This window comes from Saimiri boliviensis, chromosome 10 (assembly GCF_048565385.1).
Source record: "Saimiri boliviensis isolate mSaiBol1 chromosome 10, mSaiBol1.pri, whole genome shotgun sequence".
NCBI lineage: Eukaryota > Metazoa > Chordata > Mammalia > Primates > Cebidae > Saimiri > Saimiri boliviensis.
In genome coordinates, this window is record NC_133458.1 from 9,118,472 (window position 1) to 9,187,477 (window position 69,006).

The 69,006-nt window shown below is 49.1% G+C and overlaps 2 protein-coding genes and 1 pseudogene across 5 annotated transcripts; all 3 read right to left on the reverse strand.

The window, feature by feature from the left end:
* Positions 1 to 5,772: 5,772 nt before the first annotated feature.
* LOC141579981 (zinc finger protein 212-like) lies at positions 5,773 to 7,328 on the reverse strand (annotated as a pseudogene).
* Positions 7,329 to 11,006: 3,678 nt separating this feature from the next.
* On the reverse strand, positions 11,007 to 30,899 carry LOC101043121 (zinc finger protein 783). Of its 2 annotated transcripts, none has more exons than XM_010340438.3 (6): positions 30,703 to 30,899; positions 27,035 to 27,433; positions 26,828 to 26,909; positions 26,551 to 26,676; positions 14,755 to 14,883; positions 11,007 to 13,248 (listed from the first exon to the last, which is right to left on the reverse strand). In XM_010340438.3, the coding sequence occupies exons 1-6, from the start codon at positions 30,724 to 30,726 to the stop codon at positions 12,458 to 12,460; spliced, it is 1,551 nt and encodes a 516-aa protein (XP_010338740.3). In that variant the 5' UTR covers positions 30,727 to 30,899; the 3' UTR covers positions 11,007 to 12,457. The 2 variants fall into 2 exon arrangements, with proteins under 2 accessions (XP_010338740.3, XP_003929974.3); XM_003929925.4 differs by having other exon boundaries at positions 26,828 to 26,954; positions 30,703 to 30,896.
* Positions 30,900 to 37,648: 6,749 nt separating this feature from the next.
* ZNF212 (zinc finger protein 212) lies at positions 37,649 to 55,487 on the reverse strand. Of its 3 annotated transcripts, none has more exons than XM_039472955.2 (5): positions 55,320 to 55,487; positions 43,444 to 43,833; positions 43,184 to 43,310; positions 40,602 to 40,691; positions 37,649 to 39,655 (listed from the first exon to the last, which is right to left on the reverse strand). In XM_039472955.2, exons 1-5 carry the CDS (start codon positions 55,341 to 55,343, stop codon positions 38,811 to 38,813), a joined length of 1,476 nt encoding a protein of 491 aa, XP_039328889.1. In that variant the 5' UTR covers positions 55,344 to 55,487; the 3' UTR covers positions 37,649 to 38,810. The 3 variants fall into 3 exon arrangements, with proteins under 3 accessions (XP_039328889.1, XP_039328888.1, XP_074235046.1); XM_039472954.2 differs by having other exon boundaries at positions 37,649 to 39,658; XM_074378945.1 differs by lacking the exon at positions 55,320 to 55,487 and adding an exon at positions 48,515 to 55,275 and having other exon boundaries at positions 37,649 to 39,658.
* Positions 55,488 to 69,006: the final 13,519 nt, after the last annotated feature.

Sequence of the window (69,006 nt, forward strand, 5' to 3'; positions counted from 1 at the left end):
ATCAGCATTCAGGAAACCAAGGGCTGTGGCTAAGGCTAAGCACCTTGGATGTCCCTTCAAAGCACTGAGTAATGACACCTCCTAACTGGGAACTTCGTCTCTGAAAATCACTCACCTAATAGAACAAGGCAAAGCCGGCCACTCCTGCCCATCCCCGCTCCCAACACAGGCCTTCTGCTCAGTGAGGCTCAAGTGTTTGGGACTGGCCTCTACCCCAGCAGCATCCCTGCCTCCCTGCAGTGAGCAGCCTCGTGGGCAACCACAGAGCCTGGGAGAATGGCCCTCCCCTGGGAGGCCAAGACCACGGTGCAGAATACTGTGACCTGGCCAAGAAGTGCCCTCCAGGAGAGGCTCCTTGGATTGAAGGGGCATCAACTGCCCGTGCCCTCACAGCTCCTTTAGGGAGCTCTCTGGGTGCTACCCACATTCTCCATCTCCACATGAGAAACAGGACTGTGCAAGGGACAACCCCCACACACACACCTTCCTGATCACCACCACTTTGCCACCTGTCCCCTTGAGGCCCAGCTCTGTCCCGGTGCCCTCAAATCTGAGTGCAGCAGAAGGATCGCTAGGGGCGTTCCCCTACACTGCACCCGAGGAGGCCTGTGGGGAGTTCGTGGGTCAGGGATTCCCTCTCACAAACCTGGCAAGATGGAGAGGCCTGATCAGCATGGCTGCCCTGGTGACACACAAGCCAGGAGGGACAGGTGACGCTGTTGCCACACTGGCCGCAAGGACAGCGCTTCTCCTGCGAGTAGCCGCACAGGTGGGGCAGGAAGCTGGGCTTCTGCGTGAATCGCTGGGTGCACTGGAAGGCGCGCTCCCCCGAAAACACGCTCTGGTGCACAGTCAGGTTGGCCAGACGCCTGAAGTGCTTGTCGCACTGCGCTCACTGGAAGGGCTTCTCACTGGTACGCATGTGCGGGTGCTCCAACAGCGTGGACAGGCGGCCGAAGCACTTGGCACACTCAGCACACTCGCAGGGCTTCTCCGCGGTGTGCCTGCGGTAGTGGGTGAGCATGACCTGGTGGACGAAGGTCTTGGCACTTTGGGGGCAGGTTTAGGCGCACTCGGCCACGTGCACCTGGTGCTGGCTGGCGAGGGTGGCTGGCTGGGTGAAGCTCTTGGGACACTGATCACCGGCAAAAGGCCGCTGGCCATGATGCGGGTTCAGGTGCTGTACACTGAGCTCCTTCCACACGGGGCGCAGAGTGGGCACTGCTCCGTGCCCCTAGCAGCTGGCTCAGCCTGGCTCGGGGTTCCTGGAGGGAGGGAGGTTACCTCTCGCTCCCTGGGGTCAGGAAGCAGACTCCCACAGGTGATCCCCCCGGAAGCCCTCCTTGCCAGGCCCCCCTCTAGCAGCCCAGGCTGGTTCGCTGTCCTGGGACCCTCCCTCCAGACTCCTCTTTGCTGCCCAGCCAGGTCTCTGCAGGGAAGGGACACAGAGGGGTACAACGAGTAAGGCGTCCCTGTCACAGGCTCTGCAGTTGGGCCACCCACCCATTGCCCTCCTGGAGTCTGAAGCTGGGCTCAGGCATCACTAAAGGCCCTGCTCCCGCCTACCCTCCTTCAGCTCCCATCATCTGCCGGTTCCACCCAGTGGCTGTTCCACCTAAGGCCACCCAACACCCCTCTCCCCTTCATCCACCTCTGAGCCTCAGCCCAAGGGTCCTCTCTACCCAGAATGCCTCTGGCCTCCTCAATGCCTCTCACCCAGACTCTAAGCCCCTCTCAAGTCCCCCCCTCTCTCACAGAGCCCCCCAAGACCAGTGTGGTGACATTTTCCCCCGGCAGCACCTTCATCTGGGCCGCCCGTGGCCACCGAGACACCCCTTCCACCACAGATGAAAGAACACCTGCAGCTGTGTGCACATCGTAAGCTTTTTCTTAGGATACTGGCCATCTTTTGGGTCAGATTCTCAAAGGGTTCTCTGGCTGCAGACACAGCAGTGCTCCGCCCCACTGTTTACTGTGTCTGTATTCGTCTCCTCTCTCCCGAGGGGAAGCTGTGTCTCACGCATCAATGAGCCCCTGCAGCGTCCAGCACCATGCTGCCTACAGACGAGTTCATGAAATGAACAGGAAACAGCTTCAGGAATAAAAGAATGCATGCTTTCATGCCACTGCATGGGAGGACACCGCGCAGCCAGCACACAAGATTCTGCAGACACAGCCACGGCAGGGAGGCTGCACACTGCCTTCCTTCAGGAGCCTCTAGCAGAAGAAAGCCCTTTTCGAGGTGCTGTGAGGCCCCCCAGCGGGTGCCACATCTCCTAAGGCTCAGGGATGCAGGTCTGGGGAGACAGGCCCAGCGCGCCCTACCTGAGCAGACGTGTGTCTCAGTGGTCTCCTGCGCGCCCTGCTGACTCCTCCCACTTCCTCTCATCTGATCCAGGACAGAAATCCTGGGGGTGTTTCCAGCTGGCCTGCGTCTAAGGGAAAGAAGAAGAGGCTCTGAGGACATCAGGTGTCACGGGCCATCTTTCCTCTCACAGTCTCAGCTGGGACCAGACACCAAAGGGACTCCCAACAGAACTGTAGGTCCCAGCAAAGGCACAACACATCCTGGGGACGTGTGACATGGCAGCGAGTCAAGCTAGGGGAGCTTGGCAAGTGAAGATGGGCTATGAGTTGTGACAGGGACGGCTAGCCACCTTCCAGTGCCATCCACTCCCCTTCAACACTCACAGAGCACTTGGTGTCCTGCTGGGCATGTGGCCGTCCAGAGTCCAGACCATGTTTCTGGGCCTCCCTGGAAGTAGATGCGCCCCATGGCTGGTCTGACTAATGGATGTGAGGGGCGGCTCCTCCAGCTACAGGACCTTCAACAGTGGGTTCGGCCTCTCTGTGCCTCAGTTTCTTCATCTATGACATGAGGAAACTGAGAGTTGGGGGAATAAGCTTAGATGGGTCAATGTTTATAAAGTGCACAGGAAGCGCTAAATGTGTGTTTACTAGACAAGGAACCAGTGTGTCCGGTGAAAGGGAAAGGCGTCACCTCAAAGAAAAGGGGAAAGGGCACCCCCCTCCCAGCCCATCCCCTTGCTTCCTTCTGCACGGCCGCGGGCTTGGTCATGGGCCACCTCGAACCATGGTAACCAGACCTGGCTCTCCAGGAAAGGTGGAGCGACAGGCTGGAAGGAGCCTGGGCCTGTGAGCTGCCAAAAGAGCCCTGTCAGGGGAGAGGCTTTTAGCCCTGTCAGGAGAGAGGCCAACCCTTGCCGTGTGAAAGCTGTGGGGTTCCGGTTTTGCTGTTTCGTTTTCTTCCGTCTCTGTTACAGCAGCCAAGCACAGACCCTACAGTGCCCTCAGTTGGGTAACCTTCAACAGCTGGTCCACCTCACCCATCTGTGCCCACCTCTAAGGCCTATCTTAAAATCAGGGAATAATTACTGCTCCTCTCCCTGCTCCAGGCTTGACATGGGTAGGCACAGCTTTTGTTAAGTGAATGAATGAATGGAGGACATTCCAAGCTTCCCGTATCTCACTGCTGTCCAGTCACTCAGAGGTGCCAGCTTTTACGGCTGGGGCACCCGCTCACTTCTTTCTGTCGTACACGAGGCACTTCTGACACAGTCACTCTGAGGACACCAGCCCAACCTGGCTGCCACACACCAGGCTGGCTCCATGATTAATTAGGACCTCCCTGGAAACCGCTTCAGAGAGAAAGTGGATCAAATCGTACCAACACAAAAGGATCCTTAAGACATATTGTTGAGCGAAAACAGCAAGCTGCAGAAGATATGTAGAGTACATCTGTGTGTTCTTAACCCCTGGATTTTTCTGCAGTGCACACAAGTAGGTAAATGCATGACGAAAATAGCCTGAAAGGTTACGCAGCAAAATGGTAATAGTGGCAACCCTGGGGGGAGCCTAGGGTTGGGCGGGTGGCCAGCAGAGAGCCCTTTAGCTTTGCCCATGATCCCCACATTGTTTAGTGAGAATGTATTCGTGTAATAATCCATTTGCATAATCAAGACATACACACTTTCAATGGTTAGGGGCTGGTCAGTTTCTGTTCAGAGGGCTCTCCGAGCCTTGATTCTCAAACTAATGGCACCAGAATCACGGGAGGAAAGTGTTGAAAGTGCAGTGCCCAGACCCTGCCCGTACCTCCTGAATGAGCACCCCGTTGACACTGCTTCTAGAATTCTGGCAGGAAGAGCGCACCTGTGGAAATATCCGATAGATAAAGCAGTCCTGCGCTCACACTGACTGGGGCCTGCAGGTTTTCAGCAAGGGTTTAGAAGCAGCTTCTAGGAGTGAGGCCCAGTCCTGAGGGTAAACAAAGTTCTCTCCTGGAGAAATCTGGAAAAGCTGACAGAGTGGAATACGGGAAGTAACTGCTGGAACAGCAAGGACTCCACGCTGAGCAGGCCTCTTTCCTCCACTCCCACGCTGCCTCCAGCGGCCTTCAGGTGTCAGCCGAGCCTCAGCAGAGCCATGCCTGGGGCTCGTTCCCAGGCCCCGCCTGCTGCTCTGCATTCCCTTAGGAGCTGCTCAGCCCTGGGGACTGTGGCACCGGCCACAGCCTCTGAACGTGCCTCGGTCCTGCTCACACCTGCTGTGGGAGTGGGGGACAGCCCAGGAGCCGGGGTGGCTGCGGTGCCTGGGCCCAGCTCCCCTCCCTGCACCACAGGGGAGGACGTGCTGGCCAGGCTGCTGTAGTAATAGTGCTCAGTGACACAAGAGCCATGCTGTACACAGCTGGCCTCTCGTCTTGCTCAGGGCTCCCCGGCGCGGCGCGGGCTTGTCACCTGCCTCCCGCCACTCCCCCACCCTTTACTCCACCCTGCTCTTTCTATGGTGCCCCCACCCCCTGCAGGTGCCTGGAAGTGCCACCTTTAGCTTTGGACCTACATGCCAGCCACTCAGTGACGTTGTCAACCCCCACCGTCTTCCCACTCTGGGCTCACTGTGACTCAATTTACCTACTCAAAGAGACTGCTTCACTGGGGAGCCTTTCTCCCCAAATCTAAGAATCTAGAAAGCAAGGAGCAGTTTCTTGGCATGACTCACTGTGTTCTGAGCAACAGCTCCAGGGCTCCTGTCCTTCAGCTAGAAGGGCCCCACTGTTCCCCATGTTATATGTTTCTTGTTGTCATTGGAATAAAGGGCTCTCACCTTTAAAAAAAAAAACTACATTCTGATCCAATGCTATTATTTGAAAAATAGAGAAAACTGAGCCCCTATTCTGGTTCACTGTTCATTTAATAATTACTTATTGTTTATAATCCCAGTACATGCCAGGCACTGGGTAAGGTGCGGAGGAGGGGGATATCACAGCAAGACTCAGTCCTTCACCCAAGGAGGATGAAGCCTGGAGAGGAAGCAGGGATCGGGCTGCAGAGGGAGGACCCGCCGCAGGTACCCAGGGCTCTGGAGCAGACGCGGTGCCAGGAAGGTCTCCCAGAGGCCGCCAGCCCGCCCCTACTCCCAGAACCCTGCATGCACCACCACAGCCTGTCTCAGTCTCGGGTCCCTGGTGTCTGCTCTGCCCTCTGCTCTTCCCCTCAGGCCCCCAGGGTGGTCTCAGGCCAAGCGATGGCTCCAAAGGGACGTGGAGTGCGGAAAGTGGCCCAGACGCTCTCTGGGTGTCAGAACACCCAGGTCTGGCCCTGATCGCCAGCTGTGAGGCCCAGCAGTTCATTTCCCCCATCTCGGCCTCTGTTTCTTCACGGGGGCCTCCTGACACCAGATGCCCCCCCCAGATGCAGGTTGGGAGGCCCAAGCCCACCCACACACTGACAGACTCACCAGTGCCCAGGCTCCAGCCCCTCTCCGCGCTAGGCAGGCTACAGCTGCCTGCTGGTCTCCTCTCTCCACTGGGACCAGGAGCTCTGGCTTGGTGGTGGCCCGGCCTGTGGAAAGGAAACGGGCAGTGGCAGGGCTACCCTTGCAGGCCCGGAAAGGGAGGGTATTCTGTCAGGCTTGGAGCAGGACTCACTCCCTCTTCAAGGCCTGTGTTGAGGGGCGTGGAGAGTAGGGAGGGCAAGGCCTCTCAGTCCTCTTGGGCCAAAAGTGAGTGCCATGAGGCCAAGAGAAAGGGTTCCATCCACTGCCCACACAGACAAGTCACCTAGTCCAGACAGATCAGGAAACTGAGGCCCACGAGAGGGGCTGGCCATTCACAGCAGTCAGAGCTCAGGCTTCCTGCTGCCCTTCCTTCCACATGCTTCCCCTTCCTGCCTGAGGTTGGGCAGCCTCCTCACCCTGCCTCCCACAGCACGCAGGGACCCTCTTCTGAAACAGGAACCTCTGTGGCCAGGCAAAGAGAGGGAAGGCACTGTGTTCTGGGCCTCAGCCTCCCGACAGGGGGAGAAAGTGGACTAAAAGCCGACTATTCACCTTCCCAAAGCAGTGAGAACTGCAGTGTGTGCAGGAGAGCTTGGGAGTGGGGGTAGCTACAAAACCCAGGTCTGATCAAGTCTCACACGAACACACAAACCTGCCTGAAGGACTGAACTTCCTAGGGCTGGCCCCCATTTTCTGGACCTGGGGCACCCTTAAAATTCATCCTTCTTTGCTCAGCAGGAATCTCCTGAGAACTGTGTGCAGAGTGCGGCTTGGGGGTCCTCGGGATGCCGATGTAAACCAGGGAAGGCCCCCGCTCCCCAGAAGCAGACGGGCCGGCGAACCACAGTGTGCACACAGGAGCCGCCTCTGGCACCACCCAAAGGGCAGGACAGCGAGGAGCAGATTCTGGTTCATTTACTCCATGAAACCTGGGACAAGTCACATAACCTCTGCATTTCATAACATAAAACCTCCAAATGAGAATGACAGATACTTTTACCTGCCTGAAGACAGAGGGCTGAACAAATGATTTCCCCATGCTTCCTGCTCTCAGATCCAGGAGTCTATGTGACTGAATAAAGAGTGAAACCAAGGTGTGGATGCCCCCTGAGGCCAGCCTCTTACCCAGAGCCCAGAGTCTCACAGCTCCCCTTTACAACGTGTTTGCAGAGCTCCATCTGCAAGTCCTCCAGGCCACACCTCGCTGCACTGACAAACACCCGACCATGCCTTCGGGATCCAGAAGTTCCTGTTGCGCAGCAGGATCTCCACGTTCTCCAGCCGCCTCTGCAGCAGCCCGTACTCCTGCAGCAGCGTCCCCAGCACGGCCCACTTGCCCTCCAGCTGGTTCCCGAACTCCACGGCCAGCTTCTCGCAGTCGGCCAGCTTCTTCTCGGCTGTCCCCGTGCGTCCCTCCAGGCTCTGTAGCCGGGCAGCCTGGGACTCATCTTCTTCTCCACGGCCTGAATAGCAGCCACGATGACCAGGAGGGAGATCTCTGCAGAATGGACCCGGGCCTCTCCTGGAGGTCAATCCACATATGCCAGTCCTGGAACCAGACACAAGTTTGCAAGTCGGCCACCAGAAGTAGAGTGGCCCAGAGCCATTCCCAGCTACAGGAAGGTCAGGATTCTCCGGAATGGGGGAGACATATTCTGAGTGCCAGAGAGCCTCACTGGTCAGACCCCCAAACTGACCCCACGTAATAATAGTCAAAGACAGCAGACACTGGACCCCCACAGAATCCCCATGAGAGGAATCCTGAGCCAAGACCCAGGGCCAATGGAAAATGACATAACAAACATTACCTTCATAAACGAACAGAGAGTGGATCCCAGCTTTACCACTTACTGGCTCTATTAGCTCAGCCAATTTCTCAACCAACCAGGGAACAGAGCCAGCAGCAGAAGCCAAGAAGTGGTGAGAAGCCCAAGTCCAGAATGCCTGCCAGGGGCCCTGGGGTCCAATGCACACCCAGGCAGCAATCTGAGTCCTTGCCTTCTAGGACAAGCCCACACCCCTTAGTGGGCTCAGAGGGGAGAAAGGTCTGTTGTTCTGCCTTGGTGATCCCTAAGGCCCGTCCACCCTGACATCGACTGGTGTGACCTCCTGCCCTGCCTGACACCATGTCCGCACGATCCAGGTGCCTTGTTGACCAGCCCCAGGGTGGTCTCCACCTTCCTAGCTGCCAGGCGACAGGGGCCAGAGAAAGTTGAAAGCAGAAAAGGAAAGGAGGAACCATTATAAGGAATAGCCTGTTCACCAGAAGTGGAAAAGGTATTGTGTATTGCTGGAAATCAAATTTAAAATCCGGGAATCCCTCAGTATGCAACAGTTGAGGTAGGAAGGGAGCACGCCTGGAGATGGAACTCACCTAGAACTTGATCTGTAAAGGCTGTGTTGCCTCCTCTGGGCTCCACTTCACTGTATCGGGAAGAGGCCAGACTTAAGGATGGTGAGCCATGCTCTCAGGGGAAGGAAAGGGCCAGGTGTCTGATGTCTAGTACCTAGTATGTGTGCTACACTTTGCTGAGTACGTTTATTGGGGAGGTCTCTAAAAAACTCAGTCACACAGAATTGGATTAATCACAGTCTTTGGTTCATAAAACAAAGTCAGATCACTGGTCCACAGCCTTTACATTTGTTTTTAAGAATATAACATGTGCTAATGTCACACACCCTGAGTGCTCTTCCATCTCTTCAGTGCCTTTTATCCACACAGCCACCTTAGGAGTGAAGGAAGTTAGGATGCCCCCATCAGTGAGAAAATAGAATCTTAGAGAAGTAATGTGGCCTTCACAGATTAGGGGCAAACATCCTCACCTCCCTGCAATGCCCTGCCACAAATGTGCCACGCGGAAATGAGTCCAAAACCACTGCAAAGCTATTTCTACTAGGAGATGACCACTCTACTTCTAAAGACCTATGGAAATCTCAACAGCTGTTATGCAGGCCAGCGATGGCCTCGGTCAAGCCTGAGCCTGAAGCCCCTAACCATAAGTCCTCACAATGCAGATCCCCTCAGCAGCAGCCAGAAGGACTTGGCAGGGAATTCTGGCATCGGAAGCCTCCTCAGTGGGACCAGAGCTCAGGTCCAGAGCCCACCTCACAGCCAGGAGCGACTCTGGCTCCACCAGACTGCAGCAGACATCCCTCCCCAGGCCATGGCACTGATTTCAGCTTGGAGAGAGGATGGGAGCGGGATGGATCTTTCTCAGATGGTCGACTGGGTGTGTGTGTTGGGGCGAGGCGGCGGGGGACTGCCAAAGGGCAGGTCCAGAAAGAGGAACCTTGGAGTCTGGAATGAAGATGCCCTCAGTCCGCTGCCCCCACAGAACCGGGTCCAGCGGATATCAGGGCTGGAGGGAACCTCCAAATCTTGTGTTTGGGGCCAATCGCCTTATTCCACAGGTTAGGAAACGGGGAAAGAGAAGGGAGTTTATCATTTGGCCCTAGGAGTCCTCCTCCTGCCACCCGGACTGAGCCCTCTCCAGTTCCAGGAGGTGACCGGGCTGGTGGGGAGTGGGATGTCCTCCTGGCGAATTCAGGACTCGGCTCTACGTCCCCACGCGTCCATGAGGGTCGCCCTTACTGGAGGCGCAGCTGCCTCGGCAATGGCCCTGTGCTGGCCGGCCTGGGCAGGGAGTTGCCGCTGCTGCTGAGCGTGCGCGGCCCCACCCGAGCCCAGTTGCGCAGTCCTCTCCACTGACAGCGTCAGCCCTGCTTTTCCTGCGCAGACCAAGCTTCCGGGACCACCGGGACTCGGGACACTGACAGAACGAGCCCAGGCAGGGGCTGTGCTCGAGGCCGAGAGGGTTACAACTGGGTAGCCCGCCCGCCTCCCGAAGTCAGATCCCCGTTTGACGGGGCTGGAGGCTCTGCCCCCGCTTGGCTGGGGCCAGCGACCCAGTGCGGACTTTCATCGGCCAGCCCTGGAGGCCCCGCCCTCACAGCCTGCGCCGGGGTTTGTGCGCGCCCGGCAGGTGTGAGCGCCCGGCCCCGGGCTGGTGCCCAACAGCCCGCAGGTGTCGCCAGCTGCCATTCACCACCGAGAGAGCAGAAACCAGATCATGCGCACGCAGTAGTTTATGCCAACAAGTTTATTGATCACCAGTTAGGGCAAGGGACTTACACCTTCACAGTTCTCTTGGGCGTTTAACGTCGTGGCCCACCCATTTATTTCACAAATGAGGAAGCTGAGGACCCCGCAGAGGGAGTTTGGGCCCCAAGTAAGTCTCCCACCGAGTCGGGGGCACCCTCAGCTCCTGCACCACAAACCTTCGGTTGACTCATTTCAATGTAAAGAACGTTATTTCAACACCTCTGAGTGCTAGGCAAACTCACAAGGGCTAGCTCAAAGTTGGGCACACTGATAGGGAAAAAAGGTCCTGAATTTGAAAGGAAGAATCAGCACCTTGCGATATTTAAGGAGGGGCACCTGGCATTAGAAAAACAAGCCTAGTTCAGCAAAAATTTGGGGTGTAAAAATTTTTTAAAAAGAACAAGCCTAGAAACTCAGCAAAATTCTTAGCCTGAGATCTCCCCAGAACACCTGAGACTCGCTCCTGCAGCTGCACTTGCACCACATCCTGTCTGAACTCCTGCTGACAGCCCGCCTCTGACTTGTGAGGCTCCCAGCAAGGGCTGGGGGACTTCAGAGCAGACAAGCAGGATCCAAAGCACAGAAGGGCAGCGCCTCTTCCCAAACCCAAGAAAGCCTGGCTGAACTATCACTGACTTGTAAACTTACCCTCTTCCCAGAGATGACAGCAATGCTACCATCAGCCCCCAACTCTGCTCAAGACTTTGGGAGAAGAGTGAGGGTCAGAAGGGCAGGCAAGGAAGTGGTACAACCAGGGACCAAGGCCCCCGGAAGCAGCCCTAAAGGCTGGCCACTTCTCAGTGCCAGACAAGATGGTAAAGTACAAGGATAGTCGGGGTCCCATCACTCCAGCTTCAGTCACCCATACCCAGGCTGCTCTACAGGCAGCACCCACAGTGGTGTGATGAGAGGCACCAGAAGCTAGCTGACCTCAAGACGTCTCCATAAGACCTAATATTATTGCCTGAACTTCTACAGCCCGAGTCTCATGCTTTGGTAAAAATTTGTTCACCGACATACAAAGGACTCCTGGGGAACAAAGCCCCGTGGGAGAGTCTTTCGCTGAACCCAGTGGAACTGCGACTCACTCCAGAAGATAAAGGTCCTTCCTGAGGGATTCTGACTGGTGGGAAAAGGCTGGAATGGAGTAGAAAGGAGGTCCTGAATTTGAAAGGAAGCACAAAGCTATGTTTCCTATTTGTCCCCGTGCCTCTTAATTTGACCCTGACAACTCAGGTATGACACTGGGGTTGTGACCCCCTTTGACAGAAGGGAATCATGAAACTAGCGGTGACTGAAGGATTCACCCAGATCTCCTAGGCCAAATCTGCCCCAGAGCCCAAAGTACTCAAAGGAGAACTCCCTTGAGAGGAGACAGCCCCTCCTTTAATGTGAAAAGCAGGCCTGGAGATCCAGGGTAAGGTGGGCCTCAGCCAGACCAGGGGTCTCCTCTGGGGAGGAGCTTCCTAGGCTCTCCCTGCACTGCCCCTCAGGGTGCCTTCTGGGGTCCAGTCAATACATCTTACACACCAGTGAACACTGAGCCCTTGGTGGGGGGGCCAGTGTCGCCCACTCCAGGCTTCAGTTTCCCCTCCCAGCTGACAACAAAAGTAAATCACAGATGTGACTATCCCATGGGGTAAGGACTAGGAATATTGGGAGTCACTCTGGGCAGAGAAACACACACCTAGGGAGACACTGTGCTTCCAAGACAGCGGCCAAGACATCCCCATCAAAACCCACAGGCCGAGCCGCATGTGGTGGCTCACCCCTGTAATCCCAGCACTTCAGGAGGCCGAGGCAGGAGAATCGCTTGAACCCAGGAGGCAGAGTGCAGTTGCAGTGAACTGAGATTGCACCATTGCACTCCAGCCTGGGCAACAAGAGGGAAACTCCATTTCGGAAAAAAAAAAAAAAAAAAAAAGAACCACAGGCTGGTGGAAGCAGCTCCTCTTCCAGCCCAGCAAGACCCACATGGAAAAGCCAAAAGCCGGCTCTTTCCAACTTCACAAAAGGCAAAGTTCCACTAGCAACTAAACACATTTACAAAAGCACTTAAAGTCTCTGTAACAAGGGAAAAAAGTTTCAAAATAGCAAAGTAGAAGAATTTCCTTTCTTCAGGCCATCCATCCACTCCACTGTTTCTCATGGTGACAGCAGGCAAGCAATCTCTGCACAAAACAAAAACCCCTGGTCCCCAATGTCTCTATCGCTCCCATGTTGGAAGGGCCATGATCTCTGGTCCTCTTGACTGTGGTACCTACCAGAGGCCCCATCAAAAATAAGGCATCCCTTAAGCTTTAAGGAATCTTTTACAAGTCAGGAATGCAGAAAAGGCAGCAAAGAGTGTAAACACGAAAGAGGAAACAAGGCACCGGGTCACACACACTGTCACCAAAAAGGCGAAAGGGCGGCTGCTTCCCATTTGAACGGGTAAAAACAACAAACCTCTCTCCAAACCATCCCAGGACGAGGAGGAACCTGCGTCCGGCACAATAGGCAGGACTGCCAGGGGTCCCCCGTGGGCTTCTGCCTGGTCGGCCCTCCTCTGTGCGGCTAGGCCTGGGCAGGGGCGGGCAAGTGTGGGCGCGCCTGGCCTCGGGCGTGGGTCTGCATGTGCACAGCCAGGTGGTGGTTTCGGTTGAAGGTCCGGCCACACTGGGGGCACTGGTAGGGCCGCTCGCCAGTGTGGATACGCTGGTGGCGGAAGAGGTCCGAGGGCCGGCGGAAGGTCTTGCCGCAGTAGGGGCAGGCGGGCCAGCCCTGGCCGCTGCCGGTGTGCAAGCGCTGGTGCAACAGCAGGCTCTTGCGCTGCTGGAAGAAGCGCAGGCACTCGCTACAGTGGTACATCTTGCTGGCCACAGGCCGCCGCACCGCCAATGCGCGAACCGCAGCCACAGAGTGGCAGCCCTCGGGGTCCTCTGGGAGCCAGCGAATGACAGGGCCAGGCACTACCACCTCCCCCGGCTCCAGCGTGTCTTGGCTTTCCCTGCAGCTGGTGGGCGAGCGGTCGGGGGCCTCCCGCCGCCCCTCCTCCACGTGGGTCCGCTGATGAATTGTCAGGTTCATCTTCAGGCGGAAGCTCTGCCCACAGTCAGGGCAGGGGAACGCCCGCTCCCGCCGGCGGGGGAGGACTCGGGACGTCTCCCCGCAGGGCCCCGGTGGCCGTAGCTCACCCGCCTGCATGGGCATGCCACGGGCCTGATGACGGCTGGGGCCCCCACGCCTGTTCCTGGGCCCTCGGGGGATTCTACACTTGGTCTGGCTCCGCGACACCCCTAGAAAGAGCCGCTCAGGTGTCATCTCGTCTTCGGACTGTGCCTCTGTCTTGATGGCCACACCACCACCTGGCAAAAGGAGTCTACGTTGGTTTCCAAGAGGACCGCACCACCTGGTTCCCCAGGTCACTCAGCCCAGTCCTGGCTTCCAGCCTCAGCCCAGGCACTGTCTCCCCACAGTGCTCACAGCACATTGCAGGGGTCCTGCTCACTGAGCCCCGCCACACAGGCACTGCCTCACACTGTCACTCAGGCCTGATTGTTGTCATCTGCCTCATTCCGGGAGGCCAAGCTAAGGACATGAGGGGAGCGGAGATCACGCTGCAAGGGCCAGGAGCCAGGGAGCCTGGAGGTCAGGATCACCTGGAGTGAGACACAGAAGCAGAGACCCTGGACACAGCAGAGAGGCTGGCAGGACCCCACCTCCAAGTGTTCTGATGACACTAGTTACCATCTGTGAAAGACAATGAGCCCCAGGGGCCCTGGCTGCCCCCAGACCACCCTAAGAGGCCTCTGTGGACTGGGGTGGTGAGTGCTGCGCCTGTGCTTAGCTGCTCATCCACATGACAAATCCGTATAGAGTGTCCGTAACCTGCCTGCACCACACTCTGGTGACAGAGAGGAGGCATTAGGACCCGAGACTCCTGCCTGGGTCTGTGTGGGTCTCACTCAACTCCCACGTTGGATGGAGCCAAGGAGCTGCCAAGACAGCAGTGACAAGGGCAACTGAGGCAGTGGCAAAAGACCTCGGACCCCAGGTCTCAGCACCCAACTCTCAGGGGTCCCTAATGTGAGGGAGAAAGGGTCCTGGCACAGCGCCCTCTCAGGAAAGCACAGACTCTATGCAGGGGAACACACACAGACTGTGGGCCTCAGGGGCTGGGAGCCTTGCCACGCCAAGACCATGTGAACAGCTTTTCCATCATTATCAGACCACGTGTGTAGGGTCTGATGCCTGGGTTTTCATGCAGTGCCTTTCCAGCCAAGCCAGACCAGACCACAATGGGGAAAGACCAGGAAGGACCCCAGACTGATCTGGGTCCCCACAGTCCCCAGGGAGACAGCAGCTGGAAAGGGAGGGAGGGAACCCTTAGGAGGAGGCCCCGTTACCAGGTCCCACCACCCAACCCCACTCCACTCCCAAAAGGCTCCCATGCTCCTGGGGGGCTCTGCTGCAGCCACAGGTGCCTCTGCCCTTCTTCCCTGGCCCTGGGAAGTTTTCAGAAAGACAGCGTTTACTGAGAAACAGCACCATGCTGGCACCACGCCAGGCACAGGACACACATTGTCCAGTGACCGTCGTAAGAACCCTGGGGAGGCCCAACACACCCCTCTATCCCCTCCCCTCACTCTGCGGTGTTTCCAGGCCCCCAAAACATTGAGGAACCCACCCTTCTATTGAGACTGTTTTCTCATGCTGAAAATACCAAAACCTGCCTTCTTGTAGGCCTGTCTCAAGGGCCCATTTCCCAAAAAGCCTGTCCAGCCTAGCGCAACCAGGCTCCCAGCCATCTCTCCCGTAACCGCGCTGCCTCGGGACTCTGTTCTTCCTGCCGCCTCGCCATCCTCACTCACCTGCTCCCAGCCCGGCAGGGGCCACTCTCGCCTCGGAGTCCCGCTGCTGCTTGGGGGCCTGCCCTTCTTTCAGCTCCTCCTGGGCAGGGCTGAGTGGGCTGGTGAGGTACTCCGGATATGGAGGGAGGCCTGGAGAACACAAATCAGTGACACTGAACACAATGCGGAGATCTCCTGCCCGGGTGACCGGGGACCCTCAAGGGAAGGCTAATGGCAGAGTCACTGGGATCCTGGGGTCTCAGTTCCAGCGCAGGGCATGATAATAAGGTGGACCCCACTGAATACCTGGCAGCTAGAGTCCAGTCTAAAGCCTCACGTCCCAGAGAAAGAAACTGCAGCGCAGGAATTCATGGTAATGATCGCCAGGCAGGCCATGACAGAATCTGGCATTTTAAGGCAGGAAAGAGAAACCCCATGCCTGTCCCTCCCCCTCCCCCTTCCCTCTCCTCTCCTCCCCCTCCCCCTTTCCCCTTCTTCCTTCCCCTCCCTCCCTTCCCCTCTCCCTTTCCCTCTCCCTTCCCCTCCCCCTCTAAGGGCATAAAGGAGACCCAAGGCTGGGCAGAAACACAACTGAAGATATGGCTTTAGGAACGTCGAAGCTTCTCCCTCACTATTTGTATTTCGAGATAACTCCATCCCTAGTCTACTCCTTAGGGCCCAAGTCCACACACACATTTACTCAGCGCCCACCTCCCAGAGGGATCGTAACCAATCCAGCTGTTAGCAAGACTTTCAAATGGTAAAGCCCCAAAATGAGCATGTGTCCTCTCACACAAGAAATGAAGCTTTTTTTTTTTTTTTTTTTTTTTTTGAGACAGTCTTACTCTGTCACCCAGACTGGAGTGCAATGGTGCGATCTCAGTGCACTGCAAACTCCGCCTCCTGGGTTCAGGCAATTCTCTGCCTCAGCCTCCCCAGTAGCTGGGATTACAGGCACCTGCCACCACGCCCAGCTAATTTTTGTATTTTTAGTAGAGACAGGGTTTCACCATCTTGATCAGGCTGGTCTTGAACTCCTGACCTCATGATTCACCCGCCTGGGCCTCCCAAACTGCTAAGATGACAGGTGTGAGTCACCACACCCAGCTGAAGCTCTGATTTTTTTTTAAGCAAAAAAAGATGATTAGAAAAAAGCTGATGACCAAAAGGCTACCAGTAAGAGAGCTAACAGAATGCTGCCATCAGAGATGAAATCAGCAAACGGCTCACATCGTGGGAGGGATGTGAAATCAGATGGGCATCAGATCAGAAGGGAACAGACAAGAAACCCAGAATCATGGAAAAAGTGACTCTACCTCCAAAACCAGGTTTGAATTTACCACGTTGGATCTTCCTGAATTTAAGCCTCCAGAGAACAATGCTTTGCCAGAGATTTAAAAAAAAAAAAAAAAAAAAAGCACGTGCTGTACTCCCCGCTACTTGGGAGGCTGAGGCAGGAGGATGGCTTGAACCCAGGAGTCTGAGGCTGCAGTGAGCCATGATCATGCCACTTACATTCCAACCTGGGCAACAGGGCCAGACCCTGTCTCAAATAAATAAATAAGTGAATAACCCAAGTGGGGTCCTCTCTACCTCACCTGAGGTTCTTTTCTTTTCTTTTTTTTTTTTTTGAGACGGAGTTTCGCGCTTGTTACCCAGGCTGGAGTGCAATGGCGCGATCTCGGCTCACCGCAACCTCTGCCTCCTGGGCTCAGGCAATTCTCCTGCCTCAGCCTCCTGAGTAGCTGGAATTACAGGCACGCACCACCATGCCCAGCTAATTTTTTGTATTTTTAGTAGAGACGGGGTTTCACCATGTTGACCAGGATGGTCTCGATCTCTTGACCTCGTGATCCACCTGCCTCGGCCTCCCAAAGTGCTGGGATTACAGGCGTGAGCCACTGCGCCCGGCCAACTGAGGTTCTTTTCTAAGAGAAGAGGTAAAACCAGCTAGAAGTTATCAAAGGGTGAAATAGTGGTGAAAAGTAATAATCCAGTTGAGTCTGTGCCTGCTAACACTGCTACCAATTCCCCTTTTCATATGGGGGAGTTATACACCAACAAGTTACACTGTCCCTAAAAATGGTACTTTCATGACAAACCTAAAGATGGTTGCTTCATCAGCAAATCCAAAAAATTTCAGTGGATCATCCTCTGAAGTTTAATCTTTGGATCCTTCCTACAACAAAGAGAAACATATCATCCATCCTCCTAAACAGCCCCAAGCATCACAAGGTAGTGACTAAGCAAGATGAAGCTCAAAAAAGAATGAGAAACAGAACGGTCTAAGTGAAAATATGAATCCTAACTGCTCGTGACCCACTAAGAATTGAAAATGAGGTCAGGTGTGGTGGCTCACGCCCGTAATCCCAACACTTTGAGGGGGCCGAGGCAGGAGAACTGCTTGAGCTCAGGAATTTGAGACCAGTATAGGCAACATGGTGAAACCCTGTCTCTACAAAAAATATATATACATACCAAAATTAGCCTGGCGTGGTGGTGCATGCCTGAAGTTCCAGCTACTTAGGAGGCTCAAGTAGGCCTGGGAAGTAGAGGCTGCAATGAGCTATGATTACACCACTCCAGCCTGAGCGACAGAGCAAGACCCTGCCTAAACACTTAAAAAAGTTAGGAATAATTTTTAAAATACTGGGAAGAAGAGCTAGATTCTGTGCCGCTGGATTTGGGGGCAGCACTGGCAAAGCAGCAGCACCCCCAGGATCAAGCAGCCAGCAAGCCAGCGGTGCTCCTAGTTGGGAAAGTCCCAGGCCTGTCCAAAAATGCCACTTCCACTGGTTCCATCAGGTGAAGACCCCACACAACCTGCTGGCCTCCCGTGTCCCCAGATGAATGAAGGGAAGCACAGACCAAGAAAGCAGGCTCATTGAAGATTACTTTGAACGGCAGGAGAGACGGCAGCAACGTCTCCCAGAAAATGCCATGAGCCCAGCTGTTACAAGTGACTACACACAAGAGTATGCCACTCAGAACACAAAATAAAGAGAAAATAAATTTTAAAATAAATTTAAAAGTTCACCTGTGAAATGATGGGAATTTAAAAAAAAAAAATATAGTAGTCCAATAGTAGTGACAACCAGTGCCCCAAGAAGGCAGGCATCAGCTATAGGGGGGATGAAAGAACTGGACTCCCAAAAACAGGCCAGACATGGTGGCTCACACCTGTAATCCCAGCTGTTTGGGAGGCTGAGGCAGGAGAATCACTTGAACCCAGGAGGTGGAGGTTGCAGTGAGCCAAGATTGTGCCATTATACTCCAGCCTGGGCAACAAGAGAGAAACTCTGTCTCAAAAGCAAACAAAAACTGGACTGCTAAAGTTCCCAAGTTTCAACTTGATAATCTACAATTTTTTTTTTTTTTTCCGAGACAGAGTCTCGCTCTGTCACCCAGGCTGGAGTGCAGTGACATGATCTTAGTTCACTGCAAACTCTGCCTCCTGTGTTCAAGCAATTCTCCTGCCTCAACCTCCCAAGTAGCTGGGATTACAGGTGCCCACTACCATACCCGGCTAATTTTTGTATTTTTAGTAAAGACAGGGTTTCATCACGTTGGCCAGGCTGGTCTCAAACTCCTGACCTTGTGATGCATCCACCTCAGCCTCCCAAAGTGCCACATCTGGCTAATTTTCGTATTTTTAGTAGAGACAGGGTTTCACCATGTTGGTCAGGGTGGTCTTGAACTCCTGACCTCATGATCTCCCCACCTTGGCCTCCCAAAGTGCCGGGATTACAGGCGTAAGCCACTGTGCCTGGTCTTATTTTCTTTTTAAAGTAGACATATTCTGAATACAGGTTTCATTATGGGGGTCAGGAGGACAAATGTTTACTTTCACATTTTCTCTGTAAGTAAAAGGGCTGATATATTTTGAATAAAGAGTGGTTTAAAAAAAAAAAACAGCTGTGGGGGTGGGGGGCAGTTGCAGTGACTCATGCTTGTAATCCCAGCACTTTGGCAGGCCGAGGCAAGCAGATCACCTGAGGTCAGGAGTTCAAGACCAGCCTGGCCAACATGGTGAAACCCCATCTCTACTAAAAATATACAAATTAGCCAGGTGTGGTGGTGCATGCCTGTAATCCCAGCTACTCAGGAGGCTGAGACAGAAGAATTGCTTGAACCCAGGAGGTGGAAGCTGCAGCGAGCCGAGATTGCGCCACTGCACTGCAGCCTGGGCAACAGACTGAGACTCTGTAACTAACACACACACACACACACACACACACACACACACACACACACACACGAGATTCTGGCTCTTTAGGAACTCCTGGCTCAAAACACTACCATGGGGATCCCCAAGCCCAAATCCTGTACTAAGCTAGTGTAGCAGCATCCCCTGGAGAGCACCTGTGGGAATCTCATCAATAGGCTCAGGGTGGGCCTAGGAAATAAACATTTTTAAAAAGATTCCCAGAGCAAAAAATTAATAATAATTCACAAAACAAGAAATTTAAATGGCCCTTAAACATATTTTTAAAAAATAGGGCCAGGTGCAATGGCTGATGCCTGTAATGCCACCACTTTGGGAGGCCAAAGCAGAGGAGTGTTTGAGGTCAGGAGTTTGAGACCAGCCTGGGCAACACAGCAAGACCCTGTCTCTACAAAAATTTTAAAAATTACCAAACATAGTGGCACATGCCTGTGGTCCCAGCCACTCAGGAGGTTGAGATGAGAATACACTTGAGCCTAGGAGTTCAAGGCTGCAGTAAGTCATGATTGTGCAACTGCACTCCAGCCTGGGTGACAAAGTGACATCTTGCCTCAAAAGAAAGGGGAGAGGGAAGAAAATGGTCGAACAGAACCCTCAGTGGTTATCCCCCAACAGAAACACCAAATTCAATACTATTCACATAAGAAAGCACCTTCCAAAAAACCAAAAAGCACATAAGCAATCACAGTACTTGGTCGTAACATCATATGAAGGAAAGCAGCACTGAAGAGGGTAGGAAAGAGTCTTGAATTGCAGATACCAACCCTCCTCCATCCCCCAGCAACAGCCACATGGCACCAGAGAATGTGTACTCCTCAGGGAGGAAGAGTACAGTGATTGTGGGACTTTGCATCGGAACTCAATGCTGCCCTGTCACAGCAGAAACAACACCAGGCATAACCTAGCTGGCACCTACCCACAGAGGAAGCATTTAGAACAGCCCTAGCCACAGACAGGCATGGTGGCTCACACTTGCAATCCCAGCACTTTAGGAGTCTGAGGCAGGTGGATCAACTTGAGGCCAGGAGTTCGAGGCTGGCCTGGCCAACGTGGTGAAACCCTGTCTCTACTAAAAATACAAAACATTAGTCGGGCATGGTGGCGCATGCCTGCAGTCCAAGCTACTCAGGAGGCTGAGGCACGATAATTGCTTGAGCCTGCAAGGCAGAGTTGGCTAAAGTGCTCTGGGGCCCTAATAAGGTAGTCCAGGCCACAAGGACTGCAATTCCTGGGCAAGTCCTGGTACTGTGCTGGGCTCAGAGCCAGGGTACTTGGGAGGGTAGGTGACCCCGTGAAACATCAGCTGAGACAGCTAAGGGAGTACTTGTGCCACCCCTCCCTCAACCCCAGGCAGCGCAGCTGACAGCTCCAGGGGAGACTATTTCCTTCTGCTTGAAGTGAGGAAAGGGAAGAGTTAAGAGGACTCTGTCTTGCAATTTGGATACCAGCTCAGCCCCAGTAGGATATGATACTGGGCAGAATCCTCAGGTCCCCATTCCAGACCCTAGCTGTTAGACACATCCAGGGCCAGAAGGGAACTTGCTACCCTGAAGGGAAGGACCCAGTCCTGTCTGGATCCATCACCTGCTGATTAAGAGCCATTGGACCCTGAGTAGACAGCAGCAGTACCCAAGGGGTAATCACCCTAGGCCCTGGGTGAGACGGAGGGACATGCTGGTTTCGGGTGTGACTCAGTACATTACCACCTGTGGCAGCTATGGGGAGAGACTCCTTCTGCTTGAGGAAAGCAGAAGGAAGAGGAAAGGCGACTGTTCTGTAGCTTGGGTACCAGCTAAGCCACAGCAAGGCAGAGAATCAAGTAGGTTCCTGAGGTCCCCAATTCCAGGCCATAGCTCTTGGATGTAACCTATCTGGGCCACAGGGAAGCCTGCTGCCCTAAGGGGAGAGTCCTAGACCTGGCCGCGTTCACCACAAGCTGACTGAAGAGCCAACACGGTGAAACTCCGTCCCTACCAAAAATACAAAAAATTAGCTGGGTGTAATGGCACACATCTGTAGTCCCAGCTACTGGGAAGGCTGAGACAGGAGAATCGCTTGAACCTGGGAGGTGGAGGTTGCACTGAGCCAAGATCACTCCATTGCACTCCAGCCTGAGCAAAGAGAACAAACTCTATCTCAAAAATTTAAAAAGATACACAAGTTAGTTAGAGAAACTATTCTTTATAAAAGAATTTCAGCTTTTAAGTGCAGAAGTAATGACAGAATCTCACCACTTTGCAACCCCAATGCAATAAGGAATCCAGGTGACAACCTTCAGTGGCTATTAAAATCATCAGGCGAAAAGTTGATGCGGAACTTAAAAATAAAAGGGTAAGAGACCGACAATGGGCTGGGCGCGGTGGCTCACGCCTGTAAGCCCAGCACTTTGGGAGGCTGAGGTGGGTGGATCACCTGAGGTCAGGAGTTCAAGACCTATCTGGCCAATATGGCAAAACCCCATTTCTACTAAAAATACAAAGTGAGTGGGGCGTGGTGGCGCTTGACTGCAATCCCCGCTACCTGGGAAGCTGAGGCAGGAGAATCACTTGAACCTGGGAGGTGGAGGTTGCAGGGAGCCAAGATGGCGCCAGTGGACTCCAGCCTAGGCAACAAGAGTGAAATGCCAACTCAAAAAAAAGAAAGAAAGAAAAAAAGACTGATGATCACAAAAAGAGAGACAACCAGACCTCTGTGCCTTCTGATGTGACACAGGAAGGTGCACACAGCACTACCTCTAACGTAGTCTTGCGAAAGAAATTGAACCTAAAGTTAAATAAGCCTCTAGATTTACCTACCAGTTTATAGGAAGTGCAGGAAGTAAAAGAACATGTTAAATAATGCCATATCTAAACTGTGGGCATTAAAAATAACAATGAAATGTCAAGAAGTAGATGGTATTAAAGGGGGAGTCATCCAGGCCAACACAGGAGGATCACCTGAGCTGAAGAGTTCAAGACCAGCCTGGGCAACATGGCAAAACCCTGCTGCTACAAAAAATTGGCCCAGGGTGGTGGCATGTGCCTGTCGTTCCAGCTACTCAGGAGGCTGAGACGGAAGGATCACTTGAGCCCACGAGGTCAAAGCTGCAGTGAGCTGAGATCATGCCACTGAATTCCAGTCTGGGTGACAGAGTGAGACCCTGTCTCAAAACTAAATAAATAAATAAATTGGGGGTGGGGGAAATTTATCAACTGATAAAGGAATAAACAATATGTGCTGTATCTTTATGATGGAATATCACTCAGCCACAAATAGGAATGAAGTACTCATACATACTACATGTGGATGAACCTTGAAAACATGCTCAGTGAAAGAAGGCAGACACAAATGCCACATATTGTATGATTCCATTTTTATGGAGTTTCCAGATGGGTAAATGCATAGACACAGAAAGCTGATCAGTGGCTGCCTAGGGCAGGGCAACAGGTGGGCAGAGGAACAGACAGTGACTACTTTTTTTTTTGTTTTGTTTTGTTTTGTTTTGTTTTGTTTTTTGTTTTTTTTTTTGAGACAGAGTTTCGCTCTTGTTACCCAGGCTGGAGTGCAATGGCGCGATCTCGGCTCACCGCAACCTCCGCCTCCTGGGTTCAGGCAATTCTCCTGTCTCAGCTTCCTGAGTAGCTGGGATTACAGGCACGCACCACCATGCCCAGCTAATTTTTTGTATTTTTAGTAGAGACGGGGTTTCACCATGTTGACCAGGTTGGTCTCGATCTCTCGACCTTGTGATCCACCCGCCTCGGCCTCCCAAAGTGCTGGGATTACAGGCTTGAGCCACCGCGCCCGGCAACAGTGACTACTAATAGGTATGGGGTTTCTTTCTGATGGAACAAGAAAGGTCTAAAATTACATTGTAGTGACGGCTGCACAACTTTATGACTATACTAAACACCATTCAATTATAGGAAGTCCTAGCCACAGCAATAAAGCAAGAGAAAGAAATAAAAGGCATCCAAATAGGAAAAGAAGTTAAATTATCTCTCCTTGTTAACAATGATTCTATACCTAGAAAACCCTAAAATCTCTGTCAAAAGGCTACTGGAACTGATGATCAATTTTAGTGAGGTTTCAGGATACAAAATTAGTGTACAAAAATCAGTAGCATTTCCATACAAGAGTAATATCTAATGAAGAACACAGTCCCATTTACAATAGCTACAAAAAAAAATTAAATACCCAGGAATACAGCTAACCACAAAGATGAAAGACCTCTACAAGCAGAACTATAAAACACTGTTGAAAGAAATCGGAGATGACACAGATAAATTTTAAAACATCCCATGCTCATGGATGGGAAGAAACAATATTGTTAAAATGGCCATACTGCCCAAAGCAATTTATAGACTCAATGCTATTCTTATGAAACTATTCATATCATTCTTCACAGAATAAGAAAAAACAATTCTAAAATTCACATGAAACCAAAAGAACCAGAGCAATCCTAAGCAAAAAGAACGAAGCCAAAAGTATAACACTACCCAGCTTCAAACTATACTATAAGGCTGCACTAACCAAAACAGCATGGTGCCGGTACAAAAACAGATGCATAGACCAATAGAACAGAATAGAAAAGTCAGAAATAAAGTCACACACTTAGAACCATCTGATCTTAGACAAGACTGACCAAAAAAAAAAAAAAAAAAAAAAAGAGCAATGGGGAAAAGACTCCCTATTCAATAAATGGTGTTGGGATAACTGGCTAGACAAGTGCAGAGAAATGAAGCCAGACCCTTACCTTTCACCATATACAAAAAGTAACTCAACAATGATTGAAGATTTAAATGTAAGACCTCAAATTCCAGTTGACCCAGCAATCCCACTATTGGGTATATACCCAAAGAACTATAAATCATTCTACTATAAAGACACATGCACACGTATGTTCATTGCAGCCCTGTGTACAACAGCAGAGACCTAGAATGAACCCAAATGCCCATCAATGATAGACTGGACCAAGAAAATGTGGTACATATACACTATGAAATACTATGCAGCCATAAAAAACGATGAGTTCATGTCCTTTGTAGGGACTTGGATGAATCTGGAAACCATCATTCTCAGCAAACTGACCCCAAAACAGAAAGCCAACACCGTATGTTCTCACTCATAGGTGGGTGTTGAACAATGAGCACACATGGACTCAGGGAGAGGAGCATCACACACAGGGGACAGTTGGTGGGGGTAGAGGAGAGACAATGGGGATGGGGAGGGAAGGGAGGGATAACATGAGGAGAAATGCCAGATACAGTATGCACCTAAAGTAAAATAAATAAATTATTTTTTAAAAATTCTAGAATAAAACCTAGGAAATACTCTCCTTGACATTAACCTTGCCAGAGAATTTCTAGCTAAGCCCTCAAAAGCAACTGCAACAAAAACAAATATTGACTGGTGGGACCTAATTAAACTAAAGAGCTTCTACACAGCAAAAGAAACTATCAACAGAGTAAACTGACAACCTACAGAATGGGAGAAAATATTTGCAAACTATGCACCCGACAAAGGTCAAACATCCAGCATCTATGAGGAACTTAAACCAACAAGCAAAAAACGGGCCAAGGACATGAACAGCCATTTCTCAAAAAAAGACATGCAAGCGGCCAACAAACATAAAAAATGCTCACCCTCACTAATCATCAGAGAAATGTAAATGAAAACCATGAGATACCATCTCACACCAGTCAGAATGGCTCTTATTAAAAACCATCACATGCTGGCGAGGCTGCAGAAGAAAGGGAATGCCACTGTTGACGGCAATGTAAATGAGTTCAGCCACTGTGGAAAGCAGTTTGAAGATTTCTCAAAGGACTTACAACAGAGCTACCATTTGACCCAGCAATCCTATTACTGGGTATATACCCAAAGGTAAATAGATCATTATACCAAACTATACATGCACACATATGTTTATCACAATGCTATTCATAATGGTAAAGACATGGGCTCAACCTGGATGTCCACCAATGATGGATTGAATAAAGAAAATGTGGTACATACATACCATGGAATACTACATAGCCATAAAAAAGAATGAAATCGTGTTCTTTGCAGCAACATGGATGAAGCTGGAGGCCATCATCCTAAGTGAACTAATGCAAGAACAGACAACCAAATATTGCATGTCCTCACTTATAACTAGGGCCTAAACAATGAGCACACATTGACATCGACCTGGGAAAAATAGACACTGTGGACTACTATGGGGGAAGGGAGAGCGGGGAGCATGGACTGAAGAACTAACTTGGGTACTGTGCTCACTACCTGGTGCAATATACCCATGTGACAAACCCGCACGTGTATGCCTGGATCCAAAATAACAGTTGAAATTTTTTTTTAAGTATTTAATTGCACACTTTAATAGGTGAATTATATGGTATATGAATTATATCTCAATAAAGCTGTTGAAAAAGGGTAAGGGGATTTTTCACAAGCTTTTTTAAAGACTTCAGAGCCAGGCGCGGTGGCTCAAGCCTGTAATCCCAGCACTTTGGGAGGCCGAGGCGGGTGGATCACGAGGTCGAGAGATCGAGACCATCCTGGTCAACATGGTGAAACCCCGTCTCTACTAAAAGTGCAAAAAATTAGCTGGGCATGTTGGCGCGTGCCTGTAATCCCAGCTACTCAGGAGGCTGAGGCAGGAGAATTGCCTGAGCCCAGGAGGCGGAGGTTGCGGTGAGCCGAGATCGCGCCATTGCACTCCAGCCTGGGTAACAAGGGCGAAACTCCGTCTCAAAAAAAAAAAAAAAAAAAAAAAAAAAGACTTCAGAAACATATGTAGAATGTGGACTTGGGTATATAACAGTTAGGATCCAAAGCCCTATAGAAAACATTTTTGAGACAACTGGGGAAAACAAAACAAAGGCTAGGTATTAAATGACATTCTGTTATTCCTCGGATATGATCATGGTATTGTGGTCATGTTTAGAAAAAGGGAAAAAACAGATGGATGAAGCGAATGTGGCAAACCCAGAACAGTGTTGGGTCTGGTGACAATCACTTGGAGATTCACTGTACTATTCTACTTTATTTTTTTAAATTTAATTGCAAAAAAAAAAAAAGCCCCCCAGAGGATTATGGTGTGCAGTCCTTTGGAACCACTGTCCTATACAGCAGCTACAAGGACAGGGCATGCCTGGCGCTCCTACTGAGGGCCCATGTAGGCAAATGGAAGAAGCACATGACAGGCCTTCCTACTGCAGGCTAGGGCTGTGGGACTGCAATGGGGGGCACAAGCAATATCGGGGACACAGACACACCTGAAGATGCCAGGAGGCAGCCATGCTGCTGGTGGAGGTATTATTATTACGAAGACCCCACTATGATAAAGTGATCAGTGTTACATGCTTATCATTTGTCACTCAGTCAACACAACCATGTAAAGTGAGTGGTCCACCTCAGACGTATGTAGAAACACTATGGCTCTCAGCCTGCCAGCCACTCCTGCCCAGGGTGGCCTGGTACAGAGTGGCCCCACTTTCGGTTAACGGCCTATGCTCCCTTCTTGGCCTCCGTGTTTGTCTGGGAAGCCCGAGGGGATGGGCCGTGGTGTAGCTGGCCTCTGGCATCCCACCACTTCTTGCTCCTATACTCACCAGTGCCCGACATCCTTGAATGTGCCACTTCTACTTCACTCCCCTTCTCCTGGCCCCACTGGTTAAGACAAGGCTCCTCTCCCCTCTCTATCCGGGTGAGGATGTCCGGTTTGGAGATGGCATAATCTGTGCACAGAAAAAGAAATGCAGAAGAGCTGGATCCCAGATGCCTAGAGAGATGCAGAGATGGCCCAAGTACCAAAAACCAAAGTGAAGACACAGACTGTCCACACACAACCTGTGCACAGGGGCCCAGAGCCTCCCTCTGCAGCCTTACCCAGGGAGACCAGCGTCTCGTAGTTGCCCCTCATCACATGCTTGTAGAGCTCCTTCTGCCAGTCCTCCAGCTTGCCCCACTCCTGCTCGGAGAAATACACGGCCACATCATCAAAGGTCACGGGCACCTGAAACCACAAGTGTCACATTCACTCACTCACAGGCTCAGCCCCTCAGGCTCCCACACCCCAGGGCGTCCCAGGGCTACCTTGGGGGCCTCCCCCTTGCTGCCCGGGGGCAGCCGCAGGATCCAGAAGTTCCTGTTGCGCAGCAGGTTCTCCACGTTCTCCAGCCGCCTCTGCAGCAGCCCGTACTCCTGCAGCAGCGTCCCCAGCACGGCCCACTTGCCCTCCAGCTGGTTCCCGAACTCCACGGCTGTCTTCTCGCAGTCTGCCAGCTTCTTCTCGGCTGTCCCCGTGCGTCCCTCCAGAGTCAGCAAGCGGGCCAGGCAGGAATCCACCTTCTTCTCCAAGGCCTGAATGGCAGCCACCACTGTCCACAGTGTGATCTCCGTGGAGTAGAGGTACGAGTTCTTCTCAGCAGCTGGCTGGGGTAAGGGAGGTGTCGAAGGCCTCTGGTCCTCTGTGTGCTTGCCTTTCGCAGGGGCCTGCTCACAAGAAAAAAGAGATGTTATGAGAATCATACAATCAAAACTTCCATCTCAAAAAGAAACTTCAGAAATGGCACCTGCCATGGTAAAGCTGAGTTAGCAGCAGACTGGGGGTAGATGAAGAGGCTAGGGTATCAGTTAGGAATCCAGCCTAAGTGATACAAGTGATCGTGGCTGGACCAGCGTGTCAGCAAGTGGGAAACTGGAGGAAACACAGCCCGCCCCTGTCCTATATACTAGCTTTGGGGATGGGGCATGCCCCACAGTCTTGCGCAAGTCTCAAACAACTGACTCCCCTTCTAGGGTACAGCACACTTAGTACAATGTGTACCACGCTGTGAATAACAAACGTGAGCCCCATGTTGAAGGGCTAAGATGACGATGATTATTGTTATGGAATGAATGTTTGTGTCTTCCTCAATATCCACCCGCTAAAGCATTAATCCCCAGTATGCTGGTATTTGGGGGTGGAGCACCTAGGAGGCAATTAGGCCATGAAGGTAGAGCCCTCATAAATAGGATGAGTGGCCTTGTAAGAAGAGACAGAAGGGAGATGATCTTGTTGTCTGCCATGTGGGGATACGATGAGAAGGCAGCCATCTGCAAACCAGGACAAGTGCCCTTGCCAGGAACTAAGTAAGGCAGCCTGAGCAGACTCAGACAACAATGATGACAGCCAGGCACGGTGGTTCATGCTTGTAATCCTAGCACTTTGGGAGGCTGAGGCAGGCAGATCATGAGGTCCACAGTTCGAGAACAGCCTAGCCAGCATGGTGACACCCCTCTCTACTAAAAATACAAAAAATTAGCCAGGCGTGATGGTACATGCCTGTAATCTCAGCTACTCAGGAAGCTGAGGCAGGAGAATCACTTGAACACAGGAGGCGGAGGTTGCAGTGAGCCAAGATCGCACCACTGCACTCCAGCCTGGGCCATGGTGCGAGACTTTCACACTCACACACACACACACACACACACATATATCATTTCATCTAGACTTCTTCATGGCCCAGCTGACCTCTCTTGACCTTAGAGTCATCCAGTTCATGCCAGGCTCCAGCCATGCCGGCCTCCTGTGGATTCTGAGGGCCCACATGCCCCTCCTCCACCTTCACATCAGCTCTCGCTATGCATCCTCTGCATGTCTGAGTACTTCTCATCTTTAATTCGTCTTTAAAATTCTAGCTTAGACACTGCATCCTAGAGGCTTTCACTGCTCTTCCTTCTTAGCACTAATAATCTACAATCACTTCATTCATTCAATAACAATTACTGAACACCTATCATAGTAAATGTACAATGAAGATGCAGAAAAAAACTGATGTGGTTCTTCCTTCTCCAGGAGAAAAATTCTGTATAGGAATACTTACAAATAACAGTGTGATAGGATGGGCTAACGAGTCCAGAGCAAATCTGTCCCTTTTGGGGAGTTTCTTGGATCTCAAATGCTGCAAGGCTCAGGAAAGGAGCAGGTGGACAGAAATGATCAGAAAGGTAGTAAAGCAGCGAGACCCAGGCTAGGCGGACTGGCTGATACACCTTCCAGGGCCCCCTCTTCCCAGGGAACAGGGCTATAAACCTCCAGAATCCCCAACCCTTTTTCTCTCCCTTACACTCAGGGAACCCAAAAAGATGTTCACCACACTCACTAACTAAAGAGGAGGGAGAGGAAGTTCTACTTTAATAAAAGCATCCAGAAAAATCACGGTTTCAAAACCTTCAGTGAGGTGTATTAATAATTGTAGGTGATCTATTGAGCTCTTTATATACGTTTTTCCAATACGTCAAAAATACCTAAAGGACTATATTCTCCCAATTGGACGTACTGCACAATATCAAGCCAACATTCTAAAATCTGCTAAACTGGCCTAGCTCGGTGGCTCACCCTTGTAATCCCAGCACTTTGGGAGCCGGAGCAAAAAGTTCGCTTGAGCCCAGGAGTTCAAGACCTGCCTGAACAACATGGCACAAATAAAAAACAAAACAAGCCATTCTTGGTGACTCATGCCTGTAATCCCAGCACTTTGGGAGGCCGAGGCAGGAGTTCAAGACCAGCCTGGCCAACATGCTGAAACCCCATCTACACTAAAAAAAAAAATTATATGTGTGTGTGTGTGTGTATGTATATATTTATATGTAAAGTAGTCAGGAACCCACACCCATAACCCCAGCTACTTGGGAGTCTGAGGCAAGAGAATCACTTGAACCTGGGAGGCAGAGGTTGCAGTAAGCGGAGATCATACCACTGCACCTCCAGCCTGGGTGACAGACTGAGACCTTGTCTTAAAAAATATATATGGTATATATATATATATATATATATATATATATATATATATATATAATTTTTTAATTTTAACATGGCCGAACACGGTGGCTCACACCTTTTGCGAGGCCAAGGCAGGCAGATCACAAGGTCAGGAGTTCGAGACCAGCCTGGCTAACATAATGAAACCCCATCTCTACTAAAAATACAAAAATTAGCCAGGTGTGGTGGTGGGCACCTGTAGTCCCAGCTACTTGGGAGGCTGAGGCAGGACAGTCGCTTGAAACCGGGAGGCGGAGGGTGCAGTGAGCCGAGATCATGCCACTGCACTCCAGCCTGGGCGACAGAGCAAGACTCTCAAAAAATAAAACAAAATGAAATTTTAAAATAAAATCTGTTCCGGTAATTTTTTTAAAATCCGTAATCTCTCTTGTAAACAACACTTAATATGTTTCTCTTAGGTAAAAGTAGAATATAAGGCGTTTCAAAGTGGTCTGATTGCAAAGTCCCTGCCCCGGCGTGAGGCTCCGGCCTCTGCTAGATGCGTGACCCTGGGCTAGTCCCTTCCCATCTCAGCCTCCGCGAATGTCCGGTGGGGCCGACGGCCCCTGCCCGCCCTGCCTGCCGTGGGGGAACCGCGGGGCCGCAAATGCGACAACGCATCGGAGGCGCGGCCTCCTCGTCGCCGAGCGTGACTCTGGCGCCGGGCCTGGCACAGGCCGCAGAGGGACCGACCGTGTCCTCCGCCGCTGACGTCGGGGCCTCGCCCGCCGGGCCTGGCGTTTGGGCCGCCCGGTCAATGCCATCGGAGGCCGGCAGGCAGGCGGCAGGCAGACCTCGAGCCCTGACGCGGGTCGGGCGATGGGCCGGCGGCGGCGAGCGTGGAGACTGCGGGCAGGACCCTTTCGCCAGGCGGCCGCGCGCGGCCAGAGTCCCTCGCGCGGGCTCACGCGGCGGCAGCCTGGGCCGTCCTGGAGTCCGCCTGGCCAAGGGCGCTTACCAGGGCGGGCGCCGTTTCGGCCATGGCTGCCTACGTCCCTCGCGGGGCTGCAGCACCTGGACCCGGCCTGTCGGGCCCGGGACGGCGCGGCGGCGACGGCAGAAGCGGAGCGGGAGCCGCCGAGGGTGGGAGCTCCTGCCTGGCGGCCGCGACAAAACACATGCCCCGCTGGCCCTTTAAAAAAGAGCTGCGCTCGGCGGCTGTGCCCGAGGACGCGCACAGCGCCCCCTGCAGCCCGTAGGACCGCAGCCCGCGGCCTAGAGCGCCCGCCCGAGGCCTTCCGCGCCCGCGGCGTCCGGGCCCCAGGTGCGGCAGCCCACCTTCGCCCGCGTCGGGCGTGCCGCGGCCTCCAGCAGGGCTCCATCAGGCGGAAGCCACTCCGGGGCCGGCGCGGCGCCCAACCCCTCTCCGCGTCCCACGCGGGAGCCGCGAGGGCTGGGGGAAGGAGCCGCGCGGGAAAGCGCGAAACCTGGCGAGGGAAAGCTGCGTGGGCAAGCTGCGTGGGCAAGGGGGCGGCCCTGGCCGGGGCCTCCTGCTGCAGCGCCTCCCACGCACCACAGAACTGAGTCGGGGAAAGAAAAAGGGTACATGGGTATTCAGGGAGAAGCCGGGCAAACTTAAATGAACGTTTTAAACTCTCTTTAGAAAGTTTTACAGAACAAACGTGAAGCTTGTAGCATTTTTTTTCCTAAGCCTGGCCTCCCGTCCTGGGGGCTCTGGGGTCCCTTCCTCCTCCCCGGGGCCCACCCACGAAAGCCCTCCACCACCCACGAGGACCCTACCGTAGCTTTGGTCCAGGCTGCGGATCCGGCAAGTGTGCGTCTTTCCCTCATTGAGGCCCTGAGGCGTCCTGAATAACCACAGGGCCCGTTTTCCTCGGCTTGTGCTGAGGCATATTCAACTAAATGTGCTGAATGCAGTTGAAGCTTTACTTTGTCTTTTCTGCATTTCCCAATCATCTCGCAGTCTTTGTCCAACAAGCTGGCAAACTCTTCCCGCTAGAACTCTGTAATTTTGTTCTTTCTGCGTTTGGGTTTGTTCTTGTTTTAGCTTTTTCTTTTTTAGGGGGATGAGAAATTATTTTCACAAATATTTGAGCCAAGCAAAAGTGTGGTCGGCTATCATAGAAAAAAGACAAACTCAGACCCTAAGTGAGGTGCACCCGTAGAATTTGGGGAAAGGTTAGGACGTGTTACTTTAAGGTAACAAAGAAATCAAATCAATATTTGGCATTATTCATTTTGGAAATTCTTGTTGAAATATCCCAACCTGGCCGGGCGCGGTGGCTCACACCTGTAATCCCAGTACATTGGAAGGTGGAGACGGGTGGATCACGAGGTCAGGAGATCGAGACTATCCTGGCCAACACGGTGAAACCCCGTCTCTACTCTACTAAAAATACAAAAATTAGCTGGGTGTGGTGGCACGCGCCTGTGATCTCAGCTATTCGGGAGATGAGGCAAGAAAATCGCTTGAACCCCGGAGGTGGAGGCTGTAGTGCGCCCAGATCGCACAACTGCACTCCAGCCCGGGCGACAGAGTGATAGTGGGTCTCATTAAAAAAAGAAAAAAGAAGAAATATCCCAACCTAAGCCACAAACTGCAAATATGCACTAAAGACATTAAGAGCATCTAGGATCTCATCGGGGATCAGCCCAATCTATTAAGGAATATAAAATAACAGTTAAGGTCCAATGCAAACAGAAAGGGTCAGGAAAACAAGCTGGGTGCAGTGACTCAGGCCTGTACTCCCAGCACTTTGGGAGGCTGAGGCAGATGGATCACCTGAGGTCAGCAGTTCAAGACCAGCCTGGCCAACATGATGAAACCCCGTTTCTACTAAAAATACAAAAAATTAGCTGAGTACGGTGGTGAGCTACTCGGAAGCTGAGACAGGAGAATCGTTTGAACCCAGGAGGCAGAGGTTGCAGTGAGCCAAGATTGCACCACTGCACTCCAGCCTGGGCAACAAGAGCAAAACCCCATCTCAAAAAAAATAAATAAATAAATAAGAAAAGAAAAGGATCAGGAAAATGGACTGGAGCAGAAAATGCTAGGATTTAGTGAGCTCTGTTCGGGGAAGAGTGCTATAATGTTTCACAGCTGGTCTTCATTTTTTAGAAAAAAGTTTCTAAAAAGTCAGTGGTACTCAAATTTGAGTGTGCACCATGTTCACCTAGGGTGCTGTTAAGATATAGAATGCTAGGCACAAACCTCAACATTTCTAGGTCCAAAGCAGAAGGGAATGATAGTGACATGAATCTGCAATTCTAACTAGTTCCCAAGTAATGCTGGTTCTGTTGGTCTGGTGATCACAGTTGGAGAACCTTGGCACTGTTTATCAGGGTCCCACAGCTACCTCCCCTTCCCATGCTCAGATTTTATAAATATATTTAATAAGCAATCAAACACTTTGCACCATAATGTGGTTTCTGAGCAGATCAGCCAGGGTGTCAAGCCAGCTGTAGCTCTGACATAAAATAAAATAACTTTTTTTTTTTTTTTTTGAGACAGAGTTTTGCTCGTTTCCCAGACTGGAGTGCAATGGCATGATCTCAGATCACTGTAACCTCTGCTTCCCGGTTCAAATGATTCTCATGCCTCAGACTCCTGAGTAGTTAGGATTACAGACTCCTGCCACCATGCCCAGCTAATTTTTTGTAGTTTTAGTAGAAATGGGGTTTCACCATGTTGGCCGGGCCAGGCTGTTCTCAAACTCCTGATCTCAGGCTATCCACCCACCTTGGCTTCCCAAAGTGCTGGGATTACAGGCATGAGCCACTGCACCCAGCCTACATTCATCTTTAATTATTAATCTGTCTCCACGAGTTTACTTTTTGGGGGATCAGATTTCCAGGACCTGAATATCTCTGGATGAACTGACAACATCCAGTGGCGCCCCAGCCCGTGGAGTAACAAGTGGGACTCCACCAAGGTGCAAGTCACTCTGAAACAGCCAGTCATCAGCCTCGGCTGCAGATGGGGTTCTCACAGTTTGGGGGCCACCAAAGTAACACCTAGCATCACTCAACAGGAGGTCAGCACACTCAAGTGCCACTGTCACCACCAGAACATCCTCAGCCAAGAGATGGGCAGGTCAGAGACAGAATTTCTGTGGCCCCTCATCCTGCAATCCAGGAATGTAATTTAGATTAGGAGGAGGACCCACACAGAATTAAAAAGATGTTAGGGGCCAGGCACAGTGGCTCACACCTGTAATCCCAGCACTATGGGAGGCCGAGGCAGGTAGATCTCTTGAGACCAGGGGTTCAAGACCAGCCTGGTGAACATGGTGAAACCTTGTCTCTACTAAAAATACAAAAAATTAGCCAGGTGTGATGGCATGTGCCTGTAATCCCAGCTACTGGGGAGGCTGATGCAGAAGAATCACTTGAACCTGGGAGGCAGAGGTTGCAGTGAGCAGAGATCATGCCACTATATTCCAGCTTGGGAGACAAACCCTGTCTCAAAAAAAAAAAAAAGTTAGGAATGGAAGCATTAGTATAGGGAGACCAGAAGTATAACCAAGTTCCCCTTCCCCTTCCTCCATAGAAGCCTTCCCTATTTCAGACAACTCTGAGCTTCCTATTGTACTTGCACATTCAACAAACGTTTGCTGAGCACCTGTGTGCCAAGCACCTGTGCTGAGAGCTGTGGAGGCTGACAGGATTCACACATGGTCCCTCCTTTGCACGTCACGTCCTGTGACTGTTTCTTGGTCTTGGTCTTGTCCGTTGCTTCCTTCCCACTGCAGCTGCACCCTGTCAGTCAGGTAGGTCCTCACTGGCTCTTCCTTGGTCTCACTCGAAACCTTTTAACATACCCCACGCCCCAACCCCCCAAAAAATTACAGTGTAATTCTTATTAGTGTTCCCAAATCACACCTAGAAGCAGATTACTCTTTTGCTCAAAGTTCTTCAGCTCCCCATTACTAACTCAGTAAAATCCAGACTCCTTGAAGCCTGGCCCAATCCTAACACTCATTGCTCTCTTCTCAAACCCCACCCTCCCCAAATTGGATGAACTCCTCTTCTGTACCTGCCCTATCATGTCTCCTGACTTGGTCATGTCGCCTCCATTTAGAATGTCCTTCCTCCCATCCCTAAAAGGAAATACGACCCATCACAAAGCCTTCCCCAATGTCTCAGATCTAAAATCATTGTTCTCTGAATCCTTATAGCCTTTTCCCCTCACTTATCTGAAGACATTACTATTCTATCTTTTATCCCCTTAGCAGCCTGTAAGTCCAAGAGCAAGATTTATCCTTGTACCCCGCTCTGTAGAATTCTGCACAGGGAGGATCCTCAGTTATCTGTGAGTGGACACACTCTAAGGCAAAATGGAATACTGTGCTCGTCTCGGAAAGGGTTTGCAAAGGGGCAGTAAAGGAAGAAAACTGATTTTGAAAGAACAAACTCATTGAGGGCAAAGATCTTCATTTTGTTCATTGATGTGTATTTTAAAAGAGTGCCTAGATAATAGGGGCTCAATATGTATTTGTTCAATGAAAGAAACGGATAAGGGAAGCTTTCACAGAAGGGGCTTATAAACCAAAACAGTGAAAAATAGTGTTTGGTTCAGAGAAAGGACACTGCAGAGAGAGGGAGCATGGTTTATTCAGTAAGACAGGAGGCTGGCCGTGGTGGTTCACAGCTGTAATCCCAGCACTTTGGGAGGCTGAGGCAGGAGGATTGCTTGAGCCTAGGAGTTCAAGACCAGCCTGGGCAACATAGCGGGACCCTGTCTCTACAAAAGATACAAAAATCAGCTGGGTATGGTTGGTGCCACCTGTAGTGCAAGGTACTCAAGAGGCTGCAATGAGAGGATCCATTGAGCCCAAGAGGTCAAGGCTGCAGTAAGCCATGATGGCACACTCAGCCTGGGCAACAGAGTAAGACCCTGTCTCAAAAATTAAAAAAAAAAAAAAAAAAAAAAGAATGAACGACAGGAAGTCCAAGGTAGCAGCAGCATAGAGTGAAAGGAGAAAAAAATGCAGAGTGGGGCAGGTTGTCAGAGTCTTGAGTTCTATACTAAAGACTGCTCATTATCAGGAGCTGCTGAAAGCCACTGCAAGGTTTTGAGGAAAGTCTACATCCAGTTGTGTGCAAGGATATTAACTCTGGAATCAAAAAGGATGTGATTAAGAGCAAAAGACCTACTGGTTACTGAAAAGCTCAGGTGAATGATGACTAGCACCTTAACTATGGGAATAGGAAGGATAGAAAAGGCAGGATAAATGACAGTCACTAACATTTGATACTTAATTCTTCCCTGTGTTGACTTCAATTTGTCTAACTTGATCATCCCTGTCCTTCTGACCGTCCATTTCCTGCTTTCTCCTCAGCACCCAGCAGAACAGGCTTTCAATGAAGTATGGCAGAAGCAGGCAAGAAGAGGCGAATCTTTTGTTTTCCTTAGGACAGTGCCTCTGCATGCACAGAATCACCTGGAGAGCCTGAGACACCGATTATGATTCGTGGGGCTAGAGTGGAGCCGGAGTTGGCACCATCACACTCCTAGGGGATGCTGCTGCCACCAGCAGAGCCCATACTTTGGGACGTAGAGTCCAGCTTTGACACTGAGTTCTTAACTGCAGAAGCAATAGCACCTCACAGCCAGGTGAGTGGCTCTGAAGCAAGATAGCCTGGGTTTACATCACCTCTGCCATCTTACTTCACTTCTCAGGTCTCCCACCTCATAGGGAAAACGAGGTAAAATCATACTGACCAAGCAAAACTGCATGAGGATTTTTTTTCATGGAAATAAATACTGCCTAGCACACAAGTATTCCAAAAGTCTCAGCAGGAGTCCAATTGCTTGATACAATTATTTGCAAGCCTCAAGAAAACGTAACTTTATTGGAGAAGTAGGACCATATTCTGTGCTTCGCTTTTCCCCACTATGCAAGGCCCAAGGCTGGTCACATTAAAATGCTCAACAACCAGGAAGTAAGAATAACAGGACGGGATGGACAGAGGGGTTATCTGTAAGGCAAAGGCTTAAGGATAAGGAAAGACTGCAGAAGAAACTTAGGAAAGAAACTCCGAAGGTTTTCCTGATGAAGCTACCACCTTGCACAGTGCCAGCCCTATGACTCCCTCCACGTTCAGTTTCTATTAACAAGACAATCCCATACCTTATAGCAGGGGGCCCCAACCCCTGGGCTATGGATCAGTACTGGTCCATGGACTGTTAGGAACCAGGCCACACAGCAAGTGAGCTCTGCCTCCTGTCAGATCAGCAGCAGCTTTAGATTCCCTAGGAGAATGAGCCCTATTGTGAACTATGCATGCAAGGGATCTAGGTTGTGCATTCCTTATTAATGCCTGATGATCGGTTTTATTCCAAGACCATCCCATCCCCTACTGTCCATGGAAAAATTGTCTTCCATGAAACCAGTCCTGGTGCCAAAAAAGATTAGGGACCTCTGCCTTATAGCGAACAAAGTTTCCTTCTATTTATTTGTTCACCCTCCCCATGGAAAACTGTAATGTCTTTGACATGTCACCTTCCATCTTAAGTGTTCTTACAAAATGTTTTGTGTGCATGCATTTTTAATTTATATAAATGATGTTATATTATAGATCTCAGTTTCTTACCTTTTCCCATCAGCACGGTATTTCAGTGGATCCAGATGGCTACACATATATCTAAGCCAATGTTCATAACAGCTGCCTGGCACTCCCTGGGGTACCCACATTCCACCTACTCTTTCTACTTCCCAAAAGCCATCACCCAGACTGTCTCCAGCTCTCTGCCATCTTAAGTATGGTCCCCTGAATATTCTGACTACTGAGTATTCTTGTCTTCTGTCCTAGGTTTAATAAAACTGCAAGTTAGGCTGTGCCATCAGTCCTTCCCTGTGATCACTGCAGGTCAGGTGCCTCTTCTCCAACTTAGCCCCAGGAGAGTGTTTCGACAAACGGAGAAAACATTTAGTATGAACTTTTTTTTTTTTTTCTAGTACAAGTTTTATTCTAGGCAACTGCAAATCATCCAAGGGGATGTTCACAAATGACCCCAGAACCCACTCCCATCCCCCCAGACAGCAGCGGGGCACACATTCAACACTCCTGAGACAAGCATCTGTGTCCTTCTTCTCTACCTTCTCTGGAATAGTCAATCCCAAAATGAATTTGGAAACTATAATCTCAACCACCTCAAGTAAGGATTGGTGTAACAGGAACAAACTCAACCACTGGTACAAGGTGAACAACCTTAAGTAACAAAGTAGTCTTCTACTCTGGGAGGCTGCAGAACACAGCAAGGAGGAGGTGGGAAGAGGAGAGGCGCATGCCGAGACACCGCGAGTCCCAGACCACAGCCGCACCATCGGCCACTTCCCTGGAATCTTCTCAGCAGGAGCTGCGGGGTCTATCCGTCTGACTCTTTTCCTCTTGATCCTTTTGAGACAAGCACCCCACAAGGGAACCTAGCACTGTATCCCCTGCTTCTGGCCTAAGCAAGCATCGGTGGGCTAAAAGAGCCCCATTAACAATTCCCTCCTAGAGGGTAGGCCCAGTCCCCAAGTTAGGAACAACTTCTACAACTCTTAAAATGTAAAAAACAAGTATTGGGCCGTGTTCTTTAAAAAATCAACTAAAATCTAATTCCAAAAAAGGTTCTTCAGAGCAGGGTAAGCAGTTCATTTAAATTATTACTTCTACTTGTTATTAACAGAGATTACAAAACAAGAAAAAAATGGAGGGTTACATTTCCCAAAACTCTTCCAGGCAGCTGCTTACCCCTATGACCCGACTCAACCCTGTGGGAAGATATGAAACGCCAGGACAAGCCCTGGAACCAGCCACCAGTCCCTGTGGGGGCAGAACGCCAACCCCAGCCCACAAGCATCAACATGAATGAGAAACCCAGAGACCTGAAGGTGCCAAGAAACAGCAAACTCAGCAGCAAGGTAAAGACCTGGCCTGGACTCTTCTTCCACCAGGTTTTCAGGACAGCCTCTGGGCTTGGCTTGGTACTGGGACAAGGGAAGGCAAATCAGAAACAACTGCTCTCAGGAAGAATTCAGTTCCTGACTCTGCAGTCTCTTTGGGGGGACCAATGCCACCCCCCTCCGCCCCCCAGACGGGCGAGGGGCTGCACCCTTAAAGCAGGCCATTGGGCCTTCCAGGCTCTCCGCCCCGCTCCCGCTGGTGGATCTTCTGGTGCTGCAGGAGGTGCTGCTTCTGGACAAAGCTCTTCTCACACTCAGTGCAGCTATAGGGCCGCTCGCCCGTGTGGATGCGCTGGTGCCGCACCAGATCAGACGGGTGACTGAAGCTCTTGCCACAGTAACCACAGATGAGGGAACTCCGGCTTTTCCTCCAAGGGATGTGGCCAGGCAGGGCAACTAGGCTGTTGGGTGAGAACCTCTCCTGGACATGCTGGCTGGCACTGGGCCCCTCCTGCAGGTGGCAACGCTGATGGGTCACCAGGCTCACCCTGCAGCTGAAGCTCCTCAGGCACACATCACACTGATGCAGCTTGGCCTTTTTGGTCTGTGGTTTCAGCCGTGGCCTGGACCTAAGGCTCTCCCCTGGCTCCTCAGGTGTACAAGACTCCCACCCTGAGTGGCTGCGCAGATGTGTGGCCAGCTGTTGCTTATAGCGGAAGGTGATCTCACACTCAGAACATTCGTAGGGGCGGGAAGTGTCCTTTTTCAGCTTCAGGCCCTGCCCACATTCCTGGCCCAGCTGTACCTGCCTATGAGATTTCTGCTTTGGGCAGCCCACAGTTCTGCTGCTGCTAGGATCTCTACCACCAACAGGCTCCTCTAGGGTAGAGTCCCCAGGACTTGTTTCCAAGAGGACAGAACCGCCCTGACCACCCCAGAGCTCAGTCTGCTCCGGGCTCAGGAAAGCCTGCTCTTCAGCAATGCAAGAGAACTCTCCAGGAAGATCCGCAGGGCCTTCCTGTGTATACTGTAGCTCCTGTTTGATCATGACCCCACCTGCTGCAAACAGGAAGACCAACAAAAAAGATCACATTCTAGTACCTCTGGTTTCTTCAGGAACAAACAAACATCTGTGAATTTCAGAAGCACCCCAGGAATAAGTGAATAAGGACAACAAGGAGGAGGATGACACTGGCTAGGTTCCAAGACTTACATAAAACTATATTCATGTATAGTTTTCCCAATGTTGACTAGAAATATGAATGTATTACTCTTATAAAACAATACTGTAAATGACAGTTCTCCAGGCTTGTCTACAAATTTTTATTTAATCCCCGTGAAAAATGACAGAATACACTGTAACAACTATATTAAATTAAGAGTGTTAAAATAACAAATTTGAATGACTAAAGACAAACTAAGCCTACAGCTTAAAAATTCATGTATCCAGCTCTGTTCTTCTTCCATAATCTCCCAAATGACCCACTGACAAGCGCTTTTCCTGCACTGCCTTCCCTCCTGAAGCTCTGACGTGCCCAAGCTCAATCTCCAGCAGGTTTGGACTACAGCCTAGTATGGTGGTCTATTGTGTAGGGCAGGCGTCCCCAAACTGCAGCCCCCTGAGGCCATTTATCCGGCCTCCCGCCGCACTTCAGGAAGGGGCACCTCTTTCATTGGTGGTCAGTGAGAGGAGCACAGTATGTGGCGGCCCTCCAACGGTCTGAGGGACAGTGAACTGGCCCCCTGTGTAAAAAGTCTGGGGACGCCTGGTGTAGGGAATGAAGAAGAGTGATGTGACGTTAGTCTTAAAGATCCCAGAGGGTGGTAGGAGTTGAGGCACATATAACAGCTGAACTAACAACAATCATAAAGGAGTCCAGAACGAACAAATGCCAGATGAAGTTACCATGTCAGCATCTGACAGTTCAGAAGTGGGAAAGCTCACTCTAGGCTGCAGAGGTCTATGGGAGGGGAACAGAATGTTCCAGAATATGCCACTCACCTGGCTGGGCACCACCAGGACCTTCCTCCTCCAAGTCACCCAGCATCTCTGTACCCAACTCTGCTTCTCCCTCTGGCTGGCCAAGGACCTCTGGGTGGGAAACAGCAGTGTGAGCCCAGGAGAGAGCAAAAGCTCACTGCACACCGATCAGCTGCCAATGACCAAGGTGATCAATGGCAGGGAGGAATGCTGAAACTTCAACAGATTCAAAGGCTACTGTTCTTGTCAGTTTCCCCTAGCAGTTTGGGACAATTATAAAGTTCTGGCCAATCCGAATGACTCATGTGGCTGGCTGCTGCCTCCTGTACTCCTCCTTTAGAGGGCCTGTGGCTCAGGCAGGCAGGCTACAGAGCCACCGCTGCCCTCGACAGCACCACCACCCACCACTGCCTCTCCATATGCGTGCAGCTTAAGTCTTGCCAATGCTTCCTTTCAGGGGATCTAATTTCATCCTTGCTAAAGCCCTGCAAGGTAAGATGGGCATGGGGACAGACAAGGAAATAGTCACAATTAGAGCATGAGACCCAACCAAGCTTACAAGGTCACTTTCTGGCCCATTTTCTACTTCCTTTACCTCTTACTCTGCTCTAGGCACAACGGCCTTCGTTTTTAGTGTGTTTTTGTTTGTTTTTTCAGATAAGAGTCTTGCTCTGTCACCAGGATGGAGTGCAGTGGTGTGATCTCATCTCACTGCAACCTCCGCCTCCCAGGTTCAAGCAATCCTCCTGCCTCAGCCTCCCGAGTAGCTGGGACTACAGATGCATACCACCACAATCAGCTAATTTTTGTATTTTTAGAAGAGACGGGGTTTCACCATGTTGGCCAGGATGGTCTCAATCTCTTGACATCCTGATCCACCCACCTCAACCTCCCAAAATTCTGGGATTACAGGCATGAGCCACCATGCCCAGCCACATGTCCTTCTTGACACTTCTCCATGTAGCTAGGTTTTAAAAGACTTTGCCTACTAAACAAAAGACATTTATTATGTAATAGGTAACATTTTGCATATAAAGATTTATATTTGGCCGGACATGGTGGCTCATGCCAGTGATCCCAGCACTTTGGGAGGCCGACGCAGGGGCAGATCACCTGAGGTCAGGAGTTCAAGACTAGCCTAGCCAATATAGTGAAACTCCGTCTCTACTAAAAATAAAAAAAAATTTTAAAAATTAGCTGGGCGTGGTGGTGGGCACCTGTAATCTCCAGAAGCTGAGGCAGGAGAATTGCCTGAACCCAGGAGGCAGAGGTTGCAGTGAGCTGAAATCATACCACTGTACTCCATCTCAAAAAAAAAAAAGACGTATACCTATTAAGCAGCACTTCTAATCAATAAGAAATAATCATTGAGACCACAATGACCAGCTTTAATTCTGGCCAAATGCCAAGAAAATCAAGAAAAAGCTTTTGATCAGCCTGTGCTGCCTGCCTCATCCAAGGTAACATAGACTTTCTTGCCAAATCATCTTTTTTTTTTTTTTAAAGCAACAGAGATCTCACTATGTTGTCCAGGCTGGTTTCGAACTCCTAGCCTCAAGCTATCCTCCCACCTTGGCCTCCCAAAGTGTTGGGATTACAGATGTGAGCTACCACACCTATCTCAAGTAGTCTTAAATATTACAGACAGCATGAGGGGCCAGGTATGGTGGCTCAGGCCTTTAATTCCCATACTTTGGGAGGCCAAGACAGTGGATCACTTGAGCCCAGGAGTTCAAGACCAGCCTGAGCAACATGGTGAGACCTACATCCCTACAAAAAATTTTAAAAATTCACCAGGCACAGTGGTATATGCCTGTAATCCCAGCTACTTGGGAAGCTAAGGTGGGGGATCATTTGAGCCAAGGCTGTCAAGGCTGCAGTGAGCCAAGATCATGCCACTGCACTCCAGCCTAGGTGACAGACTCAAAAAAAAAAAAAAAATGACAAAACAAAATAAATTTAAAAGCGGCATGCATGAGCAACCCTAGCCATATTGCACTGTAGTGTATATAACACCTTATTTATTAGAAAATACTATTGCCAGCCACAGTGGCTCATGCCTGTAATCCCAACACTTTGGGAGGCTGAGGCAGGCAGATCACTTGAAGCCAGGAGTTTAAGACCAGCCTGGCCAACATGGTGACACCCCATCTCTACGAAAAATCACAAAAAATTAGCCAGGTTGGTGTGGCATGCCTGTAATCCCAGCTATTCAGGAGGCTGAGGTAGGAGAATCACCTGAACCTGGGAGGTGGAGATTGTTGCAGTAAGCAAAGATCATGCCACTGCCCTCCAGCCTGGGCGACAGAGCAAGACTCCACCTCAAAAGAAAGAAGAAAAATAAAAGAAAAGAGAAAGAAAAAGAAAATACTGCCAAGAATAGACTATGTGACCACAAAAGGCACAATGCTGAGAGCTTTCCAAAAGTCTCTGTAAATGGGAAGACCTAGAGACTTCCATTTCTCCACCTGTTCAAGCCAACAACCCATGGCTCTTGTGGATCCATAGCCACAAGAGCCACAGGTGTAGTCTGAATCACAAGCTACTGGCCAGGAATCGTAGTATGTCTGAGACAGAATTCTAAGGAGAAAACTGCTACTCACTCAAAGAGACCAGTGTCTCATAGTTACTCTCCATCACGTTTCTGTAGAGCTCCTTCTGCCAATCCTCCAGATTCTCCCATTCCTGCTCAGTGAAACAGACGCCATCATTCTCCAGTGACCTGGACACCTGGAATCACCAATGGCACACCGTGAGTGACTCTACTCACAGCTATGACAGAAGAGCCAGCAATTGAGGTCCTTAGATATTAAAGGGCTGGGCTCCCCCTTCTCTCCTAATTTTTAATTCTCAATGAGGCTACCTTGGGGGCCTCCCCCTTGCTGCCCGGGGGCAGCCGCAGGATCCAGAAGTTCCTGTTGCGCAGCAGGTTCTCCACGTTCTCCAGCCGCCTCTGCAGCAGCCCGTACTCCTGCAGCAGCGTCCCCAGCACGGCCCACTTGCCCTCCAGCTGGTTCCCGAACTCCACGGCCATCTTCTCGCAGTCGGCCAGCTTCTTCTCGGCTGTCCCCGTGCGTCCCTCTAGGCTCTGTAGCCGGGCAGCCTGGGACTCCATCTTCTTCTCCACGGCCTGAATAGCAGCCACTACCGTCCACAGTGAGATCTCGGTGGTCTGAAAATAGGAGCTTTTCTCTGTTGCTTGTGAAGGAAGTGTGGAAGAAGTTAAAGGTGTGGAGCGTCGTTTTCTCCTGTGCTGAAGGATCAAAGACACAGAGTAAGACGATGTCACTTCTAAACATCAAGTAAAGAAAGCAACATTCAAGTGTATCAGTTCTCAAAGCTATCTAGTTTCTTCTTTAACAAAAAAAGCATGTCTTTTATTGATACTAAAAATTACCTGTAGACATTGTATTAATAATAATGCTAGGAAAATGCCAAAGAATAGAAACAAAATACTATACAAAGTATTCTCACACAGAAATAAACTGTTAGGGCTAGGCACAGTTGTTCACATCTGTAATCCCAGCACTTTGGGAGGCCAAAGCAGCTGAATCACTTTAGCTCAAGAGTTTGACACCAGCCTGGCCAACAAGGCAAACCCTGTCTCTCCAAAAAAAAAATACAAAAAAATTAGCCAGGCATGGTGGTACATGCCTGCGGTCCCAGGTTCTTGGGGACTAAGGTGGGAGGATGGCTTGAGCCCAGGAGGAGGTTGAGGCTGCAGTGAGCCAAGATCATGCCATTGCACTCCAGCCTGGGTAACAGAGTAAGACCCTGTCTCCAAAACAAAACAAAACAAAAAAACTGCTTGAATTTGGTGTATTTCCTATAAGCTTTTCTCATGTTTTAGTTTATTTTTTTGAACAAAAATGAAATTACAGTGTGTATGTTTTGTTATCTATGTTTTATGCTTAGCATATTCTATGAGACTCTTGTGTCAGTGTTCATTTTTAAACCTATTTTTATTTAATGTTTTGGACAATATGATAAAAGATGTCATTTACATCTTATCTTGCCTCCACATCCCTGCCAGACTTCATAGTTGATCACGTCACCCATTTGAAAACCTTTCAATGGCTCCCCACAATAAAGACAAAATTCCTTAGCAGGACCTACGAGACCTCATTCATTCATCTTTGCACTCTAGCAGCTGGGATGGTGGATAAATCCTTAAAAAATATTTACTGAAATGATGTGACTAAGTCTACTGACATTTTCCTTGCAATTTTCACTTTAATGAGCTGTCTCTGACAGTAGGAAAATTGCTGTCATTGAAGCTACAATTACTGAAACCAACAATGGGGAAGTCTTCCCCAAGCTGTCCCCGCTGTCTCCCTGGCACATTCATGTCAGTCCTAACCCCTCTTCAAACCTCATATTCATGGTGCACACTTTATTCAAGGCTGCTTCTCTAACCACAGTGAGGCCACCAAGACCAAGACACTGAGAGGAAGTATCTCCGAAAGAGATGCTGGGCCAGGGGTCGTGGGCAAGAGAAACATGGGACAAAAGGCATCTGACTGGTGCAACACTGAACATTTAAGTTTGGCCATGACCTACTCTAGTTACTAAGTCAGTTAATTCATCGTGGAACACATGGGACAAAAGCTTAAATATATCCTCCCACAAAAGATTAAAAGTTCAATATAAAAGACAAATGCAAGTGAAACAAAACAAAACATTAAACTGGATAAATGCATGTCATCATGTTTGTTTTGCTTTTGCGCTAAGTCTGGGCGTCTCCTCTTTCCTTTCTGTGGCCCAGCATTCTGTGCTTACTAGCACTTTTTCCTGACAGGAACATAGGTCAGAATCTGTTCAAAGGATTGATCCCCCTCCTCTCCACATAGTAAAAGGTTGAAAACAATGGTTTAACGAAGTTTCTTCTTTTCTTCTGTTTTGAATTATCTAGCAAGATGGGAACATTTCAAATGTTCACCAACCAGTGAATGGATAAAAGAATTGTGATCCATCTAATATTATGGGTTAAATCATGTCTCCTCAAAATAATACAATAAACCCCTAATCCTCAGTACCTCAGGATGTGACCTTACTTGGAAATAAGGTATTTCCAAGGGAAATCAGGTTAAAATGAGGTCATTAGGGAGGGCCTTAATCCAATGACTGATGTCCTTAAAACAGGGGACCTTCAGATGCAGAGACAGACACAGAGGAAAGATAATGTGCAGACTCACACAGGGAGAAGGTATCTACTATGGTTTGTCCTCAACAAAACCCATGTTGAAATTTTATTCCCAATGTAGCAGTGTTGGGAGGTGAATCCTAGTGGGAGGTATTTGGGTCATGAGGGCATATCCCTCATAAATAAAATCATGTGCTCCCACAGGGGTGAGCTGTCATTGGCAGGAATGAATTAGTTCCCACTAGAGTGGATTGTTAAACAGCCTGACTGACTTGGTTCTCTCTCTTGCCTCCTGTCACCATCTGATCTCTACACATACCTGCTCCCCTTCCATTTTCTGCCACGAGTTTAAGCAGCTTGAGGCCCTCACCAGACACAGCTGCCCAAGCTTGAACTTTCCAGCAACTAGAACTGTGAGCCCAAAAAATCTTTTTTTTTTTTTTTTTTTGAGATTCAGTCTTGATGCCCAGGCTGGAGTACAATGGCAGGATCTCGGCTCACCACAATGTCTGCCTCCCAGGTTCAAGCAATTCTCCTGCCTCCGCCTCCCGAGTAGCTGGGATTACTGGCATGGGCCACCACGCCCAGCTAATTTTGTATATTTTTTAGTAGAGACGGGATTTCACTATGTTGGTCAGGCTGGTCTTGAACTCCCCACCTCAGGTGATCCACTCACCTTGGCCTCCCAGAGTGCTGGGATTACAGGCATGAGCAAACTTCTTTTCTTCATGAATTACCTAGCCTCAGGTATTCTGTTATACCAATACGTAATAGGCTAAGACAACGGCCATGTCAAGATTAAGGCAGAGGCTGGAGTCATGCTGCCACAAACCAAGAAAACACATGGTACCACCAGAAGCCAGGAGAGAAGAACAAACCTCATAAGGAACCAACCCTGCAAACATCCTGATTTCAGACTCCTAACCTCCACAACTGTGAGATAATAAATTTCTGTTATTTAAGCTTCTCAGTTTGTTATGCCACCCCTAGGAAACTGATACACTGTAACATACTTTATTATATAGCATATATGTTTAGCAAATTTTATATATATAGCTTAGTAGACTACTAAGCCTACTACTTAGTAGTAGACTACTATTTCGACTATCAAGTCTACCGTTATGCAACAAAAAAGGACCAAAATCAATGACATGTATAACAACATGCTAAGTGATGGGAATCAGACACAGGTCAGGCACAGTGGCTCATACCTATAATTCCAACACTTTGGGAGGCCGAAGTGGGAAGATCACTTGAGCCCAGGAGTTCGAGACCAGCCTGGGCAATAAAGTGAGACCCCCGCCGGCTGGGCACGTTGGCTCAAGCCTGTAATCCCAGCACTTTGGGAGGCCGAGGCGGGTGGATCACGAGGTCAAGAGATCGAGACCATCCTGGTCAACATGGTGAAACCCCGTCTCTAATAAAAATACAAAAAAAAAAAAAAAAATTAGCTGGGCATGGTGGCACGTGACTGTAATCCCAGCTACTCAGGAGGCTGAGGCAGGAGAATTGCCTGAGCCCAGGAGGCGGAGGTTGTGGTGAGCCAAGATCGCGCCATTGCACTCCAGCCTGGGTAACGAGTGAAACTCCGTCTCAAAAAAAGAAAAAAAAAAGTGAGACTCCCCCCACCTCCACAAACTTTTTAAAATGAGCCAGGTATGACAGCATATGCCTGTAGTCCCAGCTACTTGGGGAGGCAGAGGATGGGAGGATGACTTGAGCCCTGGAGTTCAAGGTTTCAGTGAACCATGATCGCACCACTGCACTCCACCCTGAGTGACAAGAGTGAGACCACTTAAAAAAAAAAAAAAAAAAAAAAAAAAGCCAGGTACAGTCGCTCACGCCTATAATCCCAGCACTTCCTTAGGACAAGGCAGGCAGATCACCTGAGGTCAGGAGTTGGAGACCAGCCTGACCAACATGGAAAATCCCTGTCTCTGCTAAAAATATAAAAGTAGCTGGGCGTGGTAGCGCATGCCTGTGATCCCAGCTACTCGGGAGGGAGGCAGGAGAATGTATTGAACCCAGGAGGCAGAGGGCGCAGTGAGCCAGGATCACAGCACTGCACTCCAGCCTGGGCAACAAGAGGGAAGCTTCATCTCAAAAATAAAAATAAAAAAAGAATTCTGACATAAAAGGCTACCTTTGTGTTTCATTTACATGTTTGGAAAAAGGCAAACTATAGGAACAGAAAGCAGATCAGTGGCTGCCAAAACCTAGGGTTACGAGAAAAAGACTGATTATAAAGGGATATGAGATAATTTTTTTGGATGATGGAAATATTCTCTATCTTGGTAATATGCTGGCTACACATTTGTCAAAAGTTGTTGAACTATGTGCTTAAAGAGTAAATTTTACTGTAGATGGTATCTTAATGAACAGGTCTTAGAATGTCAAAGCAAGGAGAAAATGCTAGCTGTAATAAAAGATACCATAAACAAAGTCTAAAAACAAGGAAAGAATATTTATGAACAATATAAAGTGGAAAAAGATAAATAACCCCAAAATAAAACTGCAGACTATAAATCATTCATGAAAGTGGAAATACAGGCAGTCAATGAACAAATGAAAACACAACCAACTTACAATCAGGAATCCAAATATAACTAAGTGAAACCACTTTCACCCCCATGAAACAGAAACAAAGAATAACATTCAGAGCTGACTATAATGTAGTAAACTGACACTCATAACACTCCTAGAAGGATGACACTCATAACACTCGTAGAAGGAATGAAAAATACACACTCATAGGGGAAGAAAAATTTCAAGTCATTAAAAACCGTTTTACCTAGCAATCCCACTTGGGGAATCTCTGGCTGGGCACAGTGGCTCACATTCTGTAATCCCAGCACTTCGGGAGGCTGAGCAGGGAGGACAGCTTGGGCCTAGGAGTTCAAGACCAGCCTGGGCAAGATGAAAGATCTCTTTTGTAGTGATGTGAAATCTCATCTCTACAAAAAGACAGGAAAATTAGCCAGGCATGATGATATGTGCCTATAGTTCCAGCCACTCAGGAAACTGAAGTGGGAGAATTGCTTGAGCCCAGGAGATTGAGGCTGTAGTGAGCCAGGATCATACCACTTCCCTCTAGTGACAGAGAGAAATTCTGTCTCAAGTCTCAAATAAATAAATAAAGACACAGTCGGTCTCACTCTGTGGCCCAGGCTGGAGGGCAGTGACACAATTATACGTGACTGCAAACTTGAACTCCTGGGCTCTGGCAAGCCTCCTGTCTCAACCACCAAAAGTGCTGGTATTACAGGCATGCATCATTCCACCTAACAGAGAAGTGACATCTTTAAGATGAAATGTTTCAATCCATAAACATAGTATGTGAATCTATTTTTTTTTTTTTTTTTTTTTTTTTTTTTTTTTGAGATGGAGTCTCTTGCTCTGTTGCCCAGACTGTAGGCTGGAGTGCAGAGCTTACTGCAACCTCTGTCTCCCAAGTTCAAGCAATTCTCCTGCCTCAGTCCCCCAAGTAGCTGGGATTACAGGTGTATGCCACCAAGCCTGGTTAATTTTTTTGCATTTTTAGTAGAGACTGGGTTTCACTATGTTGGCCAGGCTGGTCTCAAACTTGACCTCAAATGATCCACCCACCTCAGCATCCCAAAGTTCTAGGATTACAGGCATGGGCCACCATGCCCATACTTTTGAGACTCCATTCTTAATATCTTTCAATGTTTTAACATATTCCCTAGGTGTCTATTCCAATCACCCACTCCTATGCATGACAAATAATCCCCAAATTTAGTGGCTGAAGACATCATCATCTACTTTCCACATGAATCTGCAATTAAAGGAGGGTAGGGCATGGAGGGTGTGTCTCTGCTTCACTCTCTGTCAAGTGAGGCAAATCACAGGCAGCCAGTTACTGGAATCCCTTGAGAAATCCCAAGCCACATGAAGAGGGTGCATGAGGTGTTCTGTTCAACAGCCTTACCTATGGTCTCAGTCTACACGCCACCATCAACCAATAGACATGTGAAGGTACAAATTTTCATTCCTAATAGGTTTTTTGTGGGTTTTTTTTTTTGCCTCTTCTCTTTGTTTTCATTTTGTCTCTACACATTGATGTTATATACTGATAGATCTATGGACAAAAAATAATTATTTCTATACCTGTGCTTCTAATATAATAGCCACTAGTAACATGTGGCTGGTTAAAATTAAATAAAATTGGCTGCGTGCAGTGGCTCATGCCTATAACCCCAAGCCCTTTGGGAGGCCAAGGCAGGTGGATCACTTGAGGTCAGAAATTCAAGACCAGCCTGGCCAACATGATGAAACCCTGTCTCTACTAAAAATACAAAAATTAGCCGGATGTGGTGGCATACAACTGTAATCCCAGCTAGCTGGGAGGCTGAGGTAGGAGAATCACTCTAATCTGGAAGCAAAGGTTGCAGTGAGCCAAGATCATGCCACTGCACTCCAGCTTGAGTGACAGAGTGAGACTCTGTCTCAGAAAAAAAAAAAAAATTAAATTAAAAACTCAGTTCCTCCATCACACTAACTAGCATTTCAAGTACTCAAAAGCCACATGTGACAAGTTGCTATTGTATTTAACAGTGCAGAGCAGAACACTTCTAATATCTTGCAAAGTTCTACTGGATGTACTACACCCTTATAATTTTTTTGTTTGATAAAATACTAAGGTTGTGTTAAAATCTCCTATTATAATAGTGAAACTTTATTGTAGTTCCATCAATTTTGTTTTATATATTTTGAGGCTATATAATTAGGTGCATATAGGTTTAGAAATTTTGTTATCTAGCTGGTAAATTGAGTCTTTTACCATTACAAAAGTAGTACTAGCCTTATATCTCTTGAGATATTATATATATTTAAGCCAACTTTCTTTTGATTAGTATTTGCTTGGTATATTTTTTTCATGTCCTTTTATATTCAACTGTTTCTGTATGTTTATCTTTTAGTTGTATGTCTTTTAAAACATCTAGCTGGATTTTCCCCCCATCCTGACAATTTCTGCCTTTTAACTTGAATATTTCATTCATTTACATTTATTGTAATTGTTCATTCATTTTGATTTATTTTTACCTTTTTTGTGCTATTTACTTCATCTTTCTTCTCTACTTTCTTGCCTTCTTTTACATTAATTTTTTTCTTATTCTATTATCCTCGTTTCTAATTTGTAAGTTATACAGACAATTTCTAGTCTTTTAGCAAGTATCCTAGAAATTATGGAAAACATACACAGAAGGCCCTTTAACAAAGACTTTTAAACACTTTAATTCTGATCATTTATTCCTAACATTTACATCAATGCCATCATGTATTTTAATTGTTTTCAATGTAACGAAAAAATTGTTATTGTTTCATTAAGTCATTTGTTTACATTTAACCATTTTCTTTTTTTTTTTTTTCTTTTTTTCTTTTTTTTTTTTTTTGAGATAGAGTCTCACTGTCACCCAGGCTGGAGTGCAGTGGCGCAATCTCAGCTCACTGCAGCCTCCACCCCCCAGGTTCAAGCGATTCTCCTGCCTCAGCGTCCCGAGTAGCTGGGATGGCAGGCACCTGCCACCACGCCCAGCTCATTTTTGTGTTTTTTTAGGTAGAGACGGGGTTTCACCATCTTGGCCAGGCTGGTCTTGAACTCCTGACCTTGTGATTCACCCGCCTCAGCCTCCCAAAGTGCTGGGATTACAGATGTGAGCCACCATGCTCGGCCACATTTAATCATTTTCATGCATCATCAAATCTTCTCAGACTTTACTTTCTATTTGGAATAATTTTCATTTTACCTGAGGTATATCTTTTAGAATTTCCTTTACTAAGAGTGTACTGGTAGCAAACTGTCATTTTTAATTTGTCTGAAAATGTCTTCATTGTATCTTTGTTTCTGAAACATATTTTTGCTGCATATAAAACTCTGGGATTATAGTTACTTTCTTTCAGCCTACTGACAATATCATTCTCCTGTTGTCTGGCTCTCATGGTTGCTGTTCAGAAGCTGGTCCCCATTAGTTTTACTGTACTTCATTTCAAGGTAGTCTGCCTTTTTTCTCTGGTTGCTTTTAAGAATGCCCTCTGCCTTAGGCCAGGTGTGGTGGCTCATGCCTGTAATCTCAGCACTTTGGGAGGTTGAGGCAGGTGAATCACCTGTGATTAGGAGTTTGAGACCAGCCCGGTCAACATGGTAAAACCCTATCTCTACTAAAAATACAACATTAGCTGGGCAAGGTGACACATGCCTGTAATCCCAGCTACTCTGGAGGCTGAGGCAGGAGAATCGCTTAGAATCCAGGAGGCAGAGGTTTCAGTGAGCCAAGATTTCTCCACTGCTCTCAAGCCAGGGCAACAGAGCAAGACTCTTGTCTAAAAAAAAAAAAGAAAGAAAGAAAAGAAAGAAAGAAAGAAAAGAAAAGAAAAAAAAGTCCGTGCACAGTGGCTCATGACTGTAATCTCAGCACTTTAGGAAGCCAAGGCTGCTGTATTACCTGAGCTCAAGAGTTTGAGACCAGCCTGGGCAACATAGCAAAACCCCATCTCTAATAAAATACAAAAAATAAGCCAGGCGTGGTGGTGTGCATCTGTAATCCCAGCTACTTGAGAGACTGAAACAGGAGAATCACTTGAACACGGGAGGTGGGGGTTGCAGTGAGCCGAGATCGCACCATTGCACTCCAGCCTGGGCAACACGGCGAGACTCCGCCTCAAAAAAAAAAAAAAAAAAAAAATCCCTCTGCCTTGTACTCCGTATTTTTGCCACTATGTGTCTAGGTAGAGATTTCTTTTTGTTTGTCCTGATTGGAGTCCACTGAGTTTCTTTGTATTGGTATTTGTAACAGCCCTACAGTATCATCAACCATCAGCTACTCAAGAAATACGAACTCTAGACTGTGTGTTTTCCCTCTGGAACTTTAATTAGATGACTATCAGACTTTCTCATTCCACCTTCCCTATCTCTTACCTTCTTTTCCATTTTTTAAACTCTGTGCTGCTTTCTGGATAATTTATTTAGCTCCACCACCCAGTTGCCTATTTCTCTCTTTGCATGTCTAACATGCTAAGTAAAGCTTACTACTGACTTAATGTTAATTATATTTTCCATTCTTAAGATATTCTATTTGATTCTTTTTCAAATCTGTTTGGTCATCTTTATAGTCTCTTGGCCTTTATTCATATTTTCCCTCCTTTTTTTAATCTTTAAATATACTAAACATGGTTATTTTATATTCTGTGTCCAATAACTCTAATATCTGAAACGTTGAGAGTTGTCCATTATTTATTTTATTTTTACTGAGACAAGAGTCTTGCTCTGTTGCCCAGGCGGGAGCACAGTGGCATGATCTTGGCTCACTGCAACATTTGCCTCCTGGGTTCATGAGATTCTCCTGCCTCAGCCTCCTGAGTACCTGGGATTACAGGCGTGCGCTACCACATCCAGTTAATTTTTCTATTTTTAGTAGAGATGGGGTTTCACCATACTGACCAGGCTTGTCTCCTGACCTCAAGTGATCCACTAGTCTAGGCCTCCCTACGTGCTGGACTTACAGGCATGAGCCACTGTGCCCGGCCAGTAATTTTTTATCATGAACTCACATTATCTATGCGAAGCCTGAGTTACATGTAGATTCCTCCAGAAAAGATAAGTTTATTTTGGATAGAGAGCTGAGGGCTGTACTTTAAACTCTTGGCTTCAGGTTCCTTGAACCATCCAAGCAGTATGAATTCAGTAACAAACCCACATATGGGTAACTATGAATTCTCAAGGGGCACCTCATATCCATCTCTCACTGCCAAGGTTTAACAGTTTTCTTTGCAATCATCTGAAGGTCAGACCTTAACTTTCAGTTCACCCTTACACAGAATGTTGCCCTTTGAAGTCTGCTTCATGGGATTGGGTTAGGGAGCTTCTTAGACTTTCCGTCTTAGGCTCTAAGATTTGTGTTCTATTCTGTAGGTCCCTTTGAATCATAAACAGCAAAGATGAATGTTCAACAACTTTGCCCTCAAAGTTGGCTTGAGAACTCTATCACTTTCGAGTTCCCTCTTTCACTTAGCTTTGGGGCTCCAAGTATTCTTTACTAACATCCATTTCAAAAGCATTTATGTCGGGGTTTTTCCAGCATTTTTACTTGTTTTTTCAGGGCACCTACTCGGCCTGTCAAACGACACGCACCGAATCCTCACCTGAAGAGACGTCTGAGAATAGAACTAGGCTCAAGAACAATTTGAGTAAGTTCTACAATGACAAATTCACATTATTTAAGGCATAGTTGGGGATTGTGATGGACCTTTAAGGCTTCTTCCTAACAAGGTCTACTGGTGACATGTAGGTAACTGTGGAGTGACCTGGCAGGAAGGACTGTGGCAGAGTCCTCTTGCCCGACTCTAACACGAACCTTGTGGAAAAACCAGCTCTTTGACTCGCTCAGCCTAGCTTACAGGAGGCAGATGAAGTAAATATTGTAAACATTTGTGTCTTGTCGTCCCAATTCAACTGTTAACTTCCTTGAAAGCAAACACTGTGTTCTCTGCGTCTTCCAATCCCTCTCTTTTTAGTTCTTTACCCACTTGCTACTTGCTACAAGAGTCAAACACAGTGCATCCTGGTCATGGGAAAGTTTTCACCACAGACTCTCCTTAGCCCTCCATTCACACAAAGATCTAACATGATTCTCAAAGTGTTCTGGACCAAGGAACACTTCACTAAAAATCAATTCAGTTCCAGCTGCCCTTTCCGTTGCAAACCCTCTGGTGTGATCAAATTAACCACTACTTTGGAATAGTATGAGAATGTCGGAGCTGGAAGGAACCTCAGAGATCATCTAGCAACTACTGCAACACTCCCGATTTACACTTAGGAAAACAAAACAGAGACCCAGAGAAGCAAACACAGTTGCCTAAAATCACCCGAATGGATAGCTGAAAGCTGAATTAGGGCTGAACTCGCTTCCTGACTCCACAGCTAGGATTCTCCCCACGACAAGCTCCGTATCTTGACATTCCCAGAATGGGGAAGGTCGGGAGAAGGGGGAGTGAAGGAAGAGAGTTTGGACAGGTCTACAAACAAAGTGCAGCAACTACACTGTAGGTAACACCCGTCCCCAAAGAGAAGAAGCCCAGGCTGACTTCAACCTGTGGCTGCAACTCCAGGAGAGCAATCCTCGGCACGGGAGAAACAAGCCATCCAGCGGACCAACGAGGAGTGGTCGCAGAGAGGCAAGTCCAGGGGTCTCTGGGGCAGCTGGAGAGCTCACTTGTGGCGACGGAGACCGTTTCCAACCTGCGTCACCGCTCCAACCTGGGAAAAGGCTCTCTTTCAGCACGAACGAGAAAATGTGTGGGCAGGGTCACAAATCCGACAACATAAAACAAGCTTCGAAGAAGTTTCCGGGCAAAGGCACACGGCGCTGAGGCTCCGACCCCTCCGCAGAAGGAAGCAGAGGGAAAAAACGGGCAGAACACTGGAGTCGGGGGGGGGAGGAGGCTCTGCGTTCACCCGCGCCAGCGGCAGCCCCGGGAAACCAAAACCCCGGCGGCGTCCGGACCGCGAAGCTCCGCCCCGGGCAGGGGGCTCCGCCTTCCCCAACGCGCCCTAGAGCCCGCGCGCCCGAGTCTCTTACCCGAGCAGGCGCCGACTCCGCCATGGCTCCAGTCGCCCCTCAACACCTGCACCCCGCCTCAGGGTCCCCGGGCTGCGTGCCAGTCCGCTCGGCGCCCCAGAGCCTGCTGGAAGCCACAGCCGCCGCCGTGTTGATGCCAGGTGCATTCTGGGAGCAGCGCCCTCCCCGGCGCAAGACCGGCTCCCGCCTCCCTTCCTCACCGCGCGGACCTCCCATTGCGCCCCCTTGCAGCGGGAGGGAGAACCGCCGCTTGGCACGCCCGGCCGGAGTGCGACACCAAGAGGGCTCAGTCACTCAAAAGTCAAGATCGGGCGGGGCGCGGTGGCTCAAGCCTGTAATCCCAGCACTTTGGGAGGCCGAGGCGGGTGGATCACGAGGTCGAGAGATCGAGACCATCCTGGTCAACATGGTGAAACCCCGTCTCTACTAAAAATACAAAAAATTAGCTGGGCATGGTGGCGCGTGCCTGTAATCCCAGCTACTCAGGAGGCTGAGGCAGGAGAATTGCCTGAACCCAGGAGGCGGAGGTTGCGGTGAGCCGACATCGCGCCATTGCACTCCAGCCTGGGTAACAAGAGCGAAACTCCGTCTCAAAAAAAAAAAAAAAAAAAAAAAGTCAAGATCGGGTTCCGCGTTTCAAGCAGAGCCCAAGACTCTGTTAAATGCTTTGAGGGATTCCAAAATGTGTAAAACCCAGACTTTTTGCTGAGGAAAGAACATGTAATGTTGTTGGGGAAAAGAAATATGGTTCCAAAAGGCAAGTGATTTTATTCCAGAAGTTCACCTGTTATTTGGCTTTTTAGAAACTGGGAGCAGTTTCCACACCAACAATGTAGGGTCAGGCCGACCCTTTGTAGCCTATTATGGTAATCACGTGCCTTGGAAAGTCCAAGATAACCCTGATTTCAAATATTTCCAGTCCTCAGGCTACCTGTAAGACAATGTGTTGGGAATTTTTGTTGGAAACACGGCCACATTACCATTTAATCCTCATGTACTTAAGCCCCAATATCCGCAGCGCCACAGCAACCATTCCTGCCTAATTGATACCATTGTCTTTCTGGAGACAGGCAATGAGCTTCCACTTCACAAGGTGTGTGAGCGGAAGAGTTCCTTCCTCTGAGAACAAACTCTTCAGACCATGACTGGCTCGTTCCTCACATGCAGGGCTCAGTTCAGATTCTCCATCCTCAGAGGGACATCCCCAGCCCACCCTTCCAACAGCCCCACACCATCCTCCATCTCATACTCAGTCTCGTTACCCTGCCGGGAACTTCATAGCATGTATCACCATCTGAAGTAATCTCATTTTTTCACTTGTTTACATGTTAATAACTGTATCTCTTCCACTGAAACGTGTCTCTATCCATTTATTGTACACAGAAGTGTTCATATTTGTGAATGATTGAATGGTGAATCAGAGAGTAAGGAAATGAAATGTCATCTCAAACAGAAGGCATGATTTCCCGGGCAACTAGATGGACAGGCACTTCACTGAATCATTAATAAATCTAGAGACAGAATTGGCCAGCCTGAAGAAACCAATCAATCAGGAAGATCCTGTCCAGAGGGTCTGACCTACTCTCTAGAACAACAAACAGGAAAAAAAAAAAAAATGTGTCATGGGTGAGGTGGCTCATGCCTGTAATCCTAGAACTTTGGGAGGGCGAGGCAGGAGGATCACTGGAGTTTGAGACCAACCTGAGCAATGTAGCCAGATCCTGTCTCTACAAAATTAAAATTAAAAATAAAATGAGGCCGGGCGCGGTGGCTCAAGCCTGTAATCCCAGCACTTTGGGAGGCCGAGGCGGGTGGATCACGAGGTCGAGAGATCGAGACCATCCTGGTCAACATGGTGAAACCCCGTCTCTACTAAAAATACAAAAAATTAGCTGGGCATGGTGGCACGTGCCTGTAATCCCAGCTACTCAGGAGGCTGAGGCAGGAGAATTGCCTGAGCCCAGGAGGCGGAGGTTGCGGTGAGCCGAGATCATGCCATTACACTCCAGCCTGGGTAACAAGAGCGAAACTCCGTCTCAAAAATAAAATAAAATAAAATAAAAATAAAATGAGCCGGGAGTAGTGGTGCACACCTGTAGTCTCAGCTACTCAAGAGGTTGAGGTGGAAGGATTGTTTGAACCCAGTAGTTTGAAGCTGCAGTGAGACATAATTGCACCATTGCACTCCAGCCTAGGCAACAGACTAAGACCCTGTATTTAAAAATAAAATAAAAATGGGCCGGGTGTGGTGGTTCACACCTGTAATCCCAGCACTTCGGGAGGCTGAGGTGGGTTGATCACCTGAGATTGGGAGTATGAGACCAGCCTGACCAACATGGAGAAACCCTGTCTCTACTAAAAAAAAGTGCAAAATTAGCCAGGCGAGGTGGCGCATGCCTGTAATCCCAGCTCCTCAAGAGGCTAAGGCAGAAGAATCACTTGAACCTGGCAGTCAGAGGTTGTGGTCAGCTGAAATCATGCATTGCACTCCAGCCTGGGCAACAATAGTGAAACTCGGTCTAAAAAATAAAGGCCAGGCGCGGTGGCTCATGCCTGTAATCCCAGCACTTTGGGAGGCTGAGGTGGGCGGATCATGAGGTCAGGAGTTCAAGACCAGCCTGACTAACACGGAGAAACCCTGTTTCTGCTAAAAATACAAAAAATTAGGCGGGCCTCGTGGCACATGCCTGTAATCCTAGCTACTCGGGAGGCTAAGGCAGGACAATTGCTTGATCCCAGGAGGTGGAGGTTGTAGTGAGCTGAGATCACACCATTGCACTCCAGCCTGGGCAACAAGAGCCAAACTCCATCTCAAAAATAAAATTAAATTAAATTAAAATGTGGCCAGCACAGTGGCTCACACCTGTAACCCCAGCACTTTGGGAGGCTGAGGCGGGTGGATCATAACGTCAAGAGATGGAGACCATCCTAGCCAACATGGTGAAACTCTGTCTCTACTTAAAATACAAAAGTTAGCTGGGCTTGGTGGCGTGTGCCTGTAGTCCCAGTTACTCAGGAGACGGAGGCAGGAGAATCACTTGAACCCAGGAGGTAGAGGTTTCAGTGAGCCAATATTGTGCCACTGCACTCTAGCCTGGTGACAGAGCAAGATTCAATCTCAAAAAGTAGTAATAATAAATTATTTTTCACAGGCACAATGTCAGAACACAGGATGCTGAGGTCATTAAACAGTTCAGTCAAAGAACTCATTCCCTCTATTCTGCTTCTGTACTCACGAGGCAATCTTCTGATGCTACATGTTCCCAGGTAGCTTCTGGGAGGCAACAGGCAGGTGAGGCTGATGCATAGGTCCATACTCTGGCTTATACCTCAGTCTCTTGAAAATGAACATGATTCAGCATGTCAGACTCTGAGCCTGGAAGTCTGGAAAAAGGTTCAGATCAATTTCCAGCCTGCAAAGGAGGCAGCACCAGGCACCAGGTTTGCAAGCCCCTGGGCTGGTGTGTGGCACAGTGATTTGCTAAGTGGGGCTGAGGAGTGAGACCATCTGGGTCCCTAGCCCAGCACTGCCACAATATTAGTCAGGGTTCTCTAGAGAGACAGACTAATAGGAGATATATATATATATATATGAAGGGGAGTTTATTGAGTATTAACTCACACTATCAAAAGGTCCCACAATAGGCCATCTACAAGCTGAGGAGCAAGGAAAGCTAGTCCAGGTCCCAAAACTGAAGAACTTGGAGTCTGATATTCAAGGGCAGGAAGGGTCCAGCATGGGAGAAAGATGTAGGCTGGGAGGCTAGGCCAGTCTAGTCTGTTCACGTTTTTTTTTTCTACTTACTTTATATTCTAGCTGCACTGGCAGCTGATTATATGGCACCCACCGGATGAAGGGTGGGTCTGCCTTCCCCAGCCCACTGACTCAAATATTAACCTCCTTTGGCAACACCCTCACAGACACACCCAGGACCAATACTTCGCATCCTTCAATACGATCAAGTTGACACTCAGTATTAACCATCACAGCCACCTACTAGATGTGAATCTTGGTCCAGTCTTTAACTTCTTAGTACTTGTTTCCTCATTATTATTGGTGAATCGATAACAGTACTTAGCTCATAGAGTTGTGTGAATTAAATGAGTGAATTCAAGTCAAGTACTTACAACAGTACGTGGCCCAGAGTAAGAGCTCAAGGAGTGCTCATGATCATTACTGTCATTTAGTTCCAGCTTCTTTCTTACTGGTGCTTGGCTTGGCTTATGCTCATGCTGCCTTAATGTCCTGTCTTCTGCCAAGAATGTGAACACCTCAACCTAAGGTTGCTGATGGAACTAAAAGAAATAATTGATGTAATGTGCTTATGTAGCCAAGTGCCTGGCATACAGAGAGCACTCCATAACAGGCAATTTCTTCTTTCTGATTTACTTTCGCAAGGTCCAAGCCTTGTATTGCAATGAATTCAGCAGGATAAATGTGGCTTCACTGTGACTCTTAGAAGCCACCCATTTTTTTTTTCCCCACTGACATTCAAATCTTGACATAGCCCGTTTTAAAAAACTTTTTTGTTTTTTGGAGACAGAGTCTCGCTCTGTCGCCCAGGCTGGAGTGCAGTGGCGTGATCTTGGCTCACTGCAACTGAGTGAGCCAAGAGGTTCAAGCGATTCTCCTGCCTCAGCCTCCCAAGTGACTGGGATTACAGGTGTGCATCACAACGCCCAGCTAATTTTCATATTTTTATGAAAATTAAATAATTTTCATAAATTTAATTTTCATAAATGGGGCTTTGTCATATTGGCCAGGCTGGTCTCAAACCCCTGACCCCAAGTGTTCAAGGTTTTATAACATTGGGCGCCACAACACCCAGCTAATTTCTGTATTTTTAGTAAAGACCGGGTTTCACCATGTTGATCAGGGTGGTCTTGAACTCCTGACCTCGTGATCCACCCACCTCGGCCTCCCAAAGTGCTAGAATTACAGGTGTGAGCCACTGCGCCTGGCCTCTCCCCTGCTGTTTATGTGTCAATGGTGCACACCCGCAAACTTTGTCAGCCTAGCATGTCTCCTTTCTTCCTCTGGGCATCGCGCCGCCCGCACTTCAGGAAAGGCTCCTCCCCAAACTCTAGCCATGTAATTAAAATGTGTGTTGCCATCTTCTTCCATAGGAACACCTGCCTGGTCTCAGCAACTGTTTGAAGGGTGAGCACCTTAATCAAGTCAGCCCAATCATAGCACCCTATGGGCCCATTCATAGCATAGTAATTAAGTCAAGGTGGGCATGTGGCCTGAGCTGGACTGATCCAGGCTTTCCCTGGGATTTTTCTAACTGAGCTGAGGGAAAAGCTATTTTCCTCTTTTTTCCCTCATATTATAACCACATGAGTCAGGAATAATCTTCTCCTCCATTGTTTTTTCTTTATATATATATTTTTTGAGACAGAGTCCCACTCTGTCACTCAGGTTGGAATGCAGTGGTGTGACCTCGGCTCCCTGCAACCTCCGCCTCCTGGGTTCAAGTGATTCTTATGCCTCAGCCTCCCAAGTAGCTGGATCTACAGGCATGCGCCACCATGCCTCGCTAATTTTTGGATTTTTAGTAGAGACAGGGGTTTCACCTTGCTAGCCAGGTCTCAAACTCCTGACCTCAAATTGATCCACCCACCTCAGCCTCCCAAAGTGCTGGGATTACAGGCATGAGCCACCATGCCCAGTCATCCTGCATTTTTTTAGAGTAAGTTGGTTTGAAAGAATGATCCCAATGCAGTGAAAGAAACAGAAGTGAGAGACACATTTTTTCTCAGTCTCCAAGATTGGTTCTTCAACTGTTTCTTTGAGTCTGTGAATGGTTCCTTCCAGAATGTTCCCCTTTCTCCCAATCAGCTTCTGTTGATTGCAACCGGAAGCACACTGACTGGTGAAGGAAGGATGGCTCTGTCTGCCCAAACCGAATGGAAGGTCCGAAGGGCAAGGAGTGCCTCCTATCCGTTGTGTCTTTCTCAGCCGCACAGTTTCTTGGACTCGGAGATACTTCTAAAAGCTCAGTGGGACGTCAGGGGAGGGTGTGACCTAGAGTGGTGAAGCAGTCTTCAGGGACAAAGTGGAACCAGAGCTGGGGCTTGAGAGACCAGGACTCAGACACAGCTCCCCTGCCCAGGACCCCTGGAGAACAAGTGGGAAAAAAAGTGGCATGGTTTGGAAGTGGTCAAGAAACAAGCCTGTAATCTCAGCACCCTGGGAGGCTGACATAGGAGGATCCCTTGAGCCCAGGAGCTTGAGGCCAGCCTGGGCAACATAAGAAGATCTCATCTCTACATAAAATTTAAAAATTTGCCAGGCATACTGGCACGCATCTGTGGTCCCAGCTACTTGGGAGGCTGGGGTGGGAGGATTGCTTGGGCCTGGGAGGTCGAGGCTGCAGTGAGCTATGATTACATCACTGCACTCCAGCCCTCCAGCCCGGGTGACAGAGCAAAACCCTGGAAAAAAGATGAGAGGGAGAGAGGGAGAGAGGAAGAGAGGGAGGAAGGGAGGGAGGGAGGGAAAGGCAGCCCTGGCTGAGCACAGCTGGGCAAGTTTGGGCAGTAGGCAGCAGAGCAGAGGGAGCTTCCACTGACAGGCTAAATGTTTGTGCTGCCATCATAGATGCAGTGTAAAGAAAGAAATGCTCCTTTCAAAACTGAAGGCAATCAGTGGGGACCTGGTGAAATAAATTAGGTCCAATCAATGAAAGCTACAAAGCTGGCAAAAGAAAGGGGAAGTTTTTATGTCCTGATCAAAATGATCTTTCATTTAGAAAGAAAGCAAAGTGAAGAACAAAGTAGACAGGATTGTACTATTTCTGCAAAGCAAAAGGAGGGATAATGAGAATAATTATATGTATTTGTTTGTATAGTCTACAAGTATATACAAGAACTGATAGCTGGGATGCTTTCACATTGGGGAACCCAGTGACTGAGTGACAAGGAGATTTTTTTTTTTCCCCCGAGACCAAGTCTTGTTCTGTCACCAGGCTGGAGTGCAGTGGTACCATCTCGACTCACTGCAACCTCTGCCTCCTGGGTTCAAGTGATTCTCCTGCCTCAGCCTCCCAAGTAGCTGGGACTACAGGTGTGTGCCACCACACCCAGCTAATTTCTGTATTTTTAGTGGAGACGGGGGTTTCACCATGTTGGCTAGGATGGTCTCGATCTTCTAACCTTGTGATCTGCCTACCTTTGCCTCCCAAAGTGCTGGGATTATGGGCGTGAGCCACTGCACCCAGCCAACAAGGAGATGTTTTACTCTGTATCCTTTAATAAATTTTGAATTTTGAATATATTAATGCAAAATCTATTCAAAAATTCATTAATTAATTGATTAAAAGCTGGTGCATTATGTTGGGTAACATAGCAGTACCCACCTCTACAAAAAAAAAAAAAAATTTTTTTTTTTTTAATTAGCCAAGGGTATGGCACTCCTGTAATCCCAGCTATTCAGGAGGCTGAGGTGGGAGGATAGCTTGAGCCCTGGAGGTTGAGGCTGCAGTGAAACTTGATCATGCCACTTTACTCCAGACAGGATGAGACAGCACAACCCTGTCTCAAGTAAATAAATAAGCTGGTGCAGAATTCATCTGGGGGAGAGAACAGTGTTTTGTTTAGCAATGTTTTCTGCATTTTAATTGCAGAAAAAGAGGTCTAGGGGCATGGCTTGGAAGGCAGAGATGAACAAAGATAACAGGAAATTGCTCTCCATAATAACTTAGAATTTGGGAATTTCTCTGGGTGTAGAATGAGGGAGGAAAGGTCCTGTTTAGAGGCAGAAAAGATACAAGCTCGAGCAGAGGACACAGCAAATTCTGAGAAATTCCCAATGGTGAGATGGCTCACAGTCTTTTTAAGAATAGGGTGGCTAATATTTTAGGTCGAATTTTTGGGTCGTTTGGCATCCTAGCCTAAGATGAGATCCTTCCTGTAACCTTCAAAGGATAAACATCTCCTACACATGAGCATCTTATAGGGAGAAATCAAACAAAGAGAACACACCGAGCTCCCCTGAGTTAATGCAGAGCAGAGGGAAGAGACCGCAGCATGAAGGAAGATGTGTGAATTCCAGAATCCAGAAAGCAGGAAGGTGAAGCATGAATTAGCAAAAGAAAATGAACCACTCCTCATCCCCAAATACTTGAAGTGTGGGGCAGGGCACTGGTTTTGACATTATATGTAGGATGGGTTATGAAGCCACTTTTCAGTAAACGAATATTGACACCATCAGAATGAAAGGTGTTGAGACACCCAGATAGTCAACACTGGCTTACACCTCTAATACTAGATACAGGACTTGAAGCTTGAATCGGAGACATCAAAGGTAGTCTTTTATCACAGAGAGAGTCTTCCGGTAACCCTATAGAAATTATCATGCTGAGGGGTGATATAGATTTTAAAATATGTCTAGGCCAGGCACAGTGGCTCACACCTGTAATCTCAGCACTTTGAGAGGCCAAGGCAGGAGGATCGCTTGAGCCTAGGAGTTCAAGGCTGCAGTGAGCCATGATCCCACCATTGCCCTCCAGAGTGAGCGACAGAGCGAGACCTTATCTCAAAAAATAACACATTAAATTAAATTAAAAATAAAATACATCTAAAGAAGCTTGAACGGAGGTTCCCAACCTTTGGAATACAGTGCCAGCATCTCACTAGAGAGTGATTCTTATGGAAGGAGACATCTGGGACCCCTCCCAGGGTGGGCTGGGGACTGTATATGATTCTGACAGATATCCAGGACCTCTCATCTCAAGAATTACCGTTTAGAGATATGCCTCCCTGGCCGGGCATGGTGGCTCACTGGGGGTCTCACACTGCCGTCCCAGACCGGTCCCCGACATCTCACACCCGTAATCCCAGCACCGCAGGAAGCTGAGGTGAGTAGATCACATGAGGCCAGGGGTTCGAGACCAGCCTGGCCAACATGGTGAAAACCCATCCCTACTAAAAATACCAAAAGTAGCTGGGCATGGTGGGGCACATCTGTAATCCCAGCTACTCAGGAGGCTGAGTCAGGAAAATTGCTTGAACCTGGGAGGCAGAGGTTGCAGTGAGCCAAAATCATGCCACTGTACTCCAGCCTGAGCAACAGAGAAAAAAGTTGTCTTAAAAAAAAAAAGAAGAGCCAGGCGCGGTGGCTCAAGCCTGTCATCCCAGCACTTTGGGAGGCCGAGGCGGGCGGATCACGAGGTCAAGAGATTGAGACCAACCTGGTCATCATGGTGAAAGCCCGTCTCTACTAAAAATACAAAAATTAGCTGGGCATGCTGGCGCGTGCCTGTAATCCCAGCTACTCAGGAGACTGAGGCAGGAGAATTGCCTGAACCCAGGAGGCGGAGGTTGCGGTGAGCCGAGATCGCGCCATTGCACTCCAGCCTGGGTAACAAGAGCGAAACTCCGTCTCAAAAAAAAAAAAAAAAAAAAAAGAAAAGTAAAGAAAAGAAAGAGCAAAAGAAAGAGAGATATGCCACCCTAGTGACTCCCTAGGAGCCAGTGTGGGATGGAAGATGGCCATGGCCTCTCCCAAGCTGTCCTACGCTCTAGCAAAACAGGGTCTGGGCCTCTGGGCTGCTCTATGTCACGTGTTTACAGTAACAGCTAGATGGACCAATGCTGGGAAATTATAAGCACAGGCTGGCTAATCTTGGGCCTGGTATGAAGTTTCCTACTTTTCCCCTTTACTCCCTGCCAATACCCAATACCCAGGGCCCAGATGCCAGAGAGCGGTCCTGGTGCCCAAATCCTTGATTATAAGATAACCACCTTTACTTGTGGGGGTTGGGATGTTTCCATTTTTGATGGTGCCTGGTTTCAACCTGCCTTCTCGAGACTTCCATTTCATCCTCTTGCCTCCTTTAAGCGCTATGCATTCCCTGCTCCTGAGTTCCAAAGGGGCTTCAGCTGTGTGGGGCCCAGCCCACCGGCAGCTGGCCCACGGCCTCTGGCTATGGCAGCCTCCTGCCTTACAATCCCACTTCCCATCTCCCCAGTGTGTTTCGACTTCGCTTCACATTGCCTCCTCCCTCCTTCCCCTCTGCCCCATCCAACTCATCCTGCAATCCCCGACTTCTCCGTGAAGGTTCATCTCATGCTTATCACATCGTGAGCTCCGACTCCTCCCATCAACTCTGCCGTCAAGCAACTGGACTGCCTTAGGTTGCCAGTTTCCACTTCACATCTGTCTCCCACCTCCAATCATTTGTACCCCCTACGGTGCCCATCCTGGCTAGACATGTGCTAAATACTAAAGAGGTAACTAAGTGAACAAAATGCAGAGGCCCACATCCTGAGTGTCACCATCTTTGATCAGCTCTGGGGTTAGAGCTCCCTGTGGGACTCTCCTAGGGCCTGAGCTGGGGACTGGGGTGAGTCATGGTATAGCTGAGGGGCACTAGTAGAGCGGGATTCCCCAGTAAACCGGAGGCTCGGCTTTCGCCATCACCAGCTCAGTATGGCTTCTATATACGAGTACTTTCCAACTTCCCAGTGAGATGTCCTGCAGCGAGCCTTCCAGGAGATCAGGCGTGTATTTCACAAGCCCCCACCCTCACATAGTCATAGGTTTTCCAGTAGTTTTGTTCCCACAAATACCTTCTCTCCTCCTATTAGACATCAGGCTCCCAGAAGGCAAGGACTAGGTCTTACACGTCATTGTTCACTAGTGCGTGTTCATGAAACAGTCACAATGCAGCCACCCATCCATCCTCAATCTCACTGTCCCTGCCTTCCCCTTTCCATAAAGTAAGGCACAAACTGAGGCCCTGAACGTGATGTTCCCTGAGCTGTCCACCCCTTAGGATCTGCTCTGCCTCACTGAGCTCTTTGGAGCAGCAACCTTTACAGGCACGGCTTGTACCTGATCATCTGGTACAGTGCTGAGGAAGGAATGCTACAATCCAGATGTCCCTGTTAGAGCTTCCTAGGCTGATGAGGACAGAAAGCCCAGAAAAGCATATCCTGAAGTGAGGAAGTCATTTCAATGTCTGGGAAGTTGAACACAGGTCTGGAAGCACACAGATGCAGCTCTCAGCAGTGGATATTTCTCAACAGGAAGTCTGATAGGAAAGAGTTTCACTCTTTACTCTTTTTTTTTTTTTTTGAGACAGAGTCTTACTCTGTTGCCCAGGTTGGAGTGCAGTGGCACAATCTGGGCTCACTGCAAACTCCAACTCCCTGGTTCAAGTGATTCTCCTGCCTCAGCCTCCCAAGTAGCTGGGATTATAGGCGTCCACCACACCCGGCTGATTTTTGAATTTTTGGTAGAGATAGGGTTTCACCATGTTGGCCAGGCTGGTCTTGAACCCCTGAACTCAAGTGATCTGCCCACCTCAGCCTCCCAAAATGTTGGGATTACAGGTGTGAGCCACTATGACCAGCCATATTAATTTTTAAAAGTTAATTTTAGGCCAGGCGTGGTGGCTCATGCCTGTAATCCCAGCACTTTGGGAGGCTGAGGCAGGCGGATCACGAGGTCAAGAGATTGAGACCATCCTGGCCAACATGGTGAAACCCCGTTTCTACTAAAAATACAAACAAATAGGGGCGGGTGCGGTGGCTCACGCTTGTAATCCCAGCACTTTGGGAGGTCGAGGTGGGTGGATCACGAGGTCAAGAGATCGAGACCATCCTGGTCAACATGGTGAAACCCCGTCTCTACTAAAAATACAAAAATTAGCTGGGCATGGTGGTGCATGTCTGTAGCCCCAGCTACTCGGGAGGCTGAGGCAGGAGAATTGCTTGAACCCAGGAGGCGGAGATTGCAGTGAGCCGAGATCGTGCCATTGCACTCCAGCCTGGGTAACAAGAGCGAAACTCTGTCTAAAAAAAAAAAAAAAAATTAGCCAGGGGTGGTGACACGTGCCTGTGGTCCCAGCTACTTGGAAGGCTGAGGCAGAAGAATTGCTTAAACCCAGGAGGCGGAGGTTGCAGTGAGCCGAGGTTGCGCCACTGCACTCCAGCCTGGAGACAGAGCAAGACTCCGGCTCAAAAAAAAAAAAGTTAATTTTAAAAAATAGGTCTGGGCTGGGCATGGTGTAATCTCAGCACTTTAGGAGGCCAAGGTGGACAGATCACTTGAGGTCTGGAGTTTGAGACCAGCCTGGCCAACACAGCAAAACCCTGTCCTTACTAACAATACAAAAACTAGCCAGGCATGGTGGTGGGAGCCTATAATCCCAGCTACTTGGGAGGCTGAGGCAGGAGAATCACTTCAACCCAGGAGGCAGAGGTTGCAATGAGCTGAAATGACACTACTGCACTCCAAACTGGGCAACAGAGCTAGACTCCATCTCAAAAATATAAATAAACAAATAAATAAATAAAAATAGGCCGAGTGCAGCAGTTCACACCTGTAATCTCAGCACTTTGGGAGGCTGAGGTGGAAGGATCACTTGTGCTCAGGAGTTTAAGCCCAGCCTGGGCAACACAGCAAGATTCTATCTCTACAAAGTTTAAAAAAAAAAAATAGCCAGGCGTGGTGATGCATGCATGCCTGTAGTCCCAGCTACTGGGGAGGCTGAGGCAAGAGACTGCCTGAGCCCACGAGTTCATGGCTGCAATGAGCCATGATTGAATCACTGCACTTCAGCCTGGACAAGAGTGAAACCCTGTCTTTTTTCTTTTTCGTTGTGAGATGGAGTCTCACTCTGTCACCCAGGATGGAGTGCAGTGGCGCTATCTCAGCTCACTGCAACCTCCGCCTCCCAGGTTCAAGCAATTCTGCTGCCTCAGCCTCCCAGGTTCAAGCGATTCTCCTGCCTCAGCCTCCCAAGTAGCCGGGATTACAGGTGCACACCACGATGACTGGCTAATTTTTCGTATTTTCATGGAGATGGGGTTTCACCATGTTGCCCAGGCTGGTCTCAAACTCCTGAGCTCAGGCAATCCACCTGCCTTGGCCTCCCAAAGTGCTGGAACTACAGGCGTGAGCCACCATACCCACCTTCTGCTTTTATTTTTCTTTATTCTAGAGACAGGGGCCTGACTATGTTGGCAGGGTGATCTCAAACTCCTGTTCTCAAGCAATCCTCCCACCTTAGCCTCCCAAAGTGCTGGGATTACATGAATGAGCCCCCATGCCCAACCAGATTGCTTCAGCTCCAGGGGTGGAGACTGCAGTAAGCCAAGCCCGCATCCACTGCACTCAGCCTGCATGACAGAGCAAGACCTTATTTCTAAATAAATACACAAACTGGGCCAGGTGTGGTGGCTCATGCCTGTAGTCCCAACACTTTGGGAGGCCAAGGTGGATGGACCAGCTGAGGTTGGGAGTTCGAGACCAGCCTAACCAACATGGAGAAACCCCATCTCTACTAAAAATACAAAATTAGCCAGGTGTGGTGGCACATGCCTGTAATCCCAGCTACTCGGGAGGCTGAGGCAGGAGAAAGAATTGCTTGAACCTGGGAGGTGGAGCTTGTGGTGAGCTGAGTTAGCACCACTGCACTCCAGCCTGGGCAACAAAAGCAAAACTCCGTCTCAAAATAAAACGGAAATACATAAATTACATTTTCTCAGAAGGAAAATTAAAATCCACCCCCAAAGCAAGACCCCTGTCCCGTTTCGGGGTGTGGACTCCAGGGTCTATGCTGAGGATCCCTGCTGCTGGGGAGCCAGCAGGGGCAACATCCTGAGTGTCACCATCTCTGATCAGCTCTGGGGATCAGGCTCACTATGGGACTCTCCAGCAACCTGTGCCAGGGCT

Coding starts and splice junctions, on each gene's coding strand:
- LOC101043121 (XM_003929925.4), bottom strand. CDS start 30,726: ATGGCCGAAACGGCGCCCGCCCTG. Junction 27,434..30,702: donor CCGAAACGGCGCCCGCCCTG/GTAAGCGCCCTT, acceptor TCTTGTGAGCAG/GCCCCTGCGAAAGGCAAGCA. Junction 13,249..14,754: donor CCCTGCCGGGCTGGGAGCAG/GTGAGTGAGGAT, acceptor TCCTTTTGCCAG/GTGGTGGTGTGGCCATCAAG.
- ZNF212 (XM_039472954.2), bottom strand. CDS start 55,343: ATGGCGGAGTCGGCGCCTGCTCGG. Junction 40,692..43,183: donor TGAGACACTGGTCTCTTTGA/GTGAGTAGCAGT, acceptor TTTCCCACCCAG/AGGTCCTTGGCCAGCCAGAG. Junction 39,659..40,601: donor TCCTGGTGGTGCCCAGCCAG/GTGAGTGGCATA, acceptor TCCTGTTTGCAG/CAGGTGGGGTCATGATCAAA.